General features: G+C 48.8%; 3 protein-coding genes across 6 annotated transcripts in view; 1 reads left to right on the forward strand and 2 right to left on the reverse strand.

Annotated features, from left to right (window-relative positions):
• Positions 1–2,646: 2,646 nt before the first annotated feature.
• CUNH7orf26 (chromosome unknown C7orf26 homolog) lies at positions 2,647–17,009 on the reverse strand. Its single transcript, XM_039226146.1, has 6 exons — positions 16,549–17,009; positions 15,802–16,023; positions 12,855–13,020; positions 8,167–8,691; positions 6,860–6,899; positions 2,647–3,121 (listed from the first exon to the last, which is right to left on the reverse strand). Exons 1-6 carry the CDS (start codon positions 16,738–16,740, stop codon positions 2,920–2,922), a joined length of 1,347 nt encoding a protein of 448 aa, XP_039082077.1. The 5' UTR covers positions 16,741–17,009; the 3' UTR covers positions 2,647–2,919.
• Positions 17,010–18,331: 1,322 nt separating this feature from the next.
• On the reverse strand, positions 18,332–33,396 carry ZDHHC4 (zinc finger DHHC-type palmitoyltransferase 4). Of its 3 annotated transcripts, none has more exons than XM_039226113.1 (9): positions 33,380–33,396; positions 32,682–32,872; positions 32,216–32,312; positions 32,001–32,124; positions 31,162–31,235; positions 30,521–30,699; positions 27,025–27,150; positions 25,191–25,435; positions 18,332–18,693 (listed from the first exon to the last, which is right to left on the reverse strand). In XM_039226113.1, the coding sequence occupies exons 4-9, from the start codon at positions 32,115–32,117 to the stop codon at positions 18,403–18,405; spliced, it is 1,032 nt and encodes a 343-aa protein (XP_039082044.1). In that variant the 5' UTR covers positions 32,118–32,124; positions 32,216–32,312; positions 32,682–32,872; positions 33,380–33,396; the 3' UTR covers positions 18,332–18,402. The 3 variants fall into 3 exon arrangements, with proteins under 3 accessions (XP_039082044.1, XP_039082043.1, XP_039082045.1); XM_039226112.1 differs by lacking the exon at positions 33,380–33,396 and adding an exon at positions 32,981–33,373; XM_039226114.1 differs by lacking the exon at positions 33,380–33,396 and having other exon boundaries at positions 32,708–33,373.
• A 23,399-nt stretch (positions 33,397–56,795) lies between these two features.
• LOC120228035 (Grid2 interacting protein) overlaps positions 56,796–70,191 on the forward strand; it is a 33,717-nt gene continuing 20,321 nt past the window's right edge. Inside the window, exons 1-2 of one of the 2 annotated variants that reach the window (XM_039226158.1) lie at positions 56,796–57,209; positions 65,299–65,453. In XM_039226158.1, the coding sequence (XP_039082089.1) occupies positions 56,796–57,209; positions 65,299–65,453 (569 nt within the window). Of the gene's footprint in view, positions 57,210–65,298; positions 65,454–66,382; positions 66,416–70,191 lie in introns of those variants that run through there. The other variant, XM_039226159.1, reaches the window with a different exon arrangement.

The raw sequence follows: 70,191 nt of genomic DNA on the forward strand, positions 1-70,191 counted from the left end.
ATGCTCTTATTGGAATGTCTTTGATTAATTGTTAGGGTTTTTTGTTTGTTTTTTTTTTTGGCAGTTTTTAATACATTTTGTATACATACTTTGTTCTATATTCTGCAAATATTTTCTCACATATAAAATTTTAGTATGTGTAAAACACTTAGCAAGACCCTGATACGTAGTTACTAAGTAGGAAGTGTCATTCTTACTAATAGGGAAGACTCTGAAGGCAAGGCTCAGTGAAGGTGTCAACAATCCACATACACCTACATTTCACTATGTTGACTTAATTACTCACATACTATAAGAAACACCACCAAATAGTCACCAAAGTGGTTCCATCGGTTTTATTATTTTTTCTTTTTTTAAGATTTCATTTTTAAGTAATGTCTACACCCAGTGTGGGGCTCGAACTCACAACCTGAGATCAAGAGTGGCATGCTCTACCGACTGAGCCAGCCAGGGACCCCCTCCACTGACTTAAAATTTTTTTTAATCTTTATTATTGAGACAGAGAGAAACACAACATGAGTAGGGGAGGGGCAGTGAGAGGGAGACACAGAATCCAAAGCAGGCTCCAGGCTCTGAGCTGTCAGCACAGAGCCCAACGCGAGGCTCGACCCCATGAACTATGAGATCATGACTTGAGCCGAAGTTGGACACTAAACCGACTGAGCCACCCAGGCGCCCCTACACTGAATTTATTTCCTACATTTTCCTGTCCTTTCCCTCCTTCCTTCCATCTATCCATTTGTTCACCTGGTCATTTACAGTAAAAACCATGCTGGGTCTGAGACGAGGTAATGTTTGGTGGGAGCCTCTTTCCGAGACACAGCCATGCTCAGAGAGCTTCTCTCACTATGAAGTGACAGGAGAGCTTTTGTCCAGCCTTTTGAGAAATACTTGGTATCAGAGTTAAATGCCAAGAACCACCCAAGTGCTCATCTCCTTAGTTTTATGGACATGTCCCACCAAGAGATGGAAGCAGACATTTATTTTTATTTTTTATTTCAGTTCCTGATCTGACCTCAGCAGATACATGGAAAAACGGGGCATACAATCAACCAGGGATAACAAAAGCAAAAGCAAAAGAAATTTCCTTTCTAGCTCATGGCTCTCAAAAGCAATTTAAAAACAGATTCCTGTGGGGCGCCTGGGTGGCTTAGTCGGTTAAGCGTCCGACTTTCACTTAGGTCATGATCTCGTGGTTCATGGGTTTGAGCCCCGCGTTGGGCTCTGTGCTGACTGCCAGCTCAGAGCCTGGAGCCTGTTTCAGTCTGTGACTCCCTCTCTCTCTGACCCTCCCCTGCTCACGCTGTCTCTCTCTCTCCTAGAAATAAATAAAACATTAAAAAATAATAATAAATAAATAAATAAATAAAATAAAAACAGATTCCTGTGAGAGGTGGCTAAATCAGTTAAGCGTCCGACTTCGGCTCAGGTCATGATCTCACAGTTCATGAGGTCGAACCCCATGTTGGGCTCTGTGCTGACAGCCAGCTCAGAGTCTGGAGCCTGTTTCAGATTCTGTCTCCCTCTCTCTCTGCCCCTCCCCCACTCATGCTCTGTCTTAAAAATAAAATAACATTTTTTTAATTATTAAAAAAAAAAAGAAAAAGATTCCTGCAGACTCTTCACTTGCAGGCGGATTCCTACCCATAGGCTGCAGCTGTGGGAACCCCCAAATGCCACAGGCTCCCATGGCTGAGAAAGCACTGGTGGTTGGGGGTCCCTTCCAACCAAGGATAGCCCTTAACATGCAGCTGCATGGGGCTCATTGCTCCTTATCTTGAGGGATGTCCCAAACTCCAGACTTAAAAACATACACACAGGGATTTATTAGGCAATCCGGTTTGGTCTGCTCTCCTGTCGTGGCCCCTGGCCAGGAACACAAGGGCAGAGGAAGCACAGGGTAAAATTTCATCCCTATGGGTTAATCTCAGCCCTTTATTGCCCACCATTCACAGTGACCCTCTGTCCTTCCTCACGTTCAGCCCAGAGCAGCACAACCTCATAGTTACTGGGCTCTTTCCTTCCCGAAACTAAGAAATCAAAGCAGGTACCTTACATCCTGTGCTAGGAAAAACCCGATGGAGGCAGACAGCCCCTGGGGCCCCTGCAGGGTGGAGGGGACACTGTCCGCAGGGGTTCTGTCAAAAGAAGTGCCTGATCACTGCAGACAGGGAACCGCTGCCGCTCACGCTCACTAAGTTTTAAGAAAACATTCCACAAAGTCTATAAAACTGTTTAGAAAAAATTTATTTGAACATATGAAAGGAAAATTTAGACCCCAATGAAACAGAGAAGCTCCTGGGCGGTGAGGGCAGCCCTGGCCCGGTTTCCAGGCCGGCGCTGAGTACAGCACCCCGGCCTCGAGCTCACGGAGCTAACAGGAGACCCTGGTACCAGGGACCCGCCACACTCACAAGCAGAGAAGCCACAGGGACCTGCAAAGGCTGCTCGTCACACCTGCACCCGGGCCACTCGGGCTCCTGGCTTGTTGGAAGCGCCACACAGGACCCCGGGCTGGCGGAAGGGCATCAAGGACCCCCGCCCCACTCTGTGCGCCTTCTTCGCGCCTTCTTCCTTCCTTCCTTCCTCCTTCCTCCCTCCCTCCCTCCTTCCTTCCTTCCTTCCTTCCTTCTTTCCTTCCTTCCTTCCTTCCTTCCTTCCTTCCTTCCTTCCTTCCTTCCATCCATCCATCCATCCATCGGGTCTGGACTCCTGCGACTGTCACTGGGCGGGAGGCACCCGGGCTGCGCACGTCGCGCAGCTTCCGCACCAAGACAGTCCTGCCGGTGAGGGGCGGGGGGGGGGGCCGCCGGCTGCCCCCCGAAGGTCCTCTTCTATGGGGTGGCTCCCCTTTCTCTGGAAGGCTTCCTCCGGCCCCGGCGCAAGGCACACTGCCACTCGGCGGCACGCGGGGCCGGCCTAGCGGATGGGCCTGAACGGGAACGTCATGCCCGAGATGAAGGTGTGGCCTGGGTGTGTGGGCAGCGCGGGGTGGGCGGCGGGGTGGGCCGGCACGGCCCCGTAGCCCAGCGGGGGCGTGTGGATGTGGGGGTAGAAGCCTGGGGGGAGCGCCGCGTGGGGCGCCTGCTGCACCGGGCCTGAGATCACCAGCTGGAGCAGGCTGCAAATACAAGGACAAGGGTTAGGCGCGCGGCACTGGGTGAGCCTGTCCGCTAGTGGACGTGCTGCGGCCGGGAAAGGACAGAAGGCCGTGGCGTGGCGGTGGCCTCCCGTGTCTGCCACGAGGGGCACCGGCTGCAGGCACAGAGCCTGCAGGTTTCCAGGCGCAGAGATCTGTGAACTCGGAGAGCATGGGGGTGGCTTGTGGCTGGGGAAGAGCGGCAGGAGGGGACCTGGAGGTGGCAGGATTGAGACTGCCCCCTCCCCCGACCCGCCCAGCAGAGGAGAGCATCCTGCAGGCATCAGAGAAAGCACAAGGCAGGTAACAGAGGCGGGGCGGCGGCAAGACTGCCGAGGAAGGGTCTTCACAAGGCTTACGGTCCCGGGGAGCTCTGGGCACAGCCTCAGCGTCTGTGGCCTAGGGACCCCCACGTCCGGTTCAGCCCCAAGTACACACCTAAGAGGGTCACAACCAAGCCTCGACGGCATGAAGGGCAGCAGGCCACAGTCATTCGTAAGTGACTGAGTCTCAGCTGAATTCCAAGCACAGCCACTTGATAGCAGGCCTTTCACAGACTCTACCGGAAACGGGATAAGCCCCGGCCCCGAGACGGGCCAGGCCAGGACCAAGCCCCTTCCCATCTTCAGGGGCCACCTCCCATCCACCCCGGCAGGAGCTGCCAACTCTCTTGCTTACTTCCTCCTTCACTCTCCGGGTGACAGCCACACTCCAGCCCTACTCTTCACACCCTGCTACTACTTCCCCAACTCCCTTCGGCCCTGGCACCAGGCGCCCAGCACTTTCTCCACCCTGTGCTCTCCTCTCTGTGATCCCGGACATGCGTGGCCTGGGTCTCCCTCCTGGAATCCCTTTCGGTTTCCAGTGTTGGTCCTTCTGGATCAACCTGAAGAGCTCCCTCTGACCAGTCCCATCCTTGCCAGCCCCAGGCTCCCTCCCAGCAAGACCAGCAAAGATTTCTCACTTTCCCACCGCCAGGAGTGTTGAGGCCTAGCCCACCCACATCCTGCAGTCGAACCCAAATACCCAATCACCACCGGTTAAGGCCAGAATCATTCTCTGGCAGTCTCCTCTTCAAGACCGAGGCCACCCTCTCCAGCTGAGGCCTCCCCAGCCTGGCCCCTCCCTTGCTCCCCTGGCCTCTGCTTCAGACATACTGGCTCTGCTCTTGGTCTCCTAGCTACACCCTGGGGCTGCACCCTGTTGGGTTCTGTCTACACTGGCCTCTCTACATCAACCGTTCAAGCCCATCATTCACACTCAGGACCCCTCATCTCTCCCTCACACTGACGGCCCTGCTTGGTCCATGAGCAACCCCAGGCCCTTTGCTCTGGTCAGCTAGCTACCTGGAACTGTGAGAGGTGGGGGCTAAGTCTTCTGCAGACTGACCGTCACCCGCTCTCACCTCCCCACTCCCGAGTATAAAGGCTGGTGCCCAGAGCCCACAGGAGGCACTCAGGCAGTAAATTGAGGGCAGGAAGAAAGCTGGTACCTTGAGTGATCTGAAGCTCTTCTCAGCCCTTTTCATTTATGTTACTACTTTTTACAACTCAGGGTGAGAAATTCAATCAAAATAAGTAAACATATAAATAAATCTAAGGAGAGCATTACAGAGGCAAAATTTAGGTCATTCGTTTGTTTGGACCTGTTCACGCTGCCAGAGATAAAACGGGTTTCAAGAAGTTTATTCAGAAAGACAATTAACGGAAGAGAGACTACCAGAAGTCAAAGAAGTTTTCCAAGTGACTACGAGTCCTCTTTGCCTGCATCGGTGCCAGGCTGCCCCTGGGGGGCTGGGTTCTCGTATGTGTCAGGAGGGCGGGGCACTGGCTGTTAGGTCCCACCGGGATTCCAGTGGGGACCCCTAGTGATGATGCTGAGATGATAAAGGATTTATACCCTATCATCATTTTAATGCCCTGAAAACATTCAATATTAAAGAACAGCTGTGCACAAAGAAGAGAAATACTACAACGGAATTATTGGAAGAAGGGCAGAAACATGCCAACTTATGCTAACAATGTCCTCAGATACCAGGGAATTCTCCTACAGCCAGGGGAGCGGGGGAAGGGGAGAAAGAACAGTGTGGGCTCTTGAGGGAAAGGGGCCCCTGGACAAGCTGTCCGTGCTGTGACAGAGTATCTCTATCAGGACCGTCCTGTTCCACCAGGAGCCATGGCACTGATATGATACTTGGTTTTCGTGTCTACCCAGACACCTGACCGAAGCTGCCCCTTGCCTGCGGGGCCTGACACGGAGGTCCCCAGCCATAGGTGGGGACGAAGCCCTCAGACTGCAAGCACTCTTGCCATCAGCCCATGAGCCCACTCTGGCCAAGTCTGGTGACTGGTCTGCCATGCGTGCCCAGACGCAACGGCCCCGGCGGAGACAGCAGGCCGGGCCCTGGGCAGCCATGAGCACACTCGGTGCGATCGACAGGGCCCGGTGGGCTCGCGTAGCCTCCATCCACACTGCCTGCCAACGCCAGCCCTGGAGCCCTAGCCCCTGACCGTGCCCATCTAAAGAAACAAGGGCATTAGTAATCCTACTGCCTTCCCGCGACTGTTTCCTGTCCTTGTGCATACTACCCTGCCTTCAGCTGGAAACATTTCCTCACCAGGTTGCCACGATTACTAATTTTAGTAGATATGTAATTTCTGCCCTTCCGATGTGCCACTACTAACTTACGAGGTAGCCCTGTGCTTTGGGACTGTTGGGTTGTTTCCAGCTTTTTGCTACTAGAAATGCGCATCTGCATGAAACATTTTTGCACACTTGGCTTTTGCTTCTTAGAGGCAGTGAAACCAACCTGATTATGCGACAAGCCTAAGTTATGAGTGTAGCAGTGGGAGCAGGTAATACTTCTTAGATACTTGGTCCACACTAAGTACTGTTCCAAGTGCTTGCTAAGTTTTTACTCTAGTCCTCACAAAAATTCTATCTCAGGGGGTGGGGCGGGAGAGGTGGGGGGAGCAGACAAGAGGCAGGTACAATTATTTTCTTGATTTTACATCAAAACAAGGCAGTGGAAGACAAAGAACTTGCCAAAGGTCACACGGACAGCAAGCAGCGGCCTGGACTCTCCCCCAGCAGCTGTGTGACTCCGCAGCTCCTGCCCTTCACCTCTGTCACCGCTGCTGCCCCCAAATGATGACAATAACCACCATTTACGGGCAGATTCCCACGAGCCAGGGACTCGGCCTGGAAGTTTACAGACACCATCGCATTTAATCCTTCCTCCAACCCTGGGCACAGGTGAATTATCCCCCCCACTTTACAAAGGAGGAAACCAAGGTTCAGAAACAGGCTAAGGGATTGCCCGAGCATCACGGAAAACCAGTCGGAACCATGCTCAGGACCCAGTCAGTGCCATCTGTCAAAGAGGCCTAACTGCCACGCTCTGCCCCAGGGCCGTGGCTCTGAAGTATTTCCCAAAGGGCTGTGCAACCCACAATACCACCAACATACACGCAGGGACGCCAGAAGTCACCCCAAAACATGTGTGTTAAGTGCATGGAAAATGGCAACGAGCTTCCTCTGGTTTGTTTCCTGGACTCCCAGGCAAGATGGCCTCATGTCCTCGAGTTACTCTCTCATGTGGGTCATGCCATCCCACCCTCTATGTATCATCGGGTCCTTCGACGGCTCCTTACACACAGAAGCCCTCCCCAAGTCCAACCCCACCCCCGCCCGGCTAGCCGTTTTCAAGAGGGCACTTACTTATTATGAGGCAGCCTGGAGCACAAGGTTCTCAGGTCATCTGAAATCAAGGAGACACATAATCAGGAACAGATGGGGACAACACGGTCAAGTGTACATGGAGTTCTTTTCAAAGACACTGGCAAGCCAGCAACAGTGCCTGTAGCACATTTTCCTGTCACCACTCAGAAACTGCGTTCTCTCAGGCACCTGGGCGGCTCAGTCAATTAAGTGGCCGACCCTTGGTTTCAGCTCAGGTCACTCTCACACCCTTGTGGGTTTGAGCCCTGCATCTGGCTCTGCGCTGGCAGCACAGCACCTGCTTGGGATTCTCTCTCCACTTCCTCTGCCCCTTCCCCAATCACGAGGTCTCTCTCAAAATAAACTTAAAAAAAAAACCAACAAACAACAAAAAACTGTGTCCTGTCTTCCTTCAATTCTTGCTTTAACAACGAGGCTCCAAAGAGAGTACATGACTCGGGAGAGGGGCAGGTCCACCGGCCATCTGGCAGGTGGCTGGGAAAGGCTCCAGGGGCAAGGCTCTCCCTGAGCAGAGCAGGTGCTCCAGGCGTCCCGAGAGCGCCGAGGGGGAAGCCAAGTAGGACACGTACCACATGAGTGCTGCTTGGGGCCATAGGCCACTTCTGTGAGCCCACAGTCGGCAGACAAGCACAAATCCTACTAGACTCTGGGAGAGGCCAGCACCGCCATGCAGGAGAATCAGGAACCCGGAAGCAGGTGAAGGGAATGTTTTGTGCACTAGAACCTGTGCACTGTGGTATGTAACTCATGCCTCCGTAAAAAAGGATGCAGAAAAAAAAAGGATTCTCTGCGAGGGGGGACAGTGAGGGGTCATCCTTGCTCCCGAGGGACTCCCACTCCTGGGCAACATGGCCAGGAGACACTGAGACATCGTAGTCAGTGTTCTAAGCTCTGTGACTTCACCCTCATCCCTTGCACTACGAGGAAAGAAGCTGTAGAGGGGCACAGAGCCACACGTGTCCACGAGTCCCTATTTTCCTTCTTTTTTTTTTTTTTTAATGTTTTTTTTTTTTTTTTTTTTTTCTAGGAGAGAGAAAGAGAGAGAGAGCGTGAGCAGGGGAGGGTCAGAGAGAGAGGGAGTCACAGACTGAAACAGGCTCCAGGCTCTGAGCTGGCAGTCAGCACAGAGCCCGACGCGGGGCTCGAACCCACGAACCGCGAGATCATGACCTAAGCGAAAGTCGGACGCTTAACCGACTAAGCCACCCAGGCGCCCCTCCCTATTTTCCTTCTGACGGGCGGTGGCCACCCTGTCCCCAGGAGGGCCTGGGCCGGGGAGTCCTCACCTCGCGTGCACAGCAGGGCTCCAGAGGCCATGGCCACCTGCAGGGCTTGGGCCAGCCGGTCCAGAGATAGCTCAATCTCCTGGGAGGCGTTCAGGGGGTTCAGTTCATCCGCCAACCTGTTGATCTCCTCCACCAGTGGGACCATGTGGTCAAACAGGATGAGCCCCAGGCGCCCATAAAGATTCTTCTCGGTCAAGTGCACCTGGAGCATCATAAGGACTTGGAGGACGCTGAGGTGGAGCTTCGAGTACAAGAGGTGGGAGTCTCTGTCCATCCCTCCCGAGTCCTTTGCAACTTTGGTGGTGACGTGGCCGTTGGACAAGGAGGGCTTCTTCTTCCGTTTATAAGCCAGAGGGGCCTTCACACACCAGCGGATCAATCCAGTGAGTGGTGTGAGCTCTAAAAATCCTATTGGGAGATTGGCAGCAATCGGGGTATTTAAAAAAGTGATGAGAATCAACCTCGGGTCCTCGAAAATCCAGCTGACGATCATCTCAAGCAAGTCCGATGGTGGGATGAGCTCATCTGCCAACAGAGACGCTGTGAGTCAGACAGGCGCACGGCCCCAGCGATGTCAGCGGATGGAGGGGAGACGGACCCAAGTACACACTGCTCAGCACCTGATGCTCACACCACATACTCCGCTTCCCTATTTTCTGTCCCCTTTCCTAGAATGTCCCCTCCGTAGGAATGGGACTCTTGTCCTGGTCCATGCTTAGCCCCAGAGCCAGGACTGTCTGGCCACAGTGGGGCTCAAAAAAATATCTATTAAATTAACACTTCCCTAGAACTCCTCCATCCCTGAAGTTCATCCTATGGGTACATGTAAATACATTTGCACACTCTTTATGTCCCAAACTACTGCCACTCTCCGTCCCTTCCCAGAGAGTAGCTTTTGTCTCCTGTGACGGCTACCGTGGCCTTCACAGACCAGTTCAGAGTGCGCTCAGTGATCGGTCAGCTGCCAAGATCCCAGCCCCCCAATCTGAAATCTCTGTCTAGGCAAAGCCTGACCTCCTGTGACCCTGGAGACCTGGCACGTTCCATAGCCTAGACAGAGAACAGCAACAAAAACAAACGTTGATGTTTGTTCTGGGTTTGCGAAGGGCCAGGTGCTGTTCTAAACCCTTTACACAGATTAACTCACTCCTCAAACAGCCACCTATTACAGAGAGGATGGGGAAACCGAGGCATGACGATGTTAAGTCACTTCCCCAGGACTTATTCAAAGTATGAGGTGGGCCCAGATCTGGCCCCAGGGGACCTGTCTTACCCAGCTGGCCGCATTGGCACCCTGAGGCTGGTGCACAGCGCTCTTGGGTCGTCTGCGGGCATGGCCTGGATCCCCAGCCACCCATCTCTGGGGCTGTCCGGCCCTCAGCTTGCAGAGCACTAAGGATGACAGAGCCCGTTCCGGGTCACTGAGGCTGGACCCGAGCAGGAGCCAGGAGAGCAGGAGCCAGGAGAGCAGGGGGCAAGTGAGACACGTGCTGCTCTTTCTCAAGAGACTGGGGCCTTCTTCCCTGAGACCATGCCCCCGCCACACTAGAGGTAAATCGTGCCCCGCCCTTTGGTCATGAAATGTCGTCTGTGGCCTTCACATGGCAAAATGAACCGTGGGGTGGGGGGGCGAACCTTGTGTATGAGCCCTTGTCCTCCCCAAGAGGCTTCTGTCTGGGGAACACCAATCTCACGCCCTCTTGTCGGGCACACCACCCTTCCTGCCCGACACACTCACACTCACACACACACACACACACACACACACACACACACACAAGCTGAGGCACCTCTGAGAGCCTGAGGGCAGCATGTGCACGCGGTGTGTGCACTGAGTGCGTGTCTGCGAGCCTGAGGGTGGCGTGTGCACTGAGTGCATGTCCGCAAGTGGACCACCTCCATGGCTCTTCCTACTCGCAGACACAGCTTCTCAGCGCCGTCTGGGCCAGACAGGGTTCTGTCTCCGAAGGGGAGTTCCTTCCATCTTGTGGCCTGGAGGCCACAGACTCCCCAGAAAGGTGCCCAAGAGCAGCAGAGGTCACCATTCTGACCGTGGCCCCCAGGTCCATCCGCTAGGGCGACTGCTGTGTGCCCGGCCACCTCCCTGTCTCCGGACTCCCCAGGCCATATACATTAGCTTTCTGTACGTCAATCATACCTCCATAAAGTGGCTTAAAAAAAAAAAAAAGACAAAAAAACCACTGACCTATCAGATTGGCAACTGGCTTAAGAGAAAAATACCACGTCTCATATCCATTCTAGAACACTGGTGATATTCTCTGAACACTGCTTCCTTTTCCACACTATCTAATCTATTAGAAACTTTAAGGCCAATTTCCATCCTTGATGGCCTGGAATCACTGATGACTGCAAAGGGCGACTGGGATGTTGCAGGATGGGCTGAATTAAATCCTTCCTATGGGAAAACTAGGGGCCTGACTACTGTCCCTGGACATCAACAGCTCCGAGGAAGCTATGCAGGAAGCCAGGGAGAACCCTGCTCACAAGACTGGCCCCTCATCCCAGGGGCACGCTGCTGTGACAGAAAAGACGTGAAAGTGCATGTGACTGTGATACGCAAGTTGACATTCACAACTACGTCCACGTGAGCTTTCTCAAGGGAACTGAAAAGCTGAAGAGCAGGGAGTGGGGAGGGTAGATAAAGGTACAAGCAAAATGAGAATCAAATATAACCAGGGTGCTGCTGGGCTGAGCAAAGACAGAATCATGGAAGGCTCTCCAGCTGCTGGCTCGGCTGTCAGACTAGAGTAAGATAATGCTCGTCAGCCCTCTGAGCGGCGAGAGCCCTGGGCAAGGGACGAGGGACCTGAAACAGAAAAGGAGGCTTTTCTGCAGAAAAACTGCTTACCGGGATGGGGCCCAAAACCTTCTCATGTGGAAACCCAGGCCACAGCCCCTCTCTGGGAGCCCGCGTGAGCCGTGGGGGTCCCACAGGGACAGACGTGAGAGGATGCAGTGCTCCACAAACCTGTTTGTCAACCTGTGTTCCCCGGAAGTCACCCCCAGGGAGGAAAGAAGGCAGCGGGGCCCAGTGATTGTGGGGCTGAGACCCCCGCCCCAGCTCAACCAGAGCGGCTCATATTGGTGTTCTTGACTTGGGAGTCTGCAGAAAATGACTTGACCCGAGGGCTCTGATGCTGGGTAGGGACGGGCGTCACAGGCTCCTCCCAGGTGAAGTCAAATGCCATTTACTGGCTGCCCTGAGGACCTCGCCTGGCATCTTCCTGAGGAAGCCACAGAAACATCATGAGAGTTGAAGCAACACGCGTGTTTCCTCGCATGGTAGGCTGAGGACACGTCACCACCTGGCTGGGACTGTGGCCAAAAATACTGAACTTGAATCTTGCATAAGGAAACGATCAGATAAATCTATGGGGCACCTGGGTGGCTTAGTCAGTTAAGCGTCAGACTTCGGCCCAGGTCATGATCTCATGGTTCATGGGCTCGAGCCCCATATCGGGCTCTGTGCTGACAGCTAGCTCAGAGCCTGGAGCCTGTTTCAGAGTCTGTGTCTCCGTCTCTCTCTGACACTCCCCTGCTCACGCTGTCTGTCTGTCTCTCTCTCAGAAATAAATTAAAAAAAAAAAAATCTAAACTGAGGGACATTCTGCAGAACAACAGGTCTGAGCTCTTCCAAAATATCAGTGTCAGGGATGCCTGGGTGGCTCAGTAGGTTAAACATCCAACTTCGGCTCAGGTCATGATCTCATTTCATGAGTTCAAGCCCCATGTTGGGCTCTGTGCTGACAGCGCACAGCCTGGAGCCTGCTTTGGGTTCTGTGTCTCCTCTCTCTGCCCCTCCCCAACTTGCACTGTCTCTCTCTCTCTCAAAAATGAAAACATGTTAAAAAAAAAAGTCAATGTCAAAAAAGAGACTTCTTAAAATGCTTCATCTGTTCAAGATTTGAAAGGGCCAAAGAGACATGACAGCCATGTATAATGTATGATCCCTGATGGGATCCTGAATTTTCCTGACCTCTGAGGGGGATGGGGGTAGAGGCTATTACTGCAATGATCAGGGAGATCTGAATACAGGGTATATAAAAGATAATACTATTCCCTCATTCCCTCAATATTTAATTTCTTAGGCATGATGGGTTAAGTAAAGGAACGCTCTTGTTCCTGGGAGAAAGATACACGTTTAAAGACTTGGTACAAGACATTGGTAACCAACTCTCAAAAGTTCAGGAAAAGCAAATACCTGTGAGTGTGTGTGAAAGGGGCAGAGAAAGAAAGGAAGAAAGGAGGAGAGAGAACAAATGGTAACAGGTGGTAAACTCAGGCGGGAGTGTTGCAATTTACAATAACCTTGTAACTTTCCTGAAATTGTTACATCTGGAAATAACAGTGTGGGATAACAAAGCAATTCCTGCCTGGGGAGAAAGCCAGGTCTTCCCCAGACATCAGACCCTCTCATTTTTAGGCCACCTGGCCCTCAGACCACTCTGAACCACGCAAGTGCATGAATGACTAAGACAAGTGACCTGCTCACAAATTCCAGAAGCCCGGGTTGTCCGCTTCTTCACTTTCAGCCGAAAATAAAACACATGTTTCGTAAGAAAAAAAAAGGCCAAAGCATTCACTAGACGCTTGTCCTGGGCGTTCGAGGGGAAATGGAAGTGGCCATCAGCTGAGCTTCTGGAGAGCCACAACCTGTTCAGCCTTACCTGATGACAGGTCATAGAGCGCAGTGACGGAGGTGATGAGCTGGCAGCAGAAGCGAGGGCTGGCACTGAAGATCTGCTTCAGCGTCTGCACGGATCCTGGCACCAGGCAGCAGTAGTCGTCCACCAGGGCCCTGGCCAACCTCACGCAGTACACCACTGGCGTCCGCTGCAAAGAAGCCACAGGCCACATAAACACGTGTTGTGGCTGGGAGGCTACAACTACGTACTTAAGGGGAAGACACACACCCCCCCCCCCCAGAACAGGCAGATTCACCTCCCAGAGGGGACAAAGATGTGCACAGCTCATTCTGAGGCAGGGCTTGGCCAACGAAAGCCCACAGGCCCAAGCCATCCTGCCCCCAGGGTTCTTTCATGTGCTTTCTGTGAATCAGAAGCGTGTATCTGCTAATCTGCGTGCCTGTCGAGTAAGGCTGGTCCAACACTACCAGGACAGAGTTGAGTGGTTGTGAAATAGGCCATACAGTTTGCAGAGCCTCACATATTTCCTGTCTTGCCCTTTAATAAAAGGCCTGCTGACCCCTGCTTTGAAGTGCAGTTAGCAAAGCTCTCTGCGGACTTCAAGGAGGATATGACAACTTGTGGGGCCTTACAGGTGAGACTCCAAAAACAGGAACAAATGGGGGCTACCACCCGGAAGAGCTTGAGGAGAGTCTGTGAGCTATCACAGGATTCAGAGCAGTGCTTTCTCCCTTTCTCTTACAATCCTATCCTTTTTTTTTTTTCTTAACGTTTATTTTTATTATTGAAAGATAGAGAGACAGAGCATGAGCAGGGGAGAGGTAGAGAGTGAGGGAGACACAGAATCTGAAGCAGGCTCCAGGCTCTGAGCTGTTAGTACAGAGCCTCATGCGGGGCTCAAACTCACAAACAGAGATCATGACCTGAGCCGAAGTCAGATGCTTAACCGACTGAGCTCCCCAGGCGCCCCTCTTACAATCCTATCCTTAGAGGTTTCCGTGATTCTTTCAAATCCTGTATTACCATCCTCTGCTTTTTCCTTCCCACTCAGAGGCCGATGTGCAGCCAGGGCCACATTCAACAGCTGCTCAGCAAGTTCTAGTTCCAAAGGCCCCAATGTGGCCTCCAGGGGAAACTGCAAGTAGAGAGCTTGCCAGATTGTTCCCTCAGGCTGAATTTTGTCCCTACAACCTCAGACCAGCCAACCCCAGCTTCCCTAGCAGGGAGTGGTAGCCACTAGCCCTGGGGGTGGGGGTGAGGGGTTGGGGGTGGGGTGGCAATCCTTGACAAGACTCTTCCCTGTCACTGACATCTGCTTTTATTTTGCCAAAAAGCCAGCACAACAGCATCAGGAGAGGTAAGGGGGGAAATTATGTGATGAATTACAAGAGGCTAAGCCTGACCTCACTAAGGGATAGAGGTAATTGTGAGATTAAATACAGCACACACAATCAGGTCAGATTCTCCAGAAGTCAGATTGGTAAGAATTAATGTATAGATTCTGCTGAAGCTTACCTGGGTGCTACAGAGAACAATGTATATTTTTCAAACCAAATTATGAGGATAAACAGTTTTTTTTTAATTTTTAAATGTTTATTTATTGAGGTAGAGAAACAGCATGAGTGTGGGAGGGGCAGAGAGTGGGAGACACAGAATGTGAAGCAGGCTCCAGGCCCTGAGCTGCCAGCCCAGAGCCTGACACGGGGCTCGAACCCACAAACTGTGAGATCATGACCTGAACTGAAGTTGGATGCTTAACCGACTGAGCCACCCCGGCACCCCGAGGATAAACAGATTTCAAAGGAAACATCTACATAAACTGGGGAAGGGGGAATAACCGCAAATGATTTCAAGTACTTGAGATTAAGCAGGTCTGTGAAACTGAATGTGGTAAAGTCTGTTAGCTTAATAGAGAATCATGTTAATCAAAAATCTGATAAATAATTACTCTAGGGGCACCTGGGTGGCTTAGTTGGTTAAATATCTGACTTTGGCTCTCGTCATGATCTCATGGTCATGGGTTCGAGCTCCTCATTGGGCTCTGTGCTGACAGCTCAGGGCCTGGAACCTGCTTTGGATTCTGTGTCTCCCTCTCCCTCTGCCCCTTCCTGGCTTGTGCTCTCTCAAAAAATAAATAAATGTTAAAAAAAATTTAATATAATTACTCTAAGTAGATTATCAATTTCTGAAAGACTCTGAGTAATAAAGCAAACCAAAATGAATCTTTCAGAGTACCATCTAACACAAAACCTATTGTAAATATACATTTTTTCCCTCTGATATTTAAAAATGACTATGGGGGGGGGGGCGCCTGGGTGGCTCAGTTAAGTGTCTGACTTCAGTTCAGGTCATGATCTCACGGTTGGTGGGTTCGAGCCCCGCAACCGGTTCTGCTCTGACAGCTAGTTCAGAGCCTGGAGCGTTTCAGATTTTGTATCTCCCTCTCTCTCTGACCCTCCCCTGTTCATGCTCTCTCTCTCTCTCTCAGAAATAAATAAAACACTTAAAAAAAATTTTTTTTAATGGCTGTTCGGTCCACATCCATTGGAAGAGCCACCATCTTTGCAATGTCACCCTGGAGCAATGCAAAAGAATTCACATGCTTACTGACCCAACTGCATAATTTAACTTCTAACGATCTTTAAACAGACAAAAAAAAATCATATCTTGGAGGCTACACGGGTAGCTGTTTTCAGAATACTAACTTACCATTTTCAACTAAGGAAAATGATTTTTCACATATTCTGAAGATGGAACTTTTTTTCTTTTTAAATTCATTCACCATTCCAAACTATTGTTTTCTCAAGAATGATTACTACTACCTGTCTATAAATATAGACACCAGGGTAATGACACCAAGAAGGTAACATACAGAAAACGCCTCTCCTGAAAGCCAATCAAGGGAAAATTCCTGACACTAAAACCCTCTTCAGAGGCTCTCAGGAGAAGGCTCTTTCTAGAGAAGTACCTGGAGCCAGGAGGCTGCACACTCCAACACTGGGATCCGACACACAGCCACCGCCATGGAGACCAGTTTTCCCAACAAGCTCATCCGGTTGTCATCAGCCTTGTTCCCTTGGGGGCTGAAAAGGGATGAGAAAATAATCTGCCGGACAGAGTCCTTGGTTTGCTCCTGGAAATAATTGCACATGATTTCAAGAAGTTGGAGCTCCTGAAGTGAATTCAACCTCTGTAAAACAAATCCAAGAGAAACGATAAAAAAGAAAGAAAAGAAAAGAAAGAAAGAAAGAAGGAAAGAAAGATACTTTAACAGACGCCTTAATTCGTAGAGTGACAAGACAGAAAATACACTACTTCCCCCAGGTAACTGTTCACCCCTCTTAAAGGCCGGGTCCCAGGGGGCAGAACTCTGTTAATCCCGGGAAACGTCACTATACAGATGCAGACATCATCCTGGGCGGACTCAAGATGACCTATAGCGGTTTGAGACTCTAGGTTACAGGCCTTTAACGTCTCTTCCTGTAACACCACTGACACCGGGCTGTCGCACGCCCCGCAAAACACGCACACAGCTGAGCAATGCTCAGGACGCCAGAGAAGGCGGATCTGGGCTGCTGAGAAGGAGCACGGCCAAGGGCGAGAACAGAGGCTGGGAGAGCAAGCGGGTCTGTGGTTTGGCAAATGCTTGCCACCGCAAGAGGAGGAAAAGGAGTTTCCTTGTCGCGGACGCGGGCATCCCGGCCGACCGCCGCACCTTGGGCTGCGCGCCGCGCTCCTTGGGCACCTGGAACACGAACTCCTCGAGCAGCTCCACGGGGCCCTTGTCCACGATGGGCAGCGGCGCGCTCTGCAGCTGGCTGCTGAAGTAGATGTCCAGGTGGTACAGCACCTCCTTGGCGGCGCTCAGCGCGTCGCGGCGCAGCAGCGAGTGGCGGATGTCGCTCATGGTGCGGCCGCTGCGGCCCGGGGCGTCCGGAGGGCGTCCGCACTTCCGCCCCGGGCCCCGCAGGCGCGCCCGCCGCCGCCGAGACAAAGAGACCGCGACCCGGTCTCTGCCCGCCGCCCCCGGCGCCCGCCCTCCCGCCGCTCCCGCCCCGTCCTGCTCAGGGAGCCATCGCCGCCGCCGGCCAGCAGAGGCTCGGCCGTGCGACTGCGGCGCCACCGAGGGCAGCGGGAGCCCGACGCCTCGGAGTGAACGGCGGCGGAATGCCGAGCGCGGCGACGGCGGCCCGCAGGGGCCAAGCGCGGGCCGCGGCGGGGGCCCGCTCTCGGGAGGGCGCCCCCTGGCGGCTCGGCCGGCTGGCACTGAGGTACGCCCCGCCCCTCAGGCCCCGCCCCCGCGGCGCGCCACCGCCTGTGAGTACGGCAGGGGCGCGCTGCGCCGCCGCACCCACCGCTGAACGCTCATAGGGCTTTGCGCTCCACTCGCCCGCGCGCCAGACCTGAAGCTCCCCTTGCTTCCTTTGCGCTGCGCTCAAAGCCTATTTGATTTGGCTTTACCGCGCTTTCCCACCTGTAAGATAGGCTGGTGCACAGGACTGTAGCTCAGGCCTTGGCAGTTCATTCTAAAGATTATAGCTACTCCAGAACTCGTGGCGCTGCAGTGACGTATGGTACCTCCTTACCCCTGGCCTCCAAGTTTTTGTCCCGAGTCCCTATTCCCCAGTCCCCTCCGGAGCAGCCTGACCATGGGAATCTTAGGTATCCTGCTCCTGAAAACGCTCCCCTCCTCAAACCCCTCAGCACTTTCTATGAAACTCTTCCTCATTCATCCCTTTGCATTGAATTAACGGGGCAGTGGAGGGGTGGGGTGATAGTTTGGAATTTTAAAAATAGGACGGGGTGGCTCAGTCAGGCTCAGAGCTGTGTTGACAGCTCAGAGCCTGAAGCCTGCTTGGCACTGTCTCCCTCTCTCTGCCCCTCCCCCACTTGCACGCGCTCTCATTCTCTCTCTCAAAAATAAACATTAAAAAATATTTTTTTAATAGGGCAGAAAAAACTTGAACGTGGCCCCAAGAGGCCAGTGGAGGGCAGGGGACCACAAGCACAGGAATGGGCCTTGTGTAAAAGGCCCATGCTGGCCCAGGGGCAGGCCTGGGTGAGAGGTGCTGGATATGGTCAAGGAGACGAAAAGCCAAAGCCTTTCCCTCGGAGAGACGGGAAGGGTGCAGCCTGGCACAACCCCCGGTCACTGGGACTCTCCTGCACATCTGGGGACATAGCCAAGGCCCCTCCTGTCAGAAGTCTAGAGCCGAAGGTGAAAGCCCAATGTCAGTTGGATCCTCTGAGAAGGCATCTTGGGTCGCTTGGGCACCAGGACCTCATATACACTCTGTTACAACAGGCTAAGTGAACAGAGGATGAGCAAGGGGGCTTTCTACCACAGCACCTAGCATAGCACCTGTAAGGATTAGGCACTCAGTGAACACTAGTTTTCTCATCCCTTCCTTAAGCACTTAAAGCCAACTTATAAACATGCACCAGAATCCAGAAGAGAAAAAAACACAACAAAAAACCAAAATGAAGAAACACCACACTAATGTTTCGAAGTATCTAGATGTATAAATAAACGTATACTATATTGAAAAGGCAGTAACACTTCACATTCTCAGTTCATCTTCTTGGCACCATGTGCAGTGGCAGGTAGGAAGAGCTCTCCAAGGTTGCTCCAAAGCCCATGGGAGTGAATGTTCCGGTAGACCTGGGGCGCTGCTGATGGGGGCCAGGCTCCGTGGGGGCAATGCCGGCACCAGGCCCGGTCACCTCTGTACCACTCGTTAGTGGTCTGGTTGGTGGCAGCCAGGTACAAAGTGAAGCACAGGTAGCCACCCAGGAGGAAGCTCAGCATCACGACAAAGCCCAGCATGAAGACAATCCTTGGCAAGGTCAGAAACAGGTACTGGGGACAGAGAAGAGACAGCAAGTTAGGCAGCTAGGCTGCGACACAAGTAAGGGTCAGCACCCACGAGCCCTGGCCTGGTCTGCACACATGTGAGTGCTGCCGCTCCAGCTCAGCCACCTCCACGCACACCTGACCCGCTGAAAACCAAACGAGCAGCCCCAGAAGCAGTCCTAGTGTGCAGGAGTTTACTATGGGATAAATGAAATACACACACTGAAGGAAAAGGATATTATGCCAGTTAGCTCCTTGTAAACCAAAGAAGTAAATACAGAGCTTAGTTCGTGCATCAGAATACAAATCCAGACGGACAGAGGCGATCCATCTCTCTAAGCAATATGGCCACAGAAACACACGTACAGGAGTATTCACTGTAGTGGTTTGACGGACCCTCTTCCGAAAAGAGGCAGTCCATCCGTGAGAAAAAGTAAAATCCTGGGATAATCAAACTATGGTATCATAAGGAGCCAGTAAAAATGTGGCCAATTTTGAGGTACTGGTTTGGGAAAGACATTGGTAAAATATTGCCGGATGAGAAAGACAAGAGGCAAGGATCCAAACGGGATCATATTCGTGTAGAAACAAAACCACACTCCATGAAGGTGTGTAACCATATCGATAACCACAGGAGAAGCCTATTATGTATGCACCAAACTACAACAGTGGTTGCCTGTAGGTGGTGAGCTGTTGGGAGGGGCAGGACAGAATCCCCAGTTCTGAATTTTTTAAAAAAAAGATGCATTTAAATTTCACGTGTTTCCCCCAGCTTTATTGAGACATGACACTGTGAAACTTTAAGGTGCGCAACGTGACACATAGCAAATGATCACAACAAGGCTAGTTAACATGTCCATTACCACAGTTACAATTGTTTTTTCTTGTGATGATGACTCTCTTGGCAACTTTCAAGTATACAACACAGTATTGTGAGCTACAGTCCCCACGCTGTTCATGACAGTCCCAGGATTTATTCATGTTTCAACTGGAAGTCTGTGCCTTTGACCCCCTTTCCCCACTTCTCTCCTTTTCATTTTAAGCACTTCTGAACTGCTTGAATTTTTAGAGGTAATTTTTTAGAATAAAGAAAATGAATTTTGACAGTATTCAACATCTTTGAAAGGCAGGGGTAAGAGAAGCACGTGCATCAAAACTCTTGACAGAAGAGACCTTCTAACTGAAGTTACAAACAAAAGAGACAGAGCTGATGAGAAAGGATGTCTAAATTTTGTTTTTATAAAAAAGAAGATACACAAATAGAAAACAAATAGAAAAATGAACTATCATTATTATATGATCTCAAATCCAAAGTAATTTTAGTGTCAAGTAGATCAACAGTTAAAGGACACGATTCACAAAAGAAGATATACAAATGACTGACAAACAAGGAAAGTAATCAAAAGTAATGAAAGAAATACAAGTTTTTTTAAAAGGGCACATCGTGTGTTCCTATCACTATAGCAGCACCTGCCACCAGCAGGCACCCTCAGGGCCTGCCCTGACACAACAAAATGAGCCCTTGCCAATCACTCTAAGCATATGGTTTTATTTATTTTTTTAATGTTATTTATTTAGAGAAATAGAATGAGCACACAGAGGAGGGACAGAGAGAAGGGGAGAGAGAGAATCCCAAGCAGGCTCTGCGCCACCAGCACAGAGCCTGACATGGGGGCTCGATATCACAAACCATGAGATCATGACCTGAGAAGAAACCAAGAGTTGGACGCTAAACGGACTGAGCCACCAGGCGCTCCTAAGCACAAGGTTTCAAAAAGCAACTTCATGATATATATTAAAATCAAAAGGTTTATAAATATTGATAATCTTTGACTCTGTATCTACACTTTTTGGAAGCTATCCTACAGAAAGTCCTAACTACAGAAACGAAACCGTATACACTGATTACCTACTGCAAAGGGGAAAATGCACTTCACCAACGGAGGGAGCTGGTGGGCACCACCTGAAACAATAGATCAGTGAATGGCCGCAACATGAACACACATTCCTGCCTGGGAAGCATTTTTGCCAAAAATGTTTAACCTGAATCTGATTGAGGCTCTAGAACTTCCAGTTCACATTAATATGAAAGAACAGAGAGAAATTAGTTGACACAAGTAGGAAAAAGACAAATTTAGACCAAGGGACATTCTAAAAGACAACTAAACTACTAAATGTCAATTTCATGGGGAAAAAAACGAACAACAAGAGGCATTATTTTAATGTTTTTTTTTTTGTTTTGTTTTGTTTTTTATTTATTTCTAGGGGGGAGAGAGAGAGAGAGAGAGAGCGTGTGCAGGGGAGGGTCAGAGAGAGAGGGAGACACAGAATCTGAAACAGGCTCCAGGCTCTGAGCTGGCTGTCAGCACAGAGCCCGATGCGGGGCTCGAACCCACAAACCGTGAGATCATGACCTAAGCGAAAGTTGGACGCTTAACTGACTAAGCCACCCAGGCGCCCCCAAGAGGCATTATTTTAGACTAGGAGACTAAAAAAGACATGGCATTCAAATGCAAAGCCTAACTATAAGGTGGATTCTGCTTCAAGGAGGCAAAAGAGCTATAAAAGACATATTTGAAACAACAGGGAAATATAAATATGGACTAGATTATATATTACATATTTACTATAACAGAATTGTACTTATGTAGGAGGTGGACATTCTGTAAAAATGCATGTTCAAGGGGTATCTGGGTGGCTCAGTAGGTTGAATGTCTCTTGATTTCAGCTCAGGTCATAATCCCATGGTTGTGGGATCAAGCCCTGCATCAGGCTCTGCGCAGAGTGTGGGGCCTGCTTAGAATTCTCCCTCTCCCTCCCCCTCCCTCTTCCCTGCTCCCATTCTCTCTCTCTCCAAAAAAAAAAAAAAAAAAGGGGAGGGGGTGCCTGGGTGGCTCAGTTGGTTAAGCATTTGACTTCAGCTCAAGTCATGATCTCGTGGTCCATGAGTTCGAACCCTGCTTCAGGCTTTGTGCTGACAGCTCAGAGCCTGGAGCTGCTTCAGATTCTGTGTCTCTGTCTCTCTCTGCTCCCTTCTGCTGTGCTCTGTCTCTGAAAAAAAACAAACAACACCCCCCCTCAAAAAACGGATAAAAATTAAAAAGAATAAGAAAACTTTAAAAGTACATGTTCAAGTATTTAGGGGTGAAGCAACATAATGTCTCCAATTTATGTCTAATAACGCAGAAAAATATAAGGGGCGCTTGGGTGGCTCAGTCAGTTGGGTGCTGACTTTTTGCATGGATTTCAAGGAAGCTGCACTAAGTGAAAAAGATACTATGTGATTCCATTTATGTAACAATCATGAAATAACATAATAATAGAGATGGAGAACAGAGTAGCAGTGCCAGGCATGAGGGATGAGGCTGTGGCTGTTAAGAAGTAACACTGAGGGAGTCTGTGGTGAATGACAGAACATGCTGCCTAGAGTGGTGGTTATCCATGCACACACATGCAACAAATTATACAGAGCTACACAGATATACACACAACACACAAATGAACATATATGTAAGTGGTGGAATCTGAATCAGCTCTGTGGATTGTGCCACGGTCAACTGTTTGGTTTTGGCATTGGGCTGTGGTTTCTGGCATGGGGGGAGGGGCTGGCATGCGGGGGCAGACTTAAGAGCTCGTAGGCTCATTTCTTTGTAACCCCTATAAATCTACAGTTATTTCAAAATAAATGTAAAAACATACTAGCTTTGGACTGTGTATTTTATATTAAGACAGTCTCCTTCCATTTCTATTTTCTGAGTGCTTTCATTAGAATGGCTGCTGAATTCTGTGAAACAGTTTTCAGCATCAAGAGAAATAACCATGTGGGATGCCTGGGTGGCTTAGCTGGTTAAGCGTCTGACTTCAGCTCAGGACATGATCTCATGGTTTGTGAGTTCGAGCTCCACATCAGGCTCTGTGTTGACAGTTTGGAGCCTGGAGCCTGCTTTGGATTCTGTGTCTCCATCTCTCTCTGTTCCTCCCCCGCTCACACTGACTCTCTCTCTCAACAATAAACATTTAAAAAAAGAGAGAGAAATGACCATGCTATTGTTCTTTGTATTTCATAATGCCATATAAAATACTAATCAATTTCCTACCATTGAACCAACCTTGCATTCATGGAATATATCCCACTTGTTCATAGCATTTTATTTTCTTTGAGACAAAAGAAAAAAAAAACCAAGAATTAACCAGTTACCTAAAACAGTGACTGTTCACAAGCTACTTCCCATAAATGTAGTACAAATCTTTTGGCCATCAAATGAGTTTTTAAAAGAATGTTTCATTATTGTAAATTAACTTTTGACAGAGCACCAAAACAATTCAATGAGCAAAGAACAGTGTTTTCAAAAAAAAAAAAAAAAAGATGCTAGGACAACTGGATATCTACCTACTAAAAGTGTGAAGCTGGAACCCTACCCTACAGCACGTACAAAATTTAACTCAAAATTGCCAAAGACCTAACCTCTAAGAGCAAAAATTACAAAAACACAAATGTCCAGAATATGAATAGAATTCTTGTAACACAAGACTGAAAGATAACTCAATTTAAATATCAGCCTCTCAGGGCGCCTGGGTGACTCAGTCAGTAGAGGGTCCGGCTTTGGCTCAGGTCATGATCTCACCACTTGTGAGTTTGAGTCCCGCATCGGGTTCTGTGCTGACAGATCGCAGCTCAAGGCCTGGAGCCTGCTTTGGATTCTGTGTCTGTCTCTCTGTCCCTCCTTGCTCAAGCTCTGTCTCTGTTTCTCTCTTTCTTTCTCAAATATAAATAAAAGCATTAAAAAAGAAAATTATATAAAAAAACCCACGAGCTTCTCCTCTAAATCTTCTTGTCCAAAGAAGATACACAAATGTCCAGTAAGTACACACAAAGTTGCTCAACATCATTAAGTCATCAGGGAAATGCATATCAAACCGCCATAAGGTACCACTTCGTGCCCCTACAGAGGGCTCTAATCAAAAAGACAAGTAATAACAGTTGTAGGCGAGGCCAGAGGAAGGCGGAACCTCCTCACATTGCTGGTCGAAATGTAAAAGGATCAAGATGCTTTGGAAAATAATCTGGCAGCTCCACAAATGATTACGAATAGAGCCACTGTAGGACCCAGCGATTGTTCTCCTGGGTGGAACTCAAGAGAAACGAAAACACAAAAACTGGTACCCAGATGTTCAGGGCAACATTATTCAAAAATAACCAGAAAGTGAAAACACTCAAACATCCATAACTGTTACATGAAACGGAACATCTTTCAGCCATAAAAGGGGCGAAGTACTGACCCATGCGACAACTTGGAGGAACCCTGGACACATTGTGCTAAGAAAAAGAAGCCAGCCCAAAAGGCAGACGATGTGTTATGGGAAATGTCCAGAAAAGAAAACTCCATAAAGACAGAAGGCACACTAGCCGTTGCCATGGGGCCAGGGAAGAGGGGGAAAAGAATGACCGCTAATCAGTAAGAGTTTCTTTTCGGGATGATGCAATTTCTGAAATTAGATGGTAGTGGTGGGCTATATAACTCTAAAACACTGGGCTATATAGTTTAAAAGGATGAATTCTGGGGCATCTCAGTGGCTCTGAGGTGCATCTGGCTTGATTTGGGCTCAGGTCATGATCTCAGGGTTTGTGAGATTCGACCCTGTGCTGAGCTCTGCACTGACAACACTGACCTTCCTTGGGATTCTCTCTCTCCCTCTCTCTCTGCCCCTCCCCTACTTGAGCTCTCTCTTTCAAAATAAATAAACATGAAAAATAAAATAAAATAAAATAAAATAAAATAAAATAAAATGATGAATTTCAGGGGCACCTGGCTGGCTCCATCAGAAGAGCATGCAAGTCTTCACCTCGGTGTAGAGGTTACTAAAAAAAACCCAACAACCTAAAAAGGATAAATTTTACAGCATATGTACTATTATCAATGAAAAAATTATATAGTCTCTTAAAAAAATTTTTTAAGTTTATTATTTTGAGAAAGAGACAGCGCAGGGGAGGAGCACAGAGAGAGGGGGAGAGGGAGAATTCCAAGCAGCCTCTGCACTGTCAGCACAGAGCCCAATGCGGGGCTTGAACTCGTGAACCATGAGATCATGACCTGAGCTGAAACCCTGAGTCAGACACTTAACTGACTGAGCCACCTGAGCACCCCATATTCATTTTTTTTTTTTAATTTTTTTGTTTTATTTATTTCTAGGAGAGAGAAACAGCCTGAGCAGGGGAGGGTCAGAGAGAGAGGGAGGCACAGAATCTGAAACAGGCTCCAGGCTCTGAGCTGGCAATCAGCACAGAGCCTGACGCGGGGCTCGAACCCACGAACCGCGAGATCATAACCTAAGCGAAAGTCGGACGCTTAACCGACTAAGCCACCCAGGCGCCCCCCCATATTCATTTTTTAAAAAGGAATGGCTTAATCTCTTGACTGGGAAAATAAATGTCCTTTTTCCAACGTTGAATCCTAAAGTCAAAAACATACATCCCACAACATAACTCCCTGAATATTAATTACCTGAATGAGAAAGACAATGTCAACAACCTGCAAGTGTCCAAGGTCATCAACGTAAGTCTCCAGATACAAGTCTGACAATGCCACCAACTGGACCAGAAACACAGTGCTCACAGTGGCCATGGTGGCAGCTGAGGCTGTCAACGTCAAGAGGTAGATGAGGAAGTACCTGGCGTTCCAGGCCCCAATGCAGTTGTTCACCCAAACACAGTGATGGTCAAAACGGTGCACACACCTGTTACACACTCCTGCACAGAAAAGGGAAAGTCATGCCCTGCGTTAGTCCTTGAAGAAACGAGACTGTACTCACCTACTGAGATTTTTCCAAACTCACTCCTGGCAGTAGGTGCTGGAGGGAATGGCGGCTGCTATCACCAAGCTATTAGAAGTGTGGTGTCCAGCACAGGAGCCGCGAGCCACATGGGGGACTGAGCACTTAAAATGTGGCCACGAGAAAAACTTGAAAGAATACTCTGTTGATTTTGCTAAATTTCAAGTTGCTTTTCAATTTATGCAATGTTCCTTGAAGTTCAATGTGAGCAATGCTGAGATGACATAAGGGTTAGTCAATTTACTTAACTTGAAAAGACCTAATTTTGAAACCGAAGCTTTTAAAAAAAAATTTTTTTTAATGTTTATTTTATTTTTGAGACAGAGAGACAGAGCGTGAACTGGGGAGGGGCAGAGAAAGAGGGAGACACAGTCCAAAGCAGGCTCCAGGCTCTGAGCTGTCAGCATAGAGCACAACACGGGGCCCAAACTCACAGACTATGAGATCATGACCTGAACCAAAGTCAGACACTTAACCAACTGAGCCATGCAGGTGCCCCAAAACCAATGTTTTAAAGTCAAATTAATTCTTCTGATAAAGATGAATCATTATGTGACTATTAAAGGAAAATGATTATGTTATGGAAAACCTTTTAAAAATTTCTGGATTAACTTGGGTATGTGAATCTGCTCTTTCAACTGCAAATTTTAAGAAATCTAAAAACAGATCAAGAATTTCCAATGAAAATTTAGTGTCTCAATTGAGCTGTGCTGTGAATGTAAAATACATACAAAATTTCAAAGACTTAGTATGAGAAAGATAATATAAACTAACCCATGAATGATTTTTTTTATATTGACTACACGTTAAAACGTTTTTTAGGGGTGGACCTGGGTGGCTCAGCGGGGAGAGAGTCCGACTTCTGATTTCAGCTCAGGTCACCATCTCAAAGTTTCTGAGCTCAAGCCCCGCTGTGGGCTCTGTGCTGTCAGCATGGAGCCTGCTTGGAATTCTCTCTCTCCCCTTCTCTGTCTGCCCCTCCCCCGTTCACTGTCTCAAAATAAGTAAACTTAAAAAAAAAAAAGCTCTTGAAACACCACGATATTTTAAACAGTTTATGTTAAATGAATATATAATTAAATTTAACATTGCCTCATCTTATTTTTGTCATATGGCTACTAGTAAATTTAAATCACACATGTAGCTCACATTATATTCTTGTTGGGTAGCACTAGTCTAGAATCTTGGCTGCTCCCCAGAAGAGTAAGCTCTGCGGCCACTGGAATCTGCAAACGCAACATCCCACAGACACTTCTGATGGGCAACAAGCTCCACACAAGACAGAGGAAGGGCCGTTATGCCCCGGAGTGGGGTGTCCACAATGTAAGAACAGTGACACTGCACCTCCAGGCACCTGAAAGAAACTACTCTCTAGCCTCTACAAGCAGTGGCTGCCCATGCCTGTGAGACAAATGGCCCTGGTTTTAGATTTCTGGAACCTTCCCTCACTAAACCCACGTGTCTATTATACAAGAGTAGCGAGGTAGCAACCAGAGCCGAACTTACTGCAGTGCTTGGACCGGGCTGGCCGCCTCACGTTGCAAGTGAAGCACTTCGTGTTCTTTGGGAACACCACGTCATCAAACTCATAAACTTGAAGAAACAAGAACTCGTTTGCTTTTGTTATGGTGCCTAAAAAAAGGACAAACATCATTTTCAAGCGATATAGTGGACTGGACGTTCACAAAATCTGTCCTGACAAAGTGCAACTAAAACTTATATATTTACTATTCTAAATAACTCATTTTTATTTCTTTTATGTCTTTATTTTGAGAGACAGAGACAGAGAGCGAGCGGAGGAGGGGCAGAGAGAGAGGAGGACAAAAAAATCCTCTGAGCTGTAAGCACAGAGCCCGATGCGGGGCTTAAACCCATGGACTGTGAGATCATGACCTGAGCCCAAGTCGGACGCCCAACCAACTGAGCCACCCAGGTGCCCCTAAATAACTCATTTTAAAATAAAGTGTTGGGGCGCCTGAATGGCTCAGTCAGTTAAGCACCCGACTCTTGATTTAGGTTCAGGTCTCATGGTTCATGGGTCCGAGCCCACTGTGGGGCTCTGCATTGACAGTGGGGCGCCCGCTTGGGATTCTTTCTCTCCTTCTCTCTCTGCCCCTCCTCCTCACACTCTCTCAAAATAAATAAACTTAAAAATTTTTTTAAATACATTTTTATTGAGATACAATTCGTGAGCCCTATTCGCCAATTTAAAGTGCACAATATGACTTTAGTACGTTCACAGAGTTATGCCACCATCGCCACAACCAAGTTTAGAATGATTTTATCACTTCAAAAAGAAACCTGTTAGCAGTTGCTCCACATTTCTCTTAATCCCAGCCCCTGGCAATCACTAGTCTACTTCCTGTCTCTATGCATTTGCCTTTTTGGATATTTCATATGAATGGAATCATACAATTTGTGATCTTTTGTATCTCACTTCTTTTTCTTTTTTTAAGTTTTATTTATTTTGAGCAGAGAGAGCACACGCACGAATGTGCAGGAGAGAGGCAGAGAGAGAGAGAGAATCCTAGGTAGGCTCTGCTGTCAGTGCAGAGCGCCATGCAGGGGTCAAACTCACGAACTGTGAGATCATGACCTGAGTTGAAATCAAGAGTCAGACACTTAACCAACTGAGCTGCCCAGGAGCTCCTCTGGCTTCTTTCATTTAGTATAGTTTTTCAAGGTTCATCTATGTTTTAGCACATATCACTCCCTGGTTCCTTCCTGTTGCTGAATGCTGCTTCATCGAATAGGCACGCCACAGTTTACCTATTTATCAGCTGATGGACACTTGGTGCCTCAAGGATATAAAGGCTTAAAAGTAAAGGTATGGAGGGGCACCTGGGTGGCTTAGTCGGTTGAGCGTCCGACTTTTGCTTAGGTCATGATCTCGCGGTTCGTGGGCTCGAGCCCCGCGTCAGGCTCTGTGCTGCCAGCTCGGAGCCTGAAGCCTGTTTCAGAGTCTGTATCTCCCTCTGTCTCTGACCCTCCCCTGCTCACGCTGTCTCTCTCTCTCTCCTAGAAATAAAATAAAAATACTTTAAAAAAAAAAAAAAAAAGGAAAGGTATGGAAGGGCATCTGGGTGGTTCAGTCAGCTGAGCATCCAACTTCTACTCAGGTCATGATCTCCCCATCTGTGAGTTTAAGCACTGCATCAGGCTCTTTGCTGAGAGCTCAGAGCCTGGAGCCTGCTTCAGATTCTGTGTCTCCCTCTCTCTCTGCCCCTCCCCCACTCTCCCATGCTTGCTCGCTCTCTCTCTCTCAAAAATAAACATTACAAAAAATTTTTTTTAAAGTAAAGGCATGGAAAAAAGATACCAAGCAAATATCGATAAAAAAAAAATGTTTAATACGCCAGTCAGAATAGCTGAAATGAACAAATCAGGAGACTGCTGATGCTGGTGAGGATGTAGAGACACAGGCATCCTCCTACACTGTTGGTGGGAATGTAAACTGGTGCAGCCCCTCTGAAAAAAAAGAGTAGAGATTCCTCAAAAAATTAACAATAGAACTCCCCTATGACCTAGCAATGGCACTGCTAAGAATTTACCCAAGGGATATAGGAGTCCTGATGCATAGGGGCACATGTCCCTCAATGTTCATAGCAGCACTTTCAACAATAGCCAGATCATAGAAAGATGCTAAATATCCATCAACAGAAGAATGGATCAAAATGTGGTTTATATATATAATGGGATACTACATGGCAATGAGAAAAAATAAAATGTGGCCATTTGTAGCAATGTGGGTGGAAATGGAGGGTGTTGTGCTGAGTGAAATAAGTCAGGCAGAGAAGGACAGATACCATATGTTTTCACTCATATGTGTGGATCAGGAGAAACTTAACAGAGGATCATGGGGGAGAGGAAGGGGAAAAATAGCTGGGGAAAGGGACGGAGGCAAACCATAAGAGACTCTTAAATACTGAGAAAAAACTGAGGGTTGATGGGGGATGAGGGAGAAGGGAAAATGGGTGACGGGCATGGAGAAGGGCACTTGTTGGGATGAGCACTGGGTGTTATAAGGAAATCAACTTGATAATAATCTATACTAAAACAAAGTGTAATAATATTAACATCACACAAAAGAGATTGAGAGCAAAGAGTGTTATTAGTGACAAAGAGACTAATTATATTTTGAAAAAAGACTCAATGCTAAGAGAATACAAATTCTTTTTTTAAAAAATATTTATTCATTTATGAGAGACAGAGTGTGAGCAGGGTAGGAGCAGAGAGAGAGGGAGACACAGAATCTGAAGCAGGCTCCAGGCTCTGAGCTGTCAGCAGAGCCCCACGCGGGGCTTGAACCACGAACCGTGAGATCATGACCTGAGCCGAATTCAGACACTCAACCAACTAAGCCGCTCAGGCACCCCAAGAGAATACAAATTCTAGACTTGAATGCATACAATACAAATATATATACATAACTATCATATACACGTACACACACATACACGTATATATGACATCTTCAAAATAAGTAAAGCAAAAACTGCAAGGAGAAATCTCAAAACTACCATCAGAATGAGATACCATGCCTCTGTCAGTAATTGGTCAAACGAAAATATTAGCATGAACATAAAAGACTGAACATAATTAACAAACTTGATCTAATGGATATATACACTGTCTGGACCTAAGAACTAGAAAACATACACTCTTTCAAGCACATACGGATCATTTACAACAACACGCAGCCGCCATAGTGCAAATTAGCAATAAACTTTTAAAAGAAACTGTGTCATAGGGACCACAAACTCTATAGAACACAATTATTAGTGAAGATATCAAAAAAGAAACTAAAAGAGCATGTGGAAAATTTTAAGCAGTTCTAAATAACCCACAGGTCAAAAAAGAAATAACTTAGAAAACAATCACAACTGAAAGATCAGGAGAACACTACGCAGCAACTCTTTTGCAAAGTCCCTGGAGGGAACACTGGTCTGTAGCACAGCAAGAAGGACAGCTGCGGGTCTCTGTAGTGAGAGCCTCAACTTACCAGGGTTGCTTACGCAGCTGAGCATGAAAAACACCAGGTTTATACCCAGCAGCAGATAGGGCAGGAGAAGATAACACAAGGAGAACCCGAGCTCTTGACAGTAGCCAAATATTTCCCAGGTGTATTCGGCATAAACCATCCCTTGCAAGAGAAGGTGCAGGATAACGAAGGTGTGATTTCTGAAAGGAAGCAGGCACATGGCTTGTTTTACAGGGCCTTGTCCACGATGAAATCATAGAGTACTACAGTTCAACCGGGGCCACTTCCTTTGGGCATGAGATAATAGCCAGAATTACATAACGGACAATGTGACACAGCTCTCACAGTGCCCAGCAGTAGCACACATGCAACACATGTTATCTATTACAATTATCGTCTTTGTTGGGAAGTGAGGTATCAGGATAGATTTGTTTTTACAGAAATGCATGTCCCAGTATCCCCACTCTTTAAACATTTTTGTCAAAACTCCAGAAACAAAAGGCAGGTTATCAGTGAGCAGAGGTCCTGAACCCAGGACTCTTGACCTTTCCAGCCCCCTTCACAGCTGGAAACCAACAAGAAGCTTCCTGAAGTTACAGGACAGCAACAGTTAGCAATCAAAACAGAAGAGAGGATAGTATATAAACTCTGAGATATAATACCGTGTGTGGAAGAGGTAATGAAGCAATTTTAGCATCGCTCTCTGAAGGCATTCTGGAATTATATGGGAAATTATCTAAAACAAAAGAGAAGGATTCAATTTCATATCTCACTCCCCCCACCAATCCCAAACAAATAAGATGCTTGACTTTCAGCCAGCAATACTGGTGATCTCGGGTTTCTGGACATGAGCAGAGAAGAGATTTAAGAGAGAATGAAAAGGAGGGCTTCCCTCAGCTGGTCTTCCTTTGATGCCAGCCCCTCCTTTTTCACCCTAGCTCCAAAGAAAGCTCTCCATGTCAGGGTCTTTGGGCAAAGGAAGGTGAGAAGAGGAACTGGATTAGGTAATGCCAATGTGAACTCCACTCCTTTCCCTGTCTTGGGATCAATCCTAGTTCCAGAGTCCACACCTGCAATCACGGGGCATTAGTGCCTTCCCAAAATGAACCCCTTCCAAAGGCTGCAGACCCCAGCTTGATCCCTGAAGGGGTGTGGGCAGCTTGATGCTCAGCTTTACTCATACAGCCCCCCGTTCTACTCAGCAGGCCCCTCCAGGCAGACATTGCTCACATCTGTGCCCAACTACAAGCATCAAACCCAGAGAAAAATAGCCAACCTCAACAATGTGGCCTTCTCTCAAAGCAACATTGCAAGGTTACTTTCCAAAGTAACAAAACAAACAAAAAACCCCAGAGACTTTCGAATATACCGTAACTGCCATAAATGAAAGAAGTGAACAAATGAATAAATATGGCATCTGTTTTTTGTTCCACTGGGGAATCGTTTAGCCCTTTACACTGGTGGTAGTCACAGTTCTGGGGTCTCCAAACATCAAGGTTACCTGGGCTGCTACTCCGACCAGGACTTTCAAGTAATGGGCTTTTGAGCAGACGCATATCGTAACAACACCAATCAGCACAAAAGCCACATAGAACAAGAAGAGAACAAGGAAGTCCATCCTGGGGCTAAAAAGAAACAGAAAAAGCGTCATTCTCAGATATCAACTCCCTAAATGGCTCCCCAAACAGAACTCATCAGCCCTTGAGCACACACTACCTCACACTGGGGCCTCCCAGATGGTCCAGAGTTCTCCTTGGAGAGTTTCCTAATCAAACTACTGTGATGTCTTTAGGGTATCTCTTGCCTGCAAATTCTAACATAAAGCAGGGGAGGGGGGAGAGATATGCCAAATGCATACACCTTCTATCCCACCAGCAGCAAATCATCTTTGATATTGCTCTTTGATAAACATTCACATAGATATTGATACAGAAAGTACCCCCAAATAATCTGCTGACAATGTTATTGGAACAAGCAAACCCTGGAGGCGGTCAGGGATCTGCTCCCACAGCAATCGGGAATAACCCGCGGGGACCAGAGTCAACACACAGGCCTATATTAACTGGAAATGGTTACTTTTGGCCTTAGCAGATAAGATTCGGGGCTGGACTTCAACTGAGATAAGCAAACTACAAACTATTCACGAGATAAGACACAGGAAACAAAGAGCAGCAATTCTCACGAGGTGATTCAGGGTCCCCAGCCTACATATTTCTGGTTTGGATAATTTTCAATCGGCAGCTCGGGCATTCCTCCTCCCAACTTTCACGGAGAATTCAAACAGCATCTCTCCTGAGCAGCAGCGTGCGCCTGGCACAACAGGTGGCACCCAGGGCTGCAGGAGGCATGGTTCTTCTAGAAGGCTGGATCTGGCTGCAGAGACATCGATAAAACACTCACATCATAAAACAGAGTGGGAGTCAGGAGCGGTAGAAATTGTGGGAAATAATTGGAAAGTCGGGGGGGGGGGTGTTGAGATACCGCAGGGTGAATGGCGTTATACGACTTCAGGAGGAAAAGCTTAATTGGGATCCCCAATTCCTATCCCTTGGATCCCCATTCCTATCCCTAATTCCTGAGGTGCCCACGCTGGCCACCAGACAGAAAGGCTTTCCCAGGCACAGTATCCGAGGGTCCAGGCGGGTGGGCGCGGTCAGAGCTTTCCCCGGAGGCCGGAACCCTGGGTGGGGGGAAGGGGCGCAGAAGGCTCCGAGGGCACACGGTGGGTGCCTGAGCAACCGGCGGGGCGGAAAGGCGGGTCTGTCGGGGTGTCAAGAAAACAAACAAACAAACAAAAACCACAAAAAAAGGCAGCCGGGGACTGCCTTAGTGCCTAGATCCGCCAACCGCCAGGCGAACCCTTCCGCGCCTTCAGGGCACCTCCCTAGACTTCCGTCGGACCTGTGACGTTAGCACGCGACGCTCGCAGCCAGGCCGACTTCCGGCGGAAGTGCGGGCTCACGGCAGCTGGGGCGTGGCCTGCCGCTCGCCAACGCGCTGTCCCGGTTGTCGCTCGGTGCGCGCCTGGCGTCCTGCGGAAGGTGGTCGTGTCTTGGTGCCGGAAGGCTATACTTTGGGAAGCTGTTTCCAGAAATCTTACTAAAATACGGTCCTAAGCTAGCGCGGGCGAGAACGCCGTGAAGAGGCCCGAGTCGCCTGGCGGCTTGGGTAGAAGAACCCCGCCAAGCAGGGACCCCGCTGGCCTGTGGCAGGCACCCTTAGGGGCTTCTGCATTGTGTCTTCGTGAAGGGCAGGATTTGCCCTTTTGCTTTCTGCCAGCCACGTTGGGAACTGTCTGAACGGTTCCAGGGTCTTTGCGCTTCCTGTCTCAGAACAGCTCTGAACATCCTGCCCCTGGGAACAGTGACAATTGCTTGACTCCAAACCTGCAGGATAAGAAGGAAGGCTGTTTAATGACAGTTGAGCCTGGGGTGAGAAAAGCTGCTTCCAAACATAGCATTGAGAAGCCCCCTGTGGGGCGTTCTTTGCTCTGAATGCCTCTGAATCCGCTGAGACCAGTCTATTCCTGATGCTTCTGAAAATCAGTCAGGCCCATCTTCCCTTTGAAAGGAAATGTCTGATCTCCAAACACTGGCTTTAAAGCTCTTCTCTTTTTCTGTCTTTGCTACCCACCCCAGCTTCTTGATTCTTTTTCTTTTTCCTTTTTAGAGAACTTACAAGCTGGGCACCTTCTGGTACATGTTGTGCAAGGCCTTCATGAACTTGTGGACACTGTACCAAGAAACAAATCCCCAAATCAGAAGATGTGATGCACCAGGGAGGACTGTGGTTATGGGTGGAACCTCATCACACACACACAGTGGGCTGGGTTGCATCAGCCATTCATTCATCAGCCTCAGCTGACACCTCACCCTGCTGCTTAATTCTGAGCTGGTGGTTAAGTACTTCGAGTTAATTTTTTTTTTTTTTGCTCATAAATGCAGAAGTTTATTTTTATCCCCATTCATTTTTTTCCAGATTAGACTTAACTTTTAATCTTGGTTAGAACACCCGTGTATTTTGTGTTGGGTTGTCTTTAATTTTTAAAAATTTTCGGAATGAGTACAATACTGTGTTCTTGGAAAAGAATCAATATACAAAACAAAACCAAAACTCTTCCTTGAACACCAAGTCCCAAGTCCCAATCCCTTGAAAAAAATTAATCACTTATTTAGTATATCCTCCCCAAATTCTTTTGTACATTTATTCATGGGGGCACCTGGGTGGCTCAGTCGATTAAGCATCCGACTTTTGATAGCTCAGGTCTTGATCTCAGGGCCGTGAGTCCAAACTCGATGTTGGGCTCCGTGCTGAGTGTGAAGCCTACTTAAAAAATAATAATCTTATACACTTATTCATAAATATTTATTCAGCAAATATATATTGAGTGTCCAACATATGCCAGGCACTGGGAATATAGCAATAAAACAAATATTCCTGAATTTTATAGTTTACACCCTAGCGTATATATACAAATACATAATTTGTTGTTCACAGAAATGGCATCATCCAAAATGGTACTCTACTTCTTTTTTTTTTTTTCCAGTCTTGGTGATCTTTCTACGTGTTTTTCTACTATACTGATTTGCCTCATTATTTGCATTTCATTACATAGCTGTGCTATAACTAGTCTGCCAGGGTCTCAAATTCCAGTGTCTACAGGGACCATGCAAATAATAAGTAACAAAGTAAAGCAAGTTTATTTTGTTGTAAACAGAAAGAGCTATTTATGCCAACCAAAGGATTCGTAACTTGAATTACACTGTTTCAAGAGTATTTGAAAATCTGGATTTTTATAACATAAATCTGATTTTTAAAATAAATTTATTTTTGAGAGAGAGCGAGGGCATGCTTGCACAATTTGGGTAAGAGGAGAGAGAGGGAGGGAGGGAGATAGAATCTGAAGCAGGCTCCAGACTCTGAGCTGTCAGCACAGAGCCCCCTGCGGGGCCCGAACTCACAAACTTCGAGATCATGACCTGAGCTGAAGTCAAACGCTTAATCGACTGAGCCATCCAGGCGCCCCCATAAATCTAATTTTTTTAATGTTGGCAACTAATCCAGGATTTTAAAATGCCGCTCAGGCTAAGCAGAACATACCTGCAGGACAAATTTAGCCCAAGGGCCACCAGTTTGCAATATAACTGTACTATTACTAAACATGTAGGTTGATTTCAGTTTTTGCTATTACAAACAATGCTACAGTGGAAATACCTGCGTGCGCTTCGTCACACACAACTAGGTGTATTTTTCTAGGGCAGCTCTGTGAAGTAGAATTTCTGGGCCAAAGAATATATAGGCATCCTAATTTTAATAGATGCTACTAAATTGCTGTTCTGCCACAAATGTCTGAGTCTGTCTCTCCAAACCTTTGCCAACATTTATTTTTTTATTAATTTCTTTTAAATTTTTTTTAACATTTTATTTATTTCTGAGAGAAAGAGAGACAGTGTGAGAAGGGGAGGGTCAGAGAGAGAGGGAGACACAGAATCCGAAACAGGCTCCAGGCTCTGAGCTAGCTGTCAGCACAGAGCCCGACGTGGGGCTCAAACCCACGAACCCTGAGATCATGACCTGAGCTGAAGTCAGACACTTAACCAACTGACTGAGCCATCCAGGTGCCCCTTTTATTAATTTTTTAAAATTTACATCCAAGTTAGTTAGCATATAGTGCAACAATGATTTCCAGAGTAGATTCCTTATTGCCCCTCACCCATTTAGCCCATCTCCCCTCCCACAACCCCTCCAGTAACCCTCTGTTCTCCATATTTAAGAGTCTCTTATGTTTTTGTCCCCTTCCTTGTTTTTATATTATTTTTGCTTCCCTTCCCTTATGTTCATCTGTTTTGTATCCTAAAGTCCTCATATGAGTGAACTCATATGGTATTTGTCTTTCTCCGACTAATTTTGCTTAGCATGATACCCTCTGGTTCCATCCATGTAGGTGAAAATGGCAAGATTTCATCCTTTTTTTTTTTTAATGTTTTTATTTATTTCTAGGAGAGAGAGAGAGAGACACAGCGCGAGCAGGGGAGGGCCAGAGAGAGAGGAAGTCACAGACTGAAACAGGCTCCAGGCTCTGAGCTGGCAGTCAGCACAGAGCCCGACGCGGGGATCGAACCCACAAACCGCGAGATCATGACTTAAGTGAAAGTCGGACACCTAACCGACCAAGCCACCCAGGCGCCCCAAGATTTCATTCTTTTTGATTGCCGAGTAATACTCCACTGTAAGTATATATACCACGTCTTCTTTATCCATTCATCCATCGATGGACATTTGGGCTCTTTCCATACTTTGGCTATTGTTGATAGTGCTGCTGTAAACATTGGGGTGCATGTGTCCCTTCAAAACAGCACACCTGTATCCCTTGGATAAACACCTAGCAGTGCAATTGCTGGGTCGTAGGGTAGTTCTATTTTTAATTTTTTGAGGAAGCTCCATACTGTTTTCCAGAGTGGCTGCACCAGTTTGCATTCCCACCAGCCCTGCAAAAGAGATCCTCTGTCTCCACATCCTCGCCAGCATCTGTTGTTGCCTGAGTTGTTGAATACTTTCCAGCATTTAATAGATCAGTTCCTTTAACATTTACCATTCTAATGGCTAAAATGGCATATTATTTATTTGCTCAACAAACATTTATTTGTATAGTGATTCCTGTGTTCCAGTTACTGTCCCAAGCACTTAAAAATTTTTTTAAATATCATTTAATCTTTATAGGAACTCAATGAGATAAGCATTATTATTACTGTTGTTATGATGATGATACTATAGATAAGGAAACAGGCACAGAGAAGTTAAATTTTCTAGGCACATAGAGCTAGAAAGTATTAGCAACATGATTCAAACTCAGACCATTGGGGTCAAGAACCAGTATTCTCCATTACTGTGCTGGGCTGTCTTAATGACCACTAGCCAGTTTCTAGTGATGAACGTCTTCCATGCTTACTGGCCAATTACCTTTCCTCTGTTGTGAGTTGCTTACACTTATCCTCTACCATTTTAATTTGAGTTGTTTACCATTTTCTCGTTGCTTTGCAGCACTTATTTACATATATTATGTATTTGTTAATGTGTGGGCAAGCTGCTTCTCTTGGTTTAGTCCCCTCCCCCCTCAAAAAAGCAAACCCCGAAACAAGGGTTTGGTACAAGTTTTTGGAGAGATTCCCTGGAAACATGGCAAGGGATTGGGAAAGTGAGAGAAGAGTGGAAAGCCAAGAAAGCAGATGTTGATGAGTAGGGGTGGGCACTCAGGGCTCGGTATCACCGGGGACCCTCTGAGAGGCTCCATAGCGTATGCCTCCGAATTGTGTCACTGAGGGACAGCGCAGCAGTGGTACGCACCAACCATTGCTGGGGCAGTTGCTCCCCAGGCCAGGCCTGCTCACACAGAGCCCAGCCCAGCCCCTGGAGAGAACCCCCTGAGGCTGAGACTCAGGAAACCATCAGCATGTATGGCAGCCATTGCAGGTGGCTGCTACAATGGGCTGTGGGGATACAGGCAGGACACCTACAATGTCTGCTATGCTGTTATGACAGAGAGATCCCCACACACAAGGGCTGCAATAGGAAAGAAGTCTATTTCTTTCACACACTGTTGTCCAGAGGAAGGTGGTGGTTCACAGCGGTAGGCAGTTCTGTCCCAGGGGACCCACAAGATCACACAAAGACCCCGATTCTTCCTCTCATGTTCTCTACTGCCAGGCAAAAAAACTTTCTCTGCACACTGCACCCTTAAGTGCCTTAGAGATTTTTTCACACAGCTCCTAAGCCCAAAGAAATATCTAACAATCTCCACGCTTAAATAATGAGCTCCAAACAACTTCATAAATGTATAAGTCCTAGCAACTTAGTGTCCTTTGCACAGTATATCAAACTTTAAAATCAGATTGAGAACCACTGTTCTCGTTTCTTGCTCCACGTAGATATTCCAATAGCACTTGCTTTCTACATCTTCTCAAAGATGCAATAGGAATTTAGTGACCTAATGTTGAAAATGTGAACTAGTTCCAGCTGTCATGTCACGTACGACACAGAAGTAGCTTTATTTCCTCAGAACGGTAAAGTGCCCCCACAGCACCCCTAGAAGCTTCTCATGGCATCCCTGGCACTTAGTGCACAGTTTGGAGCCACAGCACTAGGGAGGTGTCCTTACCCCAAGGTCACCACCTTCGAGCCCCTGAGAAATGGGAAAGAAGGAGAGGAAAGGCTGTTTACCCTTAAGGATGGAACTTGTAGGGGGCGCTTGGATGAGTTGGTTGGTTGAGTGTTCGACTCTTGATTTCTGATCAAGTCACAATCTCATAGTTCATGGATTTAAGCCCCATGTTGGGCTCTGCTTGGGATTCTCTCTCTCCCTCTCTCTTGCCCCTCCCCACTTCTCTCTCAAAACTAAATAAATAAATAAATAAATAAATAAACTTAAAAAAAAACAAAAAAATGGAACTTATAAATTGCACTTAGCCTTTTGTGTTAAGATCCCATTGGCCAGAATTTAGTCACATGGCTTTGGGGAGCTGGAAAATGTAGTCTCTGGCTGTGCTGTAATGGGTTCAGATAGCACCTGGCAAGTTGTTGTAACTAAAAGGAAGAAATAGAAGTTCTCTATCACATCCTGAATATTAATCCTTTATCTCTGACGTAAATTCCAAATACTTTCTTCTATATGTCACATATCTGTTAACTTGGTTATCAGTGTCTTTGTTATACAGAGATTTTAAGATCTTACTTAGGGGCGCCTGAGTGGCTCAGTTGGTTAAGCATCCGACTTTGGCTCAGGTCATGATCTCATGGTTAGTGGGTTCAAGCCCCACATGGGGCTCTGTGCTGACAGCTCAGAGCCTGGAGCCTACTTCTGATTCTGCGTCTCCCTCTCTATCTGCCCCTCCCCCTCTCATGATCTGTCTCTCTGTCTCTGTCTTTCTCTCTCAAAAATAAACATTAAAAACAATTTTTAAGATATTCTTTACTCCAAAATTACACACACACACACACACACACACACAAATACACACATAAATATATGCCCCAGTATTCTAATTGATTTATACTTTGATCTGTAATTCATCTGGAATTTCCTCCTGTGATGGCTGAGATAATTTCAGAAGGGAAGGAGGACACATAAAGTGTGTAGCCAAAGAACTAGGTGTTTATCAAATTCTCAGCTGCTTTCCAACTCACATTTGTGCTTTTCTTGACACTCTCCTGCACATACGTGATAGAATGGACACTGAGGTTCCCTACTCCCCAGGTAAGCCACTGACCTCCCTATGTGCTGTCGTTGGATTGAACTACCCCCAGCTTGGGGAGGAGGGGGAGGTGGACTTCACTGGTATCAGCCAATCAAGGCAATCCTATCCTCCTCATCATAATAATTTTTCAAAACCAAAGCCAGCCTCTGGAATGCCATGACCCAGTTAGAATGAAGCTAGGGTCCCCATGCCATGGTGCCTCTTCTCCCCAAGATTGGATAAAGATACTAAAGAGGAAGCCTGTCCCTTCACTTCCTTTATCTCGGGGCTATGAAGAAAGCCAGTCCAAAAGAAAGTCTACACACTGGGGAGGGCAGACCTGAGAGAGGCACAGAGAAATGAAGTCCGAGCCCTGAGCAAACTGTGCCTGAAGCTTACATCACATCTGGACTTCCCTGTCAGATGAACCAAAAGTCCCCTTTATTTTTTAAAACCATGTGGAGTTACCTCTTCTGTAACTTGCAACTTAAAATATCCTAATCTTAAGAGAAACACATAGTCACTCAGCTTTTCTTCCCCACCTCATACTTTTCTTTTTGAACCCATTTTACACTTCATAGAAATATATAAATAACAGCACAGAAAAAGGCTGTATTTTACCATCTTAACTGCTACTTTATTATTGTGTTTTTATATAAACATATAAGACATGAATTTTATATATTCATTTAAATGGGTTACATAGATAATCATAACATCTAGACAATTTTTGAATTATGCTTCTTTTAGTTTACCATAAGTGTTATTCCTCTATCTAGACAATTTTAATTATTAATCAGAGATGCAATATAATGACCTCAATATTATCTTATTATTAGACATTTGTATTATTTCCTACTTTTTAATATTATTGTTTTGCAAGTAACCTGTTCAGAACTTTTATTTTTTTTTCAGTTGAATTACTTTCCTGGGATAAATCTCTCAGTGGTTTGTCCATTCCTGAAACTCATGCATTTCCCACATTTTACTTTTTCCCCTCTGTTTTTTAAAACCTCCAAGCGTGAACCTTGATGCTTGTATTCTATAAATAGCGCAGGAGAAGACACTACTTACGCCTAAAATCAAAAATTGAAATCAAATGTGGTAGGAAGGACTGTAGCACCTATGAAACATGCAGCAAAGAATTTCTCCTTGGAGCGTTCCTAATCCCTCCTGTCAGCCCCTGAAACTGGACCTGTGGTATCAGTTTTTTACCTGCTGCAAGATCGGTTGACAGGATCAACCACATTTTACACCATGATCTCTTGTCCCCAAGGGAATGACTAAGGCAATACTTTGGAAATGGGATATAGGACTTCATAGCTACCCTTGCAACAGACAAATAGCCCACAAGGCTTGTTTACAACCAGTGATTTATTGGTCAGGAGGAATTTTACAATGGAGGAAAACAAAGGAAAAATTGTAAAAGGGACATAACGCAGGTATTTTTGTTGGAAGGCAAGGATTGGGTCTGTATCGGCTCCCTGTTGTATCAGGGTGATTTTAATGCCTAGCTCATAACAGATGCTCAATAAAAATCCATTGCATGAGTGCAAGGAAAAGGATGACATCCACCCAGAGGAAATCAATATACTGGACATCACCGAACCACAGAGTCCTCTGGCCAATCCCTGGGGCCATGTCTTTTACCATTAGCCAGCTTCGAACAGAGTGTAGCTTATGCTTTTGAATTTCCACTTGGCTTTTGCTACCTTGAATACACCCCTTAGAGCCACTATATTTGGCTACAAAGTCCAAGGGGACTGTCAGGGCAGAACCTCAATTTCTTGATCACTTCTGAATCGGTCTTGACCTGTTACACTGCTCAGCTCCCCTTACCCAAATGTTCTGTTACTCTGGTCACCAGCACTGCAGTTCCCATCAGCTGTGGTAGCCCTCAGAAAACAAGAGTGTAAGCACATTTGCACTCAAAACTTATCTCTTATTTATATGAAATTCAAATTTAACTGGATGTCTTCTATTTTTATTGGCTAAATCTTGGAGATCCTGTCTCCAGACACCATCTTTTTTCTACTGGTTGTGTGTGTGTGTGTGTGTGTGTGTGTGTGTGTGTGTGTTTGTGTGTGTCCATTTTTGAGAGAGAGAGAAAGAGAGAGAGCGCGCACAGTCGGATGAGGGGTAGTGAGAGAGGGAGACACATAATCCGAAGCAGGCTCCAGGCTCTGAGCTGTCAGCACAGAACCCGACACGAAGCTGGAACCCATGAACTGCAAGATCATGACCTGAGCTGAAGTCAGAAGCCAACACAACAGACTCAGCCACCCAGGCGCCCCCACCACCTCAGCCACCATCTTTTTTTTTTTTTTATGTTTTATTTATTTCTAGGAGAGGGAGAGAGACAGCGTGAGCAGGGGAGGGTCAGAGAGAGAGGGAGTCACAGACTGAAACAGGCACCAGGCTCTGCGCTGGCTGTCAGCACAGAGCCCGACGAGGGGCTCAAACCCACGAACTGAGAGATCATGACCTAAGCGAAAGTCAGATGCTTAACCAACTAAGCCACCCAGGAGCCCCTCCCTCAGCTGCCATCTTAATGCCTCTCCATAGAGCTTCTAGTTTTCTACCTTGGTTGGGACTGAGAAGTAGTCTCACATTCAGAATCTGGGGACCCCTTGGCTAGTGCAGAGCAACAGGAGCATCCAGCCCTGGACATTGCGTTGGAGCTGAGCCATCTCAGGACAGCCTCTGGGACATTTTCAGAAAAGAGAAGCCACCTGACAACCTGGAGAAGAGAGGAGCAAGAAATTATAGGCGGCCTGATGGAGGAGGGTGTCTCTGTATAAAGTATGCAGTTTGTGCTCTGCCTGTTTTATCTGTATGTCACACAGAAAGAGGGTAGAGAAGGACAAGGGACAATCTTATGAATGCTCTCTCAGAGCTGGGGGAAAAATGAATGGCACTTCATGGCAAACTGAAGGGATCCCATTAAAAGACCTGCTTTTTTGCTCCTTTTCCTGCTTCTGTCCTTGCTAGGACCTGCGTCCCCGCCCTCTACGTGACTTGTAGTACCAATAATGTACATCCTCCTTATAAAGGTCAAGGAGGTAATGATTTCTTTGGAGTCTTTCAGCACAGTAGATAACACCTAAGGAGTGACCGGGTGAGGTGGCATCATGTATGTTTTCCAAGACCACTGAGTCCAGACCCCTTGATAGGAAGACCCCTGGCTCTAGACCCCTTGATAGGAAGACCCCTGGCTCCAGGGCATAAGTGACTTATGGAGGACACCTGAGTGCGCGCCTTTGTTCTGACCGGTTCCCGGATGCCTGAGAGGACACGTATGTCAGACTACCATCCTCAGTAAAAACCTCAGTCCTCAAGTAAAGATGAGACTCAGGCCCCTTTTCCTTTCTGGGTCTCCCAGATGCCCTGTCTATATCTGCTCTCTCTATGTCTTCAGTAAACCCTGCTCTTGCTTCCTCGCGGCTTGCGTTTAATCTCTATCCTGAGCAAAGCCAAGGACCGTCTTGGCTGGCCCTGCAGGGCCCCTTCTGGATGCTCAGACCTAGCCTGCCTATATCAGTTAGTGTCCCGTGTCAGGACGTCCTTACTAACACTCTGGATACCCAAGTGAATCAGGGCTGACGCTGGGCTCTGAGAAGCACAGACATGAATGTCATTCCAGGAAGAAATGCAAAATGACAGTCTTGGGTGGGAAGTCATGTAGGAAATAAGAGTATGAGCTCAGGAATCAGGCTTCCTGAGTTCCAGCCCAGGATCCGTCTCTTAGCTGTGTCGTTTTAGGCCGGTTACTTCACCTCTCTGAGTCTCAGTTTCCTCCTCTATAAAGTAAGGATAAGAGAATCTATCTCAGCAGGTTGTTGGGAGGATAAACAAGATAATGCAGACATGTAAAACACAGTCAATGAATTTTGGCCACTAGCATCATAGTTACCAAATATGATCAGTACAGAAGAACAAAGTGAGAGGTATTATCAGGGTTCTTTATGTCACGAGTAATAGCCCGACTCATACTGGATTAAATAACAAGACACTTCGTGGCCTCTGCCACCGTAAATATTCAGAGATGGGGCAGGCTTCAGAAACGGTTTGAATCAGCAGCTCAATGGCATCATCAAGGACAGAGGGGTTTTTTCACCCCTCACTCTGCCACCCAAGTAACAGCTTCATTCTCCAGACCAGCTTTCCTCCCGGCGGTGGGATGGCTGCCAGCCCCCCAGTGGGGCTTCCCGCTTCCACATTCATTTCCAAGAGGAGAATGGGGAGGTTTACCCTGGGATTCTGAGTAGAGGTACTGAAATCCACTCTGTCAGACTTGAGTCGTGGGCTCACCCCTGAAGCAGGGACAGGGCTGGAGAATGGAATGTGTCATTTGGTGAGTCAAGTGAGGGCCCTGCCGAAGCTTCGAGGGGGACCAATTTCCACCAAAGGCAAGCTGCTGCTCAGAGGAGAGGAAGATTCCAGATGGAAACCTGGTAATACTAGAAAGGGGCATGGATGCTGGGTAGGAACTCAGTAAGTGGGCATCCAATAAGTTCTATCTGGAATGAGAGAGATATGTCAAAACTGCCCCCCCCCAAGTTAAATGAAGCCCAGGATGAATAAAATGTGCAACCATGAAAACATGGACTGCTTGGGACACGGCAGGAGCGTGTGGTGGATGTCCTTCATTTCCCAGACGCAAAGGCAAATCTATTAATAAAATTCCTTCCTGGCAGCCGTCTCCTGGTGTAGACTCAAGGAAATGTATATTCAAAGGAAGGGGGAGGAAATTTTAGCCACAAAGCTGCAGTCACCAGTGATGCAAGGTCACCCGGAACGGATGCAGTTCCTCAGGACGAGCAAAAAGGTGTAAAGGGAGACAGGGCAGAGGCTCTCCAGCATCACGGGCCGGAAGAAAAGGAGGAGCTGGCAAAGAAGGCCAAGTGAGGGTGGTCAACCTAACTTGAGAATGAGGAAAGAACGCCGCCATGGAAGCCAAATCGAGGAAGTGCTGGCTAATCTCTCCAGGGAGGCCGGAAAAGGGGAGGCCCATCGCGGGGCCTGGAGTAAGCATCCCACAGGCTCCATGAGATGTCCCTGGAGAGACCCTTATCCTGCCTTCAGTACTGACAGTGAAATAGCCCACCAGGTTCTGATGGCCCTTCTGGGCCAGTGAGCTGCCAGGGCAACCGTCTTCAGGGCCTGCTACAGCTGGTGCATCACTGGCCAGGAGCTCCAAAATCAGCAGGATGGGCAGCTTGCAAAGTCTACATCCTGGGGCAGGGGGACCCCTGAGCCTGCAGTGTCAGACTGGTTCGGGACACTAGTCCGAAGGAAGGGAACCAGAGGGAGAGGCGTCTGGGACACACAATTTGTTGTCACACATACGAATAGGTGGTTTGTTACAGCAGCTGGTACTCATCACCCTGATGGTCTCACTCCCATGGTGCTCCCAAGACTCGGGTGGGGCCCCAAGAAGGGTCTTGTGCAGCTGATATGAGTTCAAAGCCAACTGTGCTGAATGCAACCTTCTTCATTTTCCCATAAGTGGACTTAGTGGGGCTCCCGTGACCCAGGTTCCAACGGGGCAGCAAGTCTGCTCCTCAGAGCCTCCCCTCTTTGCCCACTGCTCAAACTCTTACTTCTTTTGGGTGTGAAAGACGCTCTTAGTCCCTAGTGCAAGCAGTCCCACTCTGTCGTTTATGGGGTAAATCTTAAGTTTTGCAATATTTTTTCCTTTCCAAAATCCCCAACTTGACACCAAAAAATTAGTTTGACTTGCAGACATCTGTCTTTTTGAAAGACACACTGTAGTCTACTTAGAAGGCTGAAAAATAGAAGAGTGCTTCTTTCAGGGTTCAGTCTCCCCCTGCCCACCCCTCCTGCCCTTTCACAAGCCCCTTCCCCCACCGAGGACCTTGATGATTGGGGGAAGAGCTGTGGACACAAGGAAGAAGAAAGCAACTTCTCAATTCAAAGACTTCTCCACCACATTTATGTATATCCCCGTTTCATTCCGGGAAGGACTGGAGACACACAAAACAAGATACAATAGCTTTAATGTGAGTAGAGGGGAAACAGGACAAAAGGGAAATGAGCATAAGACAGATGAGGTGCTCCCATAGGCTGATCTCATTTCTGTGCTGGGAGAGGCTCCCACGGGCACGTGGCTCACAGACCAGTTCCATACGCAACTTCAGGCAGAAGACCTGTGACGAGGGCTGTGCAGAGAGTCAGGCCCGCCTGGACACAGACACGGTGGCCACTTTGTTCATCACTATTGTCTTGCTAACACTTCCAGTAGCACGCCAGTGGGATTTACTACCCAAATGCTGCTCATCACACTGTTGCCTTCTTTCAGGAGCACTCCCGGCAAGCTCCCTCCTTAATTCACCCAGACCCATGGTCAGGAAAGTCCCCAACTCTTGCCCTGTTTATCGCTAAGCCAACCCTCCCCCTGTCTTGCTAGATGGAAATGGCTGTCACAACCAGCATCCCTGACTGAGGAGACTGCGTCCCCACCCACCATCTTCCCCAGCATCCCAATAGTTGCAAGCTGAGTAGGAAAACCTGTGTCTTTATCTGTGGTAGAGACAAAGCCAGATGTTTACCGCACTGCTTCCTCTCCCCGGGCACAGGAAAAGACTACATCTTTCAAGTTCCTTGGACATTTGTTCTGGGTATTGGAAAAGTGGACAGAAGAAACATAGGTCGCTTCTAGACTGGACGTCTAAAACGTTCTCCAACAATCCTCTGGCAATCTCCTTCCCTTCTGCAGTGACCTCTGGAGAAGCAACCACATATTTATAGGTGTATACAAGATGGAAGGCTCAAGAACCCTATGTCTTTTCCCAGAGGACGTCCTCCCCCCAACCCAGGAGAGCCATCCAACCCATGCTGGACTGTGATATAGGTGACACATGAAATTTTATTATGTTAAGCTATGGAGATTGGAGGTTCTTATGTTACAGCAGCTACAAGTATTCACCTTGACCAGTACACTATCCAAGTTGTTGATGAAAGCCATAGCATGGCCCCATGGCAACCCATCCAAATGGCCTCAAAATGCCATTATGCCATTGGTCAACTTTAGCCCTTGTATGGTATGGACAATCATCTGGACCAACCCCTCCATTCTCCCAACAGGCAGTCACCTACTCCCCTGCCTTTGTCACCTGAGGTCTCAAGGACACTGTGAAGATACACTCAGAGGCTTTGGGTAGTAGTACATGGCATGACTGTAAGATATCAGTTTCCGATTTGGACTCATTCGGCTCTGTCCAGAGTTGCTGGGCATGTCAGGTAGACTTGGCACAAAGAAAGGACACCAGTCAACTGAAAACTTGTGTCTGGGTTTTCCCAATCAATCTCTTTCTGCCCTCCCTTGGTCTCTTTGGCCAAGGCCACATATCCCAGCTCTCAACCCATCCCGAATGCATCACACTCTAATAAAACTTCACTGTGGCAGTCCATTCATCGCTAGGGCTGCCAGAGTAAAATACCATGGGCTGGGAGGCTTAAACAATAGACACTTATTTTCTCTCAGTTTTGGAGGCTAGAAGTCTGAGATCAAGGTGTCGGCAGAGTTGGTTTCCCCTGAGGCTTGTAGATGGCCACCTGCTTGCTGTGTCCTCACAAAGTCTTTCCTGTCAATGCACATCCCTGAAGCCTCTTTGTGGCCAAATTTCCTTTTACCATGGGGACAGAAGTCATGTTGGATTAAGTCCCACCCTAACAATCTTATCTTAACTCCATCACCTCTTGAAAGGCCTTATCTGCTGTTACAGTCACATTTTGAGGCTCTGGGTTAGGAATTCAACATATATACTTGAGGGGACAAATTCAGCCCATACGGTCAGTATCCATTCTGTGGTGTTTGCAGTCATATTTCTGTGGATTATTTAAGGAGGGGGGGAAAGCCTGTTTTCATGGAAGAGTCAGATCAACTACAACGTAGTCTTAATAGGGCACTAGGGTTGGGCTGGATATTTTCTAGAATTTTCTAGAAGAAAAAAAATTAGAAGAAAAGCTATACCACCTTGGGTTTGGTGATGAGTTTCTGGAAACAACAACAAAAGCATAATGCCCTCACTCAAATTTAATGAACTGGACTTTATCAAATTTAAAAACTTTGCTCTGTGAATAGCACGATTAAAAGAATGAAGATACAAGTTGCCTACTGGCAGAAAATATTTGTCAATCACAAATCAGATAAAGGATTTGGATCCAAAACACACACACACAAAAACTCTTGGGGCACCTGGGTGGCTCAGTTGGTTAAGCAGCCAACTTCAGCTCAGGTCATGATCTCACAGTTCATGAGTTCAAGCCCCCCATGAGGCTCTGTGCTGGCAGCTCAAAGCCTGGGGCCTGCTTTGGATTCTGTGTCTCCCTCTCTCTCTACCCCTTCCCCACTCATGCTCTGTCTCTCTCTCTCTCTCTCAAAAATAAATAAACATTAAAAAAACTTTAACTCTTAAAACTCAACAATTACAGAGGCGCCTGTGTGACTCAGTTGGTTAAGACTATGACTCTTGATTTCAGTTCAGGTCATGATCTCATGGTTCATGGGTTCGAGCCCACCATCGGGCTCTGCACTGACAGCCAAGAGCCTGCTTGGGATTTTCTCTCTCCTCTGTCTCTCCCCTTTCTCCTGTTTATGCCGTCTCTCTCTCTTTCTCTCTCTCTCTCTCAAAATAAATAAATAAACAAAAAGAAAACCGCTCAACAGTTACAAACAAAAATTTTAATGGACAAAATATCTGAACCAATACCTCACCAAAGCAGTTCTACAAATGGCAAATATGTATATGGAAAGATGCTCAACATCATTTAACACTCGGAAAAAAAATAAAACATCAGTGAGATACCACTACATACCCATTAGGACTAAAATCCAAAATAATCTTTACAACACCAATTGCCTACAAGGATATGGAGCAACAGGAAGCCTCATTCATTGCTGGCAGGATGCAAAATGGTGCAACCACTGTGGATACAGTTGAGAATTCTAATTTTTGTCTTAGTGTAATTATGCACCAATTGTACCATGTATTTACTTGACTGATTGGAAAGTAGTTATGTGTGCCCTAAAACATGTCTGTGGTTTATTCATAATTACCAAAACCAGAAAGCAAGTAAATGTCCTTTTTTTAAAAAAATATAATTTATTGTCAAGTTAGTTAACATACAGAGTATACAGTGTGCTCTTGGCTTTGGGAGCAGATTCCAGGATTCATTGTTTACATACAACACCCAATGCTCATCCCAGCAGATGCCCTCCTCAATGTCCATCTGCCATTTCCCCCCTCCCCAACCCCAATCAACCCTCAGTGTGTTCTCTGTATTTAAGAGTTCCTTAATGTTTTGGTTCCCTCTCAGTTTGTAACTAACTTTTTCCTTCCCTCCAAGATGTCCTTTAATAGGTGAATAGATTAAGAAATTGTGGTACATCCATACAATGGAATGATACAAAAAAAAAAAAAAAAGAGAAATGGGCCATCAAGACACACAAACATGATTGAATATTGCTAAGTGAAAAAAAAAAAGTCAGTCTGCAAGCCTACATTTGATATGATTCCATTTATGTGACAATCTAGAAAAGGCAAAACTACAGAAATAGTGAAGAGAGCAGTGGCTGCCAGAGGACCGGGAAAGCAGAGAGGTTGAGTAGATGAGGCACAGGAGATATTCTGGGGCCGTGATACTGTAATGGTGGACACATGCCACCATGCCTTTGTCAAAATCCATGGGCAGTTATAGCACAAAGAGAGACCCTCACTGTATGCAATTTATTAAAAGTCTTAGAAGGAGCGCCTGGGTGGTTCAGTAGGTTGGACATCCGACTTCAGCTCAAGTCATAATCTAGTGGTTCATGAGTTCAAGCCCCATATCAGGCTCTGTGCTGACCACACAAAGTCTGCTTGGGATTCTCTCTCTCCCTCTTTTTCTCTTCCCCTTCTCTCCCCTCCCCCCCCCAAAAATAAATAAATAAGCATTAAAAAAAGAGAAAGAGAAAGAGAAGAGGAGGAGAGAGGGAAGAACAAGAATAAGAGTAGAAGGACATTAGGTAAAACTAAGAAACTCTGAGTTAGTTAATAATAATGAATCAGTATTAGTTCGTTAATCATGACAGAGGTACCCTGGTAATATAAGATGTCAGCAAAAGGGGACATTGGATGAAGGGTATATGAAAACTCTGTACTGTCATTGAAATCTTTGTGTGACTCTAAAACCACTCAAAAAGAAAAGTTTATTTTGGAGCTCCTGGGTGGCTCAGTTGGTTGAGCGTTCAACTCCTGATGTCAGCTCAGGTCATGGTCTCAGTTTCATGAGGTCAAGCCTTGCACTCTCAGCGCAGAGCATGCTTGAGATTTTCTCTCTCTCTGCCCCTCCTCTGCTCACACTCTGTCTGTCTCTCTCAAAATCGACAAATAAACTTTAAAATACAAAATAAAATAAAAGTTTTATTTTTTAAAAGATGGTTTGGGAGCACCTGAGTGGCTCATCCAGTTAAGATCCAACCCTTGGCTTCAGCTCAGGTCATGGCCTCTAAGTTCATGGGTTCAAGCCCCCCATCAGGCTCTGCACTGACAGCACAGAGCCTGCTTGGGATTCTCTCTCTCTCTCTCTCTCTCTTTCTCTCTCTCTCAAAATAAATAAATAAACAAAAGAAAAGGATTTCCATTTAAAAAGATGATTTGTAGCTTTTGGGAACACAAGTGAATTGTCGGAAGGATGTAATACTTGTGAATATAATAATAATCACATAGTAATGCTTACCATGTGCCACACTGGAGGCCTTCCGTGAGATTCCCTTAAGATCACTTAGGGCAGCCTTGGGAGGAGAATGTACTTCCTTTTGTTGGAGGGATGAGACCTTAGGGTAGGGTTTATTAATGTACTTACTCCTTTTATAAATATTGAGCACCCACTATGCACCAAGCACTGTTCTAGGTGCCACAGATACAGCCATGATCAACAGACACCCCTGCCCTCCTGGGGCTTACATTCTAATGGGTGGGAACAGACATGAAACACAAATCGGGGGTGCCTAGATGACTCAGTCAGTTGAGCGTCCAACTCTTGATTTCGGCTCGGGTCATGATCCCAGAATCGTGGAATCTAATCCCGCATCAGGCTCCACCCTAAGCATGGAGACTACTTAGGATTCTCTCTCTCTCCCTCTCTCTCTCTCTCTCCCCTGTCTACCCCTCTCCTTTGCTCTCTCTCTCTAAGATAAAAAGAAAAAACAAGATAAATCAGCAAGGTACATGTTACGGTGGATGGTGAGAAGTGTTATGGAGAAGCAGAAAGGAGAAAGGGGAAAGAAGGGGAGGGCTCATGGAACAGGAGACATATGAAGAGATTTGGGGGTGGGTATATGCATGCATGTGGACAGAATAATCTAGTTGGAGGGAAGAGCTAGTGCAAAGGCCCAAGCTTGGGAACATGCCTGGTGTGTGCAAGAAGTCAGAGAGGTGCAGGGGACCTGGCTGGGCAGGTGAAGACTTAAGTGATGGGCTGTGTTCTGAGCAGAGGAATGACAGGATCCGACTTTGGATTTAACAGATCCTTCTGGTTTCTATGTTGACTGCAGGGGGCAAGGGAAGACCAGGGAGGAGGCTGAGGAACCAGTCTGAGAGAGGCATGACGGCAGCTTGGACCAGGGTGGTGACAGTGAAGTGGAGAAAGCAGGTGGGTTCTGGTTCTAATTTGAAAGTAGAAGGTAGAGTCCATAGCCTGTGCTGGTGTTTGGGTTTGGCATGTAAAATAAACAGAGGAATCAAGGATGCCAACCCTTCTCAGCTGCACACACCCCCACCAAGGGTCTCCTGGAGTCTCTTTTTCCAAACCTGTGAACACCTCTCCCACCACCAGGAAGCCCACAGCTTGGCTGGACCTCCTGAGACTGGGGTGGGAAATACCAGGGGATGTTCTTTTGATTCATCCTGGATAGTTTTAAAGAAGGTAGAACATGGAGCATGGAGCCAGGCTTGGACCACATCGTCCTTCCGTGGTTGATCCCAGAGTCCTGGATTTCCAAGTCTTCCCAAGGACTGACGGGAAGTGGAGACTGGGGAGCGTCAAGCTGTGACAAGTCCCCTCATCTCTGTGAAGCTCCAGTCTCTCCTTTCTAAACTGGAGGTAGCCATTCTGAGTTTGCTGGAGAGTCATGACAAGCAAATGAGATTAAAAATATATATATATGAAAATTCTGGCCCGTGATTGGGTCTGGCTCCTTACGCGTCACTTTCCCCAGCTCCTTTAAGTTACAAGATTTAGGAGTATAGCCCTCAAGTGATTCAAGTTTTTAAAAGTCAGCTTTGTTGAGGGGCACACAGCATATTGTGTACACATAAAGCGTACACGTTTTCTCAAGGTCCTTTGCAATTCATCCTTGCCTCTACCTCGGCCCAGAAATCACTGGTCTGGTTTTTGATGTTACAGATCTGTGTGTGTGTTACAGAATTTAACATAAACAGAATCACAGAGCCTTCTGTTTCCAGCTTCTCTCACTTAGCATGTTGTCTTTGAAGCTCACCCATGTTATATGGATCAGTAATTCATTTCCTATTATTAGAGTCACATTTCATTGCATGGATGGACCACAGTCTGTTTATCTGTTTTCCAATAGATAGACGTATAAATTGTCTCCAGTTTGGGGCTATTGTGAATAGTGCTGCTATAAACAGTCACATCCAGGTCCTCATGTGGGCATATGCTGTCATTTCTCTTGCACATAAATATACCCAGGAGTGGGATGGAGGGTTTGTATGGTAAGTGCATGTTTAGCTTTTTGAGAAACCCACCAGGGCGCCTGGGTAGCTCACTCGGTTAAGCCTCCAAGTCTTGGTTTCAGCTCAGGCCATGATCTCACAGGTCATGAGGTCCAGCCCTGGGTCAGACTCTGTGCAGACAGCACAGAGGATTCTCTCTCCCCTTCTCTGCCCCTCCCTGTTCTCTCTATCGCGTCCTCTCTCTCTCTCAAAAATAAACAAATATTTAAAAAAAGAAAGAAACCATCAAGCAGTGTTGTACCCTTTTACATTCCCATCAGCAGGGCCATGTGACTCCATTTTCTTACCATCTAGAGAAACATCACTTGGTTAATCAAGAAGACAAAAGAGCGTGCTAAGCAAAGTCACCCACGTGACTGTCACAGTTTGTGTGTAATTACCATGCAGCCCAACAATGAGGCAGCCTGTCAAGCATTTGGAGCTGTGCTCGAGGACGTGCTCTACGATACCATCCGTCACTCTCCTACCGTGCTCTGGGGACGCAGCTTCGCTCCAAGTTTTTGCTTTTTGTTTTTTTTCCAACGAGGAGATACTGCCATCTCCTTAGCGGAGTTTGTAATGTAAGTGACACTAGAGAACACAAATAGACACATCTGTCCCTCCCCCCCACGTGCCTGCCCACATGTGCACACACAGTAACCCGGAACACCTTGGGGCAAACAAACCCTGGAGGGCATCCAGCTCCATCACGATGACCCGTGAAGGGTATCGGCCAATCTGGCTGATCCCCATCCCCCATATCCTGAGAAAAGGTTTCAATAATAGGAATTTAATTTTAGAATATTGTTAGCTGTGCAGAAAAGCATGAAGGTAGTACAAAGTCCCCTGTTGCCTCACACCCAATGTCTCCTATCGCTGGCATCTTACGTTCCTATGGTACCTTTGTCACAACTAATGAACCAATATTGATCCATTATCATTAGTTAGTTCTGATTCCTTAGTTTTTACTTAATGTCCTTTCTCTGTCCCAGGATCCTGCATTGCACCTAGTCATCAGGGCTCCTTAGCCCCCTCCAGTTTAAAAAAATTTTTTTAATGTTTATTTATTTTTGAGAGAGAGAGACAGAGTGTGAGTGGGGGAGGGGCAAAGAAAGAGGAGACACAGAATCCGAAGCAGGCTCCAGGTGTGGAGCTGTCAGCACAGAGCACGACGTGGGGCTCGAACCCACAAACCCACAAACCATGGCTCATGACCTGAGCCAAAGTCAGACACTTAACTGACTGAGCCCCCAGGCACCCCAGTAAATATTCCTGTATGTGCCCATCTGCAGCTATAATAAGCCAAACACGAGTTCACGCTAATGTTCCCCACTCTAACCTGGTGCCATGTGTATTATTCTAGCTCTCCCTTTTGCTTGTTTGTGACCTCCCACTATTCCAGAGAGAAACCTGGCCCACACAATCCAGTTACCTAGTTGTTCGAGTCCAGCAAGCATGTGGGTGATTTCACAGTTGTTAACCTGCACCCCAGCGAGGAGCGATGTGCACTTCCTTTGCCTTTAGTTTTACTGAGGACTCCATTCATTTCCAGAATTACTTAGGTGAGCATCTTTCACCATCCAAACCTTTTTTCCTGACCTGGCCGTCCTCTTCCGATGATGATAAATCTGGCTGTTGGGGTGATGTTCCCCATGGAGACTGGGTCCCCATGCCCTACTGAGTCTCGTCACTCTCCTCTGCTGTCACTGGACTGAGTGATTCCTTATCACCTCAAACCAGCCTGGAGGAGCCCTCTTGGCCCACCCACCAAGCCCCATGACCTCACGGGGGGACCCAGCCCACGGCCCAGCTCCCGCCAGCCTTCACTCCTGTCTGAACGTCGTTGCTTGCCCCCAGGACCACGCAGCAGGGCCCGGGCACTCTGGGCCCGGGCCAAGCCGTCCAGCCATCCTGCTGGCCTGCCTTGTGACTGGGGCCTTCTCAGATTACTCAGAGGATCACTTTGCCTTAGAAACTTCAGCTGTCACCTCGGGCGCATCAGTAACTGACGCCAAGGCCCTGAGCAGGAGAGGGCTGGCCACATACAGGTGTTCCCAGGCATTCCACAAGCCCTGTGCTCTGTCCCCGCTCTGTCCACTGAAATCACCAGTGAGGAAGGTGAGCAAACCTGGGGCGCCGGGGGTCAGCACCCAGCATTCTGGGATGGGCAGCCCTGGGACACCTCCCTCTGATGCCCCGAGATAGCCCGTCAGCCCTGCCAGGAGCCTGGATTCCTGTTTCTAGGGGAAGGTGAGAGAGCAGAGAGCCACCCAGACCAGGAGCTTGGGGTGGGTGGGAGAGGGCTTGAGTCACTCTGCAGGGCTCGGGACAAATAGGAGGGCTTGACATAGTGCAAAAGCCCTGTGAGGTCTGCGTGGCTTTCAGCTCCTGTGGCTCTGTGGGCTCCCCAGGTCATGTGTGGTGGTGTTAGGTATTACCTGCTCTGGCCTCTGGTAGGCAGCCTTGCGTCAAGTGCTGGCCAGAACAGGTGTGCTCGTGGGGGGGAGGGTGGTGGAGGAGTGACATGGCCCCCAGCCCCAGCTTCAGAGCTTCCAGCCAGCCCTTTGATTGTGGGGGAGCTGACTGCCTCCCTGGTGGTAGAAGAACTGACCTCAGGCTCCTCTAAGACATGGTGGTGCCCCCACCCAACCTGGGCTTGGTGGACCCAAGAGTCTGGAGCTGCCACCAAGCGATGGAGTAAGTGTCCCTGAGACCCCAGAACAGGATGGCAGAGGAGGACAAGGTCCCCCAGAGGAGGGGGTTGGGAGTAAGCCAGCCAGTCTTGGGGGGTGACAGCCTCAGCCACACCCAGGGTGAGGAGTGCTCACACCATGTCCTCTGGTGGCCAGATGAGACACATTCTCACTGGTTGTCCCTCAAGACCCTTTCTTCCTGGCCCCTGATGCTGTTGGAACCCTGGGTCTCCCCCCTCCAACTCCCCCGCCTCAAAGAGGTGTCCAGGTGCCCTGGAAGAGGGAGGCTGACTCCACGCAGGGGGGCTCCAAGCATCTGTGGAGGATTCTTTGAAGCCAGAGTCAGGAAGTCCTTGGAACTGAGGACTTCCCCCCAGAAAACTGAGCCTCCAAACCACGTACTGCCTACGACTTCAGAGGCTGTTCCTAGGCTCCTGTAAGCAATCCCTGCTCTAAACAGACATAGGGGAGCACACATAGATTGTTCTACCCAGGACAGTCCCCCTCTCCTCTCCAGGCTGTGTTTGTTAACCTTAAAAATAAAAATTGTTTTTCCAGCAAAAATGGGTTAACTCAAGAATGATAGGGAAGGGCAATTCAGGACAAGCAAGCTATGGCAAAAATCATCGCTAGTCTACCAAACAAAGGAGGGGAACTATTTTACAGAGAAAGAGGGGGAAGTCGGCAGGGATAGTTTTGAAGGAAGGTCCATTGGAAAAAGCACTGGGTGAAGGCGGTTCCTCATTGGCCGCGTCGCTGCCTGGTCCTTTTCTTGTAAGAGAGGAAACGCACATCTTTTCCCGTTGGGCTTGTGCTGGCTGATTCTTTTCTGTTTGATGATCCCTCTGTTGGGGTTTGTAATAGAGAATTCTTCCTGTAATTGAGGTAGATTATTATGGCTCCCCCTTCTGGCCGCCTGACTCCCTTTTAGTGAGGTTTCCCATGATTAATTTTCTTTTTTTTTTTTAATGTTTTATTTATTTCTAGGAGAGAGAGAGAGAGAGACAGCGTGAGCAAGGGAGGGTCAGAGAGAGAGGGAGTCACAGACTGAAACAGGCTCCAGGCTCTGAGCTGGCAGTCAGCACAGAGCCCGACGCGGGGCTCGAACCCACGAACAGCGAGATCATGACCTAAGCGAAAGTCGGACGCTTAACCGACTAAGCCACCCAGGCGCCCCTCCCATGATTAATTTTCACATGTTGGTGGCCCCAACCCACCTCACCAGCACCTACAATCTGGCCTCTTTTGGAGGACAGAGGCACCCCTTCCCCCTGAGTCTCTCCTACAGCCAGGAGCCCAGAGACCTCCAAATCAGCCATACCATGCTTCCTTCCCCGAGGAAGTCAAATAGGAGAGTCCTACAATTCAAAGGGCAAGTACCCGCCAAAGTCAGTGGGAATTTGTGAGCTCATGTCCCTGGTAAGTCCTTTTGTCACATGGAAGTTGGTGAATTTCAGGCACAGCTGGATCCAGGAATTCAGACACTACGTTAAGAATTAATCCTCCACGTAGGAGGCAGAGAGAAGTGGAGGCCCAGATTGGCACGTCTCCTGGGCCTCCACGCGGCCTGCAGGGCTGCAAGGAATACCCCGCGCGATCTCTCTCCCTCTCCAGCCGCACCGCCAGCGCTGCCATGCCGACCACCAACCAGGGCTGGCCCGAAGACTTTGGCTTCCGGCTGGGCGGCTCCGGCCCCTGCTTCGTCCTGGAGGTGACAGAAGGGAGCAGCGCACACGCCGGGGGTCTGCGGCCCGGGGACCAGATCCTGGAGGTGGAGGGACTGGCGGTGGGCGGCCTGAGCCGCGAGCACCTCGTGCGCCTGGCCCGGCGCTGCCCGCGCGTGCCGCCCAGCCTCGGCGTGCTCCCGGGCCCCGACGGCTGCCCAGCCTCGGGATCCGGCCGCAGGTCCCAGACCGCAGCCCTGGGGCCACTGCACCCCGGCAGAGGCCCCTCCCTGGGCCGTGAGCTGCTGCGCCTGGCGGGCCACAAGCGCCCCAACGCCGTGCACCGGGAGCGCAGGCGCAAGGCCCAGGAGTTCAGCCGCAAGGTAGGAGGCTCGCGGGGTGAGGGGTGAGGAGGGGGGGCGGGTACCCTGAGGGCGGGGAAGAGGCCTGGTGTGGGTCTGGAACTTGAGGCTCCCACAGCCTGGAGCTGAGGAATCGTCCAGAGACATATTTACCAGAAATATAATGACATTCAAGCTTCAAGGCCCTGTACCTAAATTTGTAATTTTTAATCTTTTTTTTTAAGTTTATTTACTTATTTTTGAGAGAGACAGAAAGAACGAGTGGGGGAGGGACAAAGAGAGAGGGAGAAAGAGAATCCCAAGCAGGCTCCACACTGTCAGCACCAAGCCCAATGCGGGGCTCGAACTCATGAACCATGACCTAAGCCAAGGGTCGGACGCTTAAGCGACTGAGCCACCCAGGCGCCCCATAATTTTGTTAATTCCTGTTCAGTTGTTTCGTAGACATTGCTTTTCTCTTTTGAGATGCATAGGTGTACATCAAGTGTACAGATCAACACATTTTACATGTAGATCAACAGAAGATAGATAATGATAGAATGTAGAAAACAATGATTCCTCCCCCCCAAAAAAATTCCCCTGTGCCCCTTTCTGTCTATCCACCTCATAAAGAAGTAGCTGATATTTTGAACTCCGTCATTATAGACGGCTTTTGCCTGTTTGTGAACTTGCGGTTAATGGATGAACTTGCTGTTAATGGATGAACTTGCTGTTAATGGATGAACTTGATGTACCTTTTGGTGCTGAGCTTCTTGTACTCACCATTATACTTGTGACTTTCATCCACATCCTGCACTAGTGGATCATTCCTTCCACTGCCCCTATTACTAACATAGTGTCTTAGTCTTTTGCGGCTGCTGTAACAAAATACCAGAGGCCAGGAGGCTCATAAACAAAAGGAATTAATTTCTCACCATTCTGGAGGCTGGAAGTAGAGGATCTCAGCACACCAGCAGATTCAGTGTCTGGTGAGAGTCACTTGCTGGGTCATAGCTGATGCATTCTCACTGTGTCCTCATGTGGTGATGGGCAGGGGAGCTCGCTGGGGTTTCTTTTCTAAGCACACTGATCCCATTCATAAGGGCTCTACCTGCTGACCTAAGCACCTCCCAGAGGCCCCACCTCCTAATACCATCATCTTTGGGGCTTGGGATTTTAATATATGGATTTAGGAGGAATACGAACATTCAGATAATAGCACAAAACTGGGATCCAACCCTGCCTTACACAGCAGGCTGGCTGGCTAGCTGGTGACAGGAGGCCCTGGCTCATGTCCCCCAACCGTCCAAAGGCATTTCCTCTCAGACTTTGGCATGAACGGGCCCTGAGGGGTGGCAGGTGGGAAGTTAGGGCTCCCGTGAGGACTGAGATGAGAGCCCGGCAAGGCCACGAGAGGAGCCCAAGGTCTGAGTCACTAAAGAAAGCAAGAGGTGGCCACCAGGAGAGGTGGAGACGCAGGGCTGGAAAGAAAGGTCTGAGGATGGAGTTGGCCTCGGGCCAGAATCCCAACCAATTCCTGATTTGCAGAAACCTGACCCTTTCCTGGACAAATCCAGGCAAACCCAAGAAACCTGGGGTATGACAGTCACGGAGGAAGAGGCTGACGAGTATGGTCATTTCTACTTGGGGCCACGGGCAAGGTCTCCGTGCAGCAACTATCTCAGGCCATCCCCCTTCCAGCTGTTCTCCAGGGCCTTCAGATGTGGATGCCGAACCCCACACCCTGGAAACTCAGTTTGATGACTGGGACACCTTTCCTTGTCCTCCATGGAAAGGGCACTGCTCATCCCTCCTCTTGGCAGAGCTCAGCCATGAGGTTTTGGGGGGCAGAGGGCTAGGAAGCCCTGCTTGCATTTGGCTGTCACAGAAATGGCTCCCAGCCCACTGCCCAGTATCAGACCTCCATTCACCTGGCCTTCTCCAGTGCCCAAGCTTGGTCCAGTCCTCTCTCCTAAACTGATGCCCTCAGGAGCCTCACCTCCACCATGTACCCTGGTATGACCCTCTGTCTGGGCAGGACCCTAGCTTGAGCCTTTCAGCCCAGGCCCCTGAGCAGGCCAGCCTCTGTAGCCAAGTATATGCAGTCACTCTCTCACACACACGACACTTAGTTCTGGCCTCTGTGGGTCACCAGTGTCCAGCTCCTCAAAAGATGTGACGTCCTTTCTATCCCCAGAATAGGCTCTGCTGTCGTATCAAACATCTTGATGCCTTTGCACACCCCCACAGATTTATTTTTCATCCACACAAAGTCCTCTAAAAGTCCAGGTGACACTCCAGGGTGGCTGGCCTCTACACAAGGCCCTCAATATTCCAAGATGCCTCCATCTCAATGTGAAGCTTCAGGATTTTCTCTAGAAGAGGAAAAGAACATGGAAAATTGTGCATCAGCTCTTAAGGACTTCAAAAAGCAAACTACTGCACCTGCAGTCAATCCTCATTGGCCAGAACTAGTCACATTGCTGCTCCCAAAGAATGCTGGGAAATGTAGTCTTCTGCACATCCAGGGAGGAGAGCTAGAAAATACTGGTGAGCCCTTGTGCCCTAATCCATTCCGGCTGCTGTAACAGAATACCATAGACTGGGTGGCTTAGAAACTACAAGGATTTATTTTTCACAGTTCTGGAGGCCAGAAGTCCAAAGTGAGGGTGCCAGCGTGAAGGAGTGAGGGCTCCCTCCTGGGTTGCGGGTTTCTCTTGTCCTCACAAGAGAGAAGGAGCTGGGAACTCTCTGGGGCATCTTTCATAAAGGCACTAATCCCACCCACAAGCACCCCACCCTCATGACCTAATTACCTCCCAAAGGGCCCACCTTCTCATACCATCACTTTGGAAGTTAAGTTATCAACATATGAGTCGGGGGTGGGGTGAGGGGTGCACCATCTTTCAGACCATAGCAACTAGTAATGTCTGCTAGAATTCCAGATGGCCTGAAAGGGCTGTCTCAGACTCCATCCAGTCCCTGGAGAGTTGGAAGGGGGCATGGTCAGAACCCTCAGAAGGTCAGGGTGGACATGCAGACCTGGCCACAAAGCAGGGCCAGGGTGGTGACGGGGGGGGGGGGGGGGGGGGAGATGTGACTGGCCGCTCAGGCCAGCCATGATGAGTTTTCTGGCAAGGGGGAGCAGTGGGTTCTGGTTAGAGCTCACCAAGCACCTCCAAAAACTGAGAGCAAATGCCTGGGAAAGACCGCCTCAGGACAACCAAGGGCTTCTTGACAATTAGCTCCCAGCGCTCTCCCTGCCCCAGTTTTTCCTCCTTGAAGATTCTGATATTTAATAGAAAATCCATTAGTGTCCCGTGATGGTGCCTCATGCTTAGATGTAGGTTGGGAGCATCTGGGTAATAGCTGACACCAAAACCACACTGTGGCACAGGCCCCAGGGGGGAGGAACTATTTTTTCCTCTTTCTTACATAAAACGTCTTTCCAGCTAGCCATGTTCTCCTTTGAATTGAGGCTGCAGCTGACTTTGATTTCAAAACCACTAACCTTCCTCGGCACAGTGGGTGCATGAGAAGGGGGTGCTGGTGCTGCAGCCTGCCCTACTCACCACCAGGGAAACTGGGGTCTGCCGGGGAGCTACAGGAATGCGGTGAGAGGCCAGCCGGCCATTTGTGACTCTTCGGTTCAGTTCCAGAAACATTCACTGAGTGCCTACTATGTGCCAGGCTCCGTGCTCAGGTCTGGGTCTCAGGTTGTCATGTCAGGTCACATCAGGTGGAGGAGAGAGACTTGCGGGGTGCATGTGCCAGGACCCAGGCATGATGCCCTCGAGCCGCTCTTTCTGTGGCATCATCGTCTCTTGAAAGCCTTCCTTAATCGCCTTGTGCAACTATCTAGGAGGGAGTTGGACATGTAGTTATGAAGTTCAGGAGCAGACTCTGGGCTGAAGATCAAGGTCCAAGAGTCACCATTTGGGGCCCTTGCCCAGAGAATTGCCACGGGGTGCTGCAAGAAGGGAGCGCACCGTAGCGGGTCAGGGCAGTTGTATAGAAATAGCAAGTGTAGACAGTTCTGAGCCAGAAAAGTTGAGTGTGATCGGGTTGCAGGGCAAGAAGGACTGTATGTACTCGAGTATTTACAGCGGGAGAGGGACTTGAACATTTATATAAGCTCCAGGGAAGGCGGCAGTAGAGATGCTGACATCAATGTGTTTCGCCATCACTGATTGTGGGCCTTCAGTGTGCCAGGGGTGGGGAGACTCCTGTGAGGAGGGCAGGAGGGGAAACTGCTCCCTGCAGCCGATGTTCCTGTGGGGAAAAGCCAGCGAGGAAGTGGATGAATCTATAAACAAGTCAACTGGGCATAACGAGCAAGGGGGTGAAGAAATAAACAGGGAGATGAGAGAGAGAGACAGGGGCCGTTGGGCCAGGGTGGTCAGGAAGGCTCCCCAAGGAGGTGACTTTCGAGCGGAGGGCCACGTGACAAGTAGGTGGCAGGAAGAAAAGGTGGGGACGGGTGGGTCAGTGGGGCGTCTGTGGACTGGACAGTTAACCTTGATCAGAAAGTGGGGAGCTCTTGGTTGTGGGACAGCGGAGTGTGGTGGGGAAGGATGCTGTCTGGATGTCTGGAGGTGGATGGAAGGTGGAAAAGGTGGCAGCAAACAGCCCCCCCCCACTCTGGCTGAGGCTGCACCCTCACTCCCCTGAGAGAGATGCCTGGAGAACTCACACGCTCACTCTGCCGCCCAGCCTCCCCACCTCTGCTTCAGGGTCAGCTCAGGCTGTCAGCGCCCAGACACCCCCCCAGACCTCTGACCATCAAGGGAAGGTTCTCATGGAGTAAGATAGAGCTTGGCTAACTGCTACATTAAAAAAGAAGTGTTTCAGGGCACCTTGGGGGCTCAGTCAATTAAGCGTCTGACTTCTGCTGATGTCATGATCTCATGGTTCATGGGTTCGAGCCCCGTGATGTCTGTGCTGACAGCTTAGAGCCTGCAGCCTGCTTCGGATTCTGTGTCTCCTTCTCTCTCTGCCCCTCCCCGGCTCACGCTCTGTCTCTCTCTCAACAATAAATAAACATTTAAATTTTTTTTTAAAAAACTCACATCACTCTTGTGATTCCATTCACAAGAAGTATCCAGTGTAAGCAAATCTATGGAGACAGAAAACAGATTAGTGGTTGCCAAGGGTTGGGGGAAAGCGGCCTAAGGCGTGAGTACTTCATGGGCACAGAGTTTCCATTTGCGGGAGTATGAAAGTGTTCTGGAACCAGATGGTGGTGATGGTTACACCACGTTGTGGATATGCCCAGTGTCACTGACTCGCACACGTTAAAATGGTTAGCGCAGTAAATTGTATGCCACGTGCATTTTTACTACAGTGAAATGTATGTATGTACATATATTTTTACTGTAGTAAAAAATAAAGGGAAAAATGATAACATGCATTCTTTTTCTTCACTGTATAAACCACATAAACACACTGTACAGAAAATGGAAACCACTGACTTAAAAAATTCAAATTGCTATGAAATTTAGTGCATATTTCCAAATCTTAGACATATGTGTGATCGGATACGTATAAAAATTTAACGCCGCAGGCGCGCCTGGGGGTCTTAGTCGGTTAAGCGTCTGACTTCGGCTTAGGTCATGATCTCACGGTTCGTGGGTTCGAGCCCCATGTGGGGCTCCATGCTGACAGCTCAGAGCCTGGAGCTTGCTTCGGATTCTGTGTCTCCCTCTCTCTGCCCCTCCCCCACTTGCATTCTGTCTCCATCTCTCTCTTAAAAAATGAATAAACATTAAAAATATTTTTAAAAAATGTAACACTGCATATTCCATTTGTAACCTTCTTTTGTCCCTTGCCCATTTGTCATACTTATCCTGCATATTTTATAGCAGCTTTAGTGAATTATATTCACATATCATACAATCTACTGATTTCAAGTGTACAAGTTCAGTGGTTTTGGATATATTCATTGATATATGCAACCATCACCAAATCAATTTTATTTTTTATTTTTTTAATGTTTGTTTATTTTTGAGAGAGAGAGAGAGACAGAGCATGAACGGGGGGGGGTTAGGTGTAGAGAGAGGGGGAGACACGGAATCTGAAGCAGGCTCTAGGCTCTGAGCTGTCAGCAGAGAGCCCAACGTGGGGCTCAAACCCACAAACTGTGAGATCATGACCTGAGCCGAAGTGAGACTCTTAACCAACTGAGCCATCCAGGCACCCCCAAGATCAATTTTAGAACACTCTAATCACCCCCCAAAAGAACTCCCACAGATTTAGCCATTTCATGGTTTTAACCACTCTCCATTTCATGGTTTTAAATAAAGAACTCCAGAATCATTCTTTCTGACCAAATAGTACCACGTTACATCAAATCTAAAACACCGACAGTTGCAAGATTCCCCGTTTTATTTACCACCAAAAGAGAAAAGCCTGTGCCAATTAACACATGACCCATATTTTCTTATTACTTACTTGTCACTTAGTTTAGTAGTCATTGAGACTGGACTTTTAAACTTATTTGGACATATTTAGTGCCGGCGATGCACATATGTCAGTTCAAATAACAATATAAACATCATGACCACATCCATATACATGCACAGGAACGGCAACTAGCCGTAAGATACACCCTGATTTCAGAGACGTTAAAACGTGAACAAATGCTCACCTAAGAACCGACGATATCCAATACCACAGAGTATCAAGTGAACTTGGCTATCCAACAACAGAAGTCGACTCTGCTAACTTGGGCAGGAGAAAGGGATTTGGGGGAGGAACAGTTCACAGAATCACCAGCCCTAGAACTGGGACAGGGCCAGCTACCTGGAGTCCAGCTGTCCTAAACCACGAAGTCAGGACGAGTCCGCTCAGGCTGCACTGCGGGGCTTCCCCACCACCGTGAACAAGCTTTGCTGTGCCTGCATCTCCACGTCATATTTTCAAGAGGCAAAAAAAACCCTGGACAAGAGCCCCCAACTGCCCAAGGCTACGCTTGGCTACCCCAACTGCCAGAGTCTTGCCTCCCATGTGGTTTGGGGTTTCCCTCTTTGTAGGCTGAATAGCCAGGACTACAACTATCCCCCAAACAGATGTGCTACGATTATGTATCCGTATTATCAGGATATCTAGGGGCCCCAGGGTGGCTTAGTTGGTTAAGCGTCCGACTTTCGCTTAGGTCATGATCTCACGGTTCGTGGGTTCGAGCCCCACGTCGGGTTCTGTGCTGACGGCCAGCTCGGAGCCTGGAGCCTGTTTCAGTCTGTGACTCCCTCTCTCTCTAACCCTCCCCTGCTCACGCTGTCTCTCTCTCTGTCTCTCTCCTGGAAATAAATAAAACATTAAAAAAAAAAAGGATATCTATATTGCTTCCAGTGTCTCCGTATTATGAACAATGCAGAGTGAACCTGTTCACTCCTAAATCCTTGTGTGTCGTCTTGTCTTTCGGGATACATCTAGGATACATTTCTAGATCATTGGGTAAAGTCACGGGTGCATTGTTAGGCTTTGAGCACAACTTACCAAGCTTCCCTCCAGAAACATGGTGCCTGTTTGCACGCCCCTTTCCAACGGCTGCACGGACTCCTCTGAGTAGATGTACCTTGACTGGTATCAGCTGGTTTGTACACAAAGCAGAAGAAAACAGAGGTCCAGAGGAAGCACTGAGGGAGTGCAAATTCAGGGCTAGGCACACACCCCAGGGATTTTTTGTGGTACCAGAATGTTCTCTGTGGGATCTCTCAGCAAACCATGTGGTGGAAGGGAGAAAAGTGTTATAATAATAGTAACTAGCAATTATTGAGTGCCTGGCACATTTTAAAGCTCTTGTATTGATTCCTTTGATCCTTACAATACTCAGAAGAAGGGCTGTCTCTGGGTTTGAGTCCTGACCCTGTGGCCTTGGACAGGTCGACCCCACCTCTACCAGCTTCTGTTTGCTTAGATGTCAATGAGGATATCAGCCCTGGCCCCTCGTATGGCTGCTGTGAGGCTGGAAATGACATGAGGTGGGTAAAGAGCCCACAACAGAGCTCAAGCAGCGCCCCCACATCGGCTGTCCTGTGGAGGTAAACTGAGGGAGGGAGGGCAGGGGGCAGGAGGCAAGCAGAGTTCTCCTCTGGGTCCCTGTGATCATTCACCAGACCCTTCCTTGCAGGTGGATGAGATCCTGGAGGACCAGCCCACTGCCAAGGAACAGGTGTTCGCTGCACTGAAGCAGTTTGCAGCCGAGCAGCGAGTTGATGACCTGGTGTGGGCGCTCACCCTGGTGCTGCCCCGAGAGGCCCGTGCAGCACTCATGGACAACCTCAGGTACCTCTGCTGGGGGACGAATGGGCAGGCAGGGGGTGTTTTGCTTAGAGGTGTCCAGTGTCCCGGCACCACCCCAGGCACTGCTGCTGTGCGCCTGGCTACTGAACTGGACACCAACACCGACCCATTCCTGATGTGGACCAGTGACTCTGAAGTCCGACCCCAGGGAAGGGTGGCTGTTGGCTCTGCTGGCTGCCAGGGCATCACTGGGAATGAGACAGAAAGGGCTGCTAGCTGGGTGGGGACAGGCTGCAGAGAGGACCCACCTCCTGCAGGAAGGATGTCCCCATGCTACAATCAGTGTGTGCCCTCTGTCCTCCGATGATGCCAGCTGTGCGCCAAAGACCTCACCAGGCCCCTCGAGGAATGCTCTCTGGCTGAATCACCCCAGCGCTATTATGCCCATTTCTCAGAGACAAACTGAGGCTCAGAGAGGTTAAGAGACTGGCCCAAAAATCACACAACAAATGAGTGGCTGTCACAGGACCATGAACCCATCAACTGTGCACTTTCTGTTCTTCTGCTCAACTTTGGACCCTGTAAGTTTATCCTTTAGGAAAAAACTTTGCTGGTGAGTTTACACCTGGAGCGGCTCCTGAGTCTTCTGAGCTCCCCACACCCACTCCCTTTCCCACCAGGGCATCACAGCCTTGCACGGCACCGCTTTGATCAGGCCCCCTCTGGGCCTGAGTGACGCCTTCCCTGCCGAGGATACTGCGGGGTCCTTCTCTCCTCACGCTGCCTCCAGGGCGGGCGACTGCTCCCCCCTCCCCCTTCCAGGGCTCAGCCCGCCCTCTCCCCTTGCTGCCATTCACCCCGCAGCCTGCCCCTCCCTCTGGGCCTGGCCAATGTCAGGGACGGGGATGGCCACCCCCCCACCCCCCACAAGCCCAGGCGCAGCTTCCCAGCTCTGCAGCGGAGCACAGAAGGCCACCGAAAGAGGCCACCATGAGCTGCCTGGGGTGAGTTAGGGGCCGGCCCCTTGCTAGGAAAATCCAAAGAGAGGGGAAAAAAGTTATTTCTACACCCTAATTTGCAGCGGAGATGATGCGCTGGCGCTGAGGGCTCCCCAGGGAGGAGATGGACGGGAGCCCCCAACCCCGCCCATCTGCACCAGCGCTGGGCCAGGGGCGCCGGGGGCTCACTGTCCCCTGGGAAGTTGGCGCACTTGTGTCAAGGCTGCTAGCAGCTGGACCCAGCTGGCCCTCTCGGTCTCCCTCATCTCCCTTCGGAGCTGCCCCGGCTTCCATCCCTGTCGCCTCTGCCTCCCAGGACAGCCTGTCTGCCTCCCGAGCCTGCTTTCCCAGTTGTCCGTCCCCAGGCGACCGGCAGCGGGTCAGGATGAGCCGAGGTGGGGGAGGCATCCCCTTGGGCGCGCTTGATTTAGAGCCCGGGAAGTGGGAACCCTGAACACCCGGGGATGCCCGGTCCCCACGGCTTCCCCCGGGGTGCTGCTGGGGAGGATGAAATGCAGCCTCTGTTGTCAGCGATTGTCAAGTACGACAGGAAAATTGGGGAGGATGCTGGAGGAGGGGGCGGCACCCAGCTGGGCTCTGCAGGGAGAGGGGTACCTTGGCAGCATGTGGCTTCAGCCACCCCAGCCCCCACCTCCTTACCCTCCACCGCCCCACCCCCACTCCCAGGCTCTGGTGGCCCACATGCTGGGTTCCAAGGTTATCATAGCCATCCGATTTGGCACCTTCTAGGGGAGAGCTCACAGGGGGCATGGAGGAGTCACAGATACAGTTATTTGTGATTCTGAGGGATGAGTGCCAGCAGCTCAGGGCTAACTCAGCAGGGGGCAATCAGGGCAGGCTCCCTGGAGGAGGCAGCAGGTGCCCCTGCTACAGCTCAGTGACCCTCGGAGTCTGGCAGTATGTCCTACGGGGGTGGGAAGACAGTCCCCTAGAAGAGTCCATCAGGGCCAGGCGTGTAGCCACAGATGTGGACCCTGCCAAGGCGAAGGTGGAGTCACTCAGCACCCAACACAGGGCACCCAACGGTACCCAGCTCCGAGCCACCTTGCTGGGGTGGGTGGCCACAAAGAGCTCTCGCTGCAACCTTGGGATGCCCCATTGAGGAGAGACAAGGTTTAAATGAGAGATGGAGCAGCAAGCCATAGGTGAAGCTGTGTGTGTGTGTGTGTGTGTGTGTGTGTGTGTGTGTGTGTGAGAGAGAGAGAGAGAGAGAGAGAGAGAGAGAGAGCTTGGCAAGGCTGGAACCCACCCAGATCACTGTGTGACCTCTGAGAGGTGGTCCCAGGGGCCAAATAAGAAGGCTGGGGGGGAAAGGAGAAGGAGCAGTGAGACCATGAGCAGAGCAGCCACATGAGCCTTTTTAAAAATTAAACAATGATTATTAAATAAAATTTAAAATTCAGCCTCTCCGGCTCGCTTAAGCACATTTTGAGTGCACAGTAGCCACATATGACTACTGGCTCCTGTGCAGGACAGTGCATTTAGAACGTGTCCATCACTGCAGAAAGTTCTCCTGGACGGTGCGGCCATGAGGGTAAGATTTGGGACAGTGGTGGTAATGTAGGCAAAGGAGTTCCTCCTGCAGCTCAGAGCCTAATGTGGGTCTGTCCTCAAAGGGATCCCAGCTTGATGAAGTGATAAAATGACTTTCTAATTAGGACGGGCCGAATGGTTTGGGAAGCGTGACGTAGTAGTTCGGAGGGAACAGGGGAGCAAAGGCAGCTTTATGGTTTGCTGAGTTCCAGGGAATTAAGAAGGAGCCGGAGGGGCAGTTGGGTGGGAGGAGAGGGAAGCAGAAGCCGTGAGGGAGGAAGCTGGGATCTGGAACCCCAACAGACATAGCTAGAACCCCCAGCTCCACTCACTGGCTGTGCAGCCTTGGGCAGGTTGACTGGCCTCTACAGTTTGTCTGTAGAATGGAGCTGTCAACACTTACGTGTTCCCAGCAGGGCTCTTGGTAGGAAATCACAGAAAGGAAGTGTGCCAACTGCAAGCAGGAAAGAGATCGGTTGAGAATTTGGGGTGACCTGCACACCCCTTCATCCTCTTCTGCTTTAATGACAAATGTCAGAACAACCATAATGCCAAGCGATTGGAAGAATTCTTAATGAAACTGAGCAGAAGCACAAGGGACATAGTATGTGCTCAGTTAGTGTGGGATTCCCCTGGGGAAGGTCTCTTTCTCCCTAGTGTGGGTTTCTCAACCACAGCACTGTTGACATTTGGGGCCCGATGACTCTCTATTGCAGGGGGCTGGCCCGTATGCTGTAGGATGTTCACCGCATCTCTGGCCTCCACCCACTAGATGCCAGTAGCACGCTTTCCTCCCAATCGTCACTGTGTGACAGCCCAAACTGTCTCCAGACAGTGCCAAATGTCCCCTGGGGGGCAAGCCCCACTCCAGTTGACAACCGCTCTCCTAGAGTGATGCGGCAGGTGCTGCAGCAAAGGCCAGCTGCTGGGTGACCCACCCCCACCCCCCACCGTGTTGTCTCCAGTTATCTGGCCAGACGCAGACACTATCCCCTTCTGATGCCTTCACGGTGCGCTGGGGTGCCGGGGCAGAGGGGCGGCGTGCGCCGTGGACAGACAGGGACAGGGACAGGGGACAACAATGACGCCTGGCCCCAGGGAAGTGTGTGCACTTGCGCCTGTGTCCAGATCTAAGCACGAGCGTCTGCTCCACGCTCACGCCTCCTCGGCCCACAGCCTGGCTGTGGGCCGTCTTCACGGCCTTCGGGAGTCGGGCAGGCCTGGTTCTGGATGCCGGCCGTTGCACCCGGAGACCCACAACCGGAAACAGCTCCATCATGACGGGACAGCGGGGGCCCTGCAGATGTCAGGGAGCTGTGTTGGCTGTAGAGGTTTCCAGGCATTTCTGTCCCTGGCAGGGCTGAGGACAAGGCCTGGGAGGCTGCCGCATGAGTGCTGGCTCCGGCTTCCTGCTGCTGCTGGGGAGGAGAGCAGGCCTGATTGATAAAGGGAGGGTGGCGGCCTCACTGGAGCCAGGAACCTGGGGCTGCGGGTGTGTGGGGCCGCACGGTAAACCGATTTCCAGGTCTGACCAGGCACAGGGGCCTCCCTGTGACTGGCTGCAGGGGCTCGGAGGCCGGAAGGTAAGATGTTCCTTCCTCCCCGTGACTGACACAGGGCTATAGTCCCGGGGGGTTTCTGCCCCTGCAGTTCCAGCCTGTCTGGGTAGTGGCACCTCGCGGTGAGGAGAGAGCTTTGAGTTGATGTCCCCCAAGGATCCCTCAGGATGTCCTGCGTCCGTGTTTCCCAAGGGCGAGCAGGACTGATCATCAAGAAGTGACCTCACACTGGGTTCCCTGGGGTCAGCTCCTCTCTGACTCCCAGGGAGTAGCAGGCCCGGAGCCAGAGGAAGGGTCCACACCCCTTTCTTGTTATCTCCTGCTTCTCCTTGTGGCTGCTCCTCTGATTCTCTCCCAACAGGAGGCTGGCTGGCCTCACTTGGGACTTGCCCCAGCCTGGCGCCCCTCCTCGCTTCCCCTCACTCACAGGATCACACGCACTCACCCTCCTCTGTGTTTTTAGAATCTAGCCACTTGCCCCAGCCCACACCCTTCCCTGTTCCCCTCCCAGCCTCCCCTACTCCCCTGGTGCACCGAAATCTCTTGGGTCCCTCCGCCTCTCCTTAAATCCTGAGACAGACCCTCCCCTGGCTCCTCGCCATTCTCAGGGTTCAGTCTCAGCCGCTGACAATGGCGTCCAAGGCCTCCCTCTCTAGCCTCTTGATTAGT

Source organism: Hyaena hyaena, unplaced genomic scaffold (assembly GCF_003009895.1).
Source record: "Hyaena hyaena isolate Hyena2069 unplaced genomic scaffold, ASM300989v1 scaffold_20, whole genome shotgun sequence".
Classification (NCBI taxonomy): domain Eukaryota; kingdom Metazoa; phylum Chordata; class Mammalia; order Carnivora; family Hyaenidae; genus Hyaena; species Hyaena hyaena.

Excerpts from the sequence above, each read along its gene's own strand:
- ZDHHC4 (XM_039226113.1), bottom strand. The coding sequence starts at position 32,117 with ATGGACTTCCTTGTTCTCTTCTTGTTCTATGTGGCTTTTGTGCTGATT. Across the intron at positions 30,700-31,161 it reads CATTACCTCTTCCACACACG|AAATCACACCTTCGTTATCC; the intron begins GTATTATATCTC and ends GCTTCCTTTCAG. Across the intron at positions 18,694-25,190 it reads ACATTGTCTTTCTCATTCAG|TACCTGTTTCTGACCTTGCC; the intron begins GTAATTAATATT and ends CTCTGTCCCCAG.
- CUNH7orf26 (XM_039226146.1), bottom strand. The coding sequence starts at position 16,740 with ATGAGCGACATCCGCCACTCGCTGCTGCGCCGCGACGCGCTGAGCGCC. Across the intron at positions 16,024-16,548 it reads AGCGCGGCGCGCAGCCCAAG|AGGTTGAATTCACTTCAGGA; the intron begins GTGCGGCGGTCG and ends TTTGTTTTACAG. Across the intron at positions 3,122-6,859 it reads TCCAGGCTGCCTCATAATAA|CCTGCTCCAGCTGGTGATCT; the intron begins GTAAGTGCCCTC and ends TTGTATTTGCAG.